The following is a 64,584-nucleotide window of genomic DNA, read 5'->3' on the forward strand; positions in this document are numbered from 1 at the left end:
TGCAGCTTAGTGTAAGAAACAGCTTTTAACAAAATGCTGAAAGCAGGGAAATACGGGAGAGGATATTGATAAAAACGTCCTTTGTTAAAACACCAATTGCCATTTCCCTCATTTTAATCCTATTAAAAGACAACAGTGGGCAACAAAAATTAATAAGCCCTGATTATTTCACATTACATAATTTAATTGAAGGGTGTGCTGCTGTCTTATTGTCACAGCACTTGTGTGAGACAATTCACTAGACTGTCTCAAAGAAGCTGTTAAGAAAATTATCCCTCCACGGGATGATTTCCAATAAGTCAGTTACCATACAAAAATAATACAGCGTGCCTGAGCCTGGCAGAGCCAAGGATAGCAGGAATGTGGATACCATGCTGCCCCTCCTCCGCTTCCTCCCTGACTCCAGAAACAAACACTACAACACACCGTGCTCTTCAGATCACACAGTGTGACTGCTTCACCTCTCTCCAGGTCCAGCCATTTCTCCCTTTCCCATCCCCTTCGTGATGATTGCATCTCATCTGCCAACCACTGCTCTCTGTCTACCTGGTCAAGGCTCAGCCCCACCCCACCACCCCCCCCGACTACTGCAGCCGTCTCCTGTCTGGCCTTTCTGCTTCAATGTCACAGAGTAATCTCTCCATCAACCTGCAGACATGATATTTTCATCCTGTCAGCCCCTCAACACCTACAGCATCTGGAGGCAGGAACGCTGTCTTATATTCTTACAACTCAGCACAGATTCTGCCACAGTCGAAAAATTTTGGAACAAAAGGTGTCACAAAACCCATTTGTAATCTGGCCCGGCCTGTTCTGTGTAGTCTCGTTTCCCAAGTCTCTCCAGAGAAGCCCGCAGCTCTGAACTGTTCTGTGTCCCAAACACACGATGTGCTCTTACGTTTCTGATCTTTGATGTAGCCAATTTGTATTTAAGGTATTCTTTATTCAGAGGCTGGAGAGGTGGCTGAGTGATAAAGAACACTGGCTGCTCTTGCAGAGGACCCGGGCTTGTTCCCAGCACCCACATCAGGTGGCTCACAACAGCCTGTAACTCCAGCTCCGAGGGATTTGATGACTCTGAGGGCACCTGCACTCACATGTTGCATGTGCGTGCAAATGTATACATACACACACACACAATTAAAAATAAAATGAAAACTTAAATATGTATTCTTGATCCATTTTTGGTTCTGCTCTCTCCTCCGCAGTTACAGATCGCCGGTATCTGATGCGAGAGGGAGAGAAAACAGCTGACCATTCTCCTAAGCACCCGCTGTTCCTGTAACACCATAACCAGACTTCCCCGTCCACACAACTCCAGACTCGCTTCTTCACGCTGACACCCACGCTACATCAGAAGCTAACACTGCTGGGCAGAAAGAAAGACAGCACTCAGTAGGAAGAGCTCTGTGAGTTCAAGGCCAACCTGGTCTGCACAGCAAGCTCTGGGACAGCATAGACCCTGTCTTGAAACACAAACAAAATAATAGTTTGCTAAAAGATGCAGGATCCACATCTGATACTCTTACAGCTTTTTCTGCCCACTTCCCCATCTAAAATACAGAAATGCGAAAATATAGCATGTATGCAGGAGCGGGGGAAACTCGGAACATGAAACATTTATGTATGAAGAAGCAGAAAGAGAGGGATGAATTGAATTATGAGTTTTCATGTACTGTGCCTTACCGTGCCATTTAATAAATAAACAGCTTATAAAGGTTTCGGGTGCATGTGTATGTGGCATGTGTTTGTGTGTGTGTGCATGTGTTGCATGTGTGTGTGCATGCGTGTGTGTGCGTGCATGTGTGTGTGTGTGTGCACTGCACTGTTAAAATAAAGGTAACCCTACTAATGCCTAAGTCACTTAGTTCCCAAGGAAACAGAGTGTAACAGTTAATGGAGGCACCTCTAGTATCTTGTTTAAAACTTCAAAAGGACCCACCTGCTACAGCAAAAACTGGTTTCTTGGCCCAAGCGTAAGGTAGGGCTGAGGTTCTCAGCATTGACGACAAGCTGCTCAGAGACACGAAATGCAGTCCTCCTGGGGTCCAGGTCTCTCCCTCTGATATGCGCAGCACAGAAAGTGTAGACTACTCTGCACACACAGCAAACTTAATTAGAGAAACAATCTAAAGTGAAGGGGTTGGGGAGATGCTCTGTGCTTAGGAGCACTGACTGCTCTTGCAGAAGAGCTGAGTTCAGTTCCCAGCACCCACATGGCAGCTCACAATCTGACCCCTCCTCTGGTCTGCAGACAAAACACCTGTAGACATAAAAACAATAAATCTTAAAATATATATATAATGACAGTTTGTGGTAGATTTATTTAAAGGAAAGAACTGTTTTGGCACATTAAATAACAACTTTACTTCTGGACTTAAATAACTCAAACACACTGCCGCTCAAAACCCAAGTGGTTTCTCAAGTTCCAGCAAGTGAACTAAACAGGATCAACAAAACCACACAGAGAAGGGGTGCTCACGGGAAAGAGAGGTGGAAGAAGCTCTGAGGAACACACAGACAATATTAAAGTTTTACAGAAGAAAAGGCAAGATGCCACAATAAAAGTAAACTTCCTTCTTTTCCATGCAAAAGAGCCAAGAGATTTCAAGTTGCAGGAGGAAAGTAGGATTAATAAAAATGTAGGCACTTTCTACTGATGAGAAACAAACCCAAACCTTGTGTGTGTGTGTGTGTGAATGTATGTGCATATGTGTGTGTGCGCATGTGTGTGTGTGTGCATGTGCGCATGTGTGTGTGTGTGTGCGCGTGCGCACGCGTGCATTGGAAATGGATTAGTTACCTTAAAAGGAAAGACCTGAGGTAATGGCTCACTCAGTAAAGTGCTAGCCACACAAGTTCTAGGTTCTAACCCCAGCAAGCACACAGTGGCACTGACATATTATCCCAGAGCTGAGGACATGGGGTCACCACCCCTGGGACACACTGGCCAGACAGCCCAGCCATATCAGCAAGTTTCAAGTCAAGTGAGAGATGTAATTGAGAATTTCTGGGACTGGAGAGATGGATCAGCCCTTAAAGGCTAGGCTCACAAGCACCAATAGCAGATACTTCTGGAAAGAAGCCGTGTCTGCCAAGACTCACTGACTGGTTAGAACTGGTGACGCGGAGAGGTTGGAGTGCTGCAGGTTCAGAGCCATTCTGTCAGCTCGTGTCGGAACTGACACCTGTAGCTGCACACATAAAAACCATTTGCAATTCAACTTAGAAGACTGCCAGCTTCCGCCCAGCCACAGGCTAAGAATGTCATCAGAGAGCACCGTGGGCCATAATTGAGATTCCCCCATTCCGCTGTAGCACAGCAGGGAACAAGATCCAAGGTGTAGTGTGTGTGTGTGTGGGGGGGTCATCTCACACACGCTCTCTCTGCATACACACACCAACTGTCACACGAAATGAAAAAGGAGAGTCAGGACTGCTGTTCAGTTCTCACTGGTAGTATTAGAGTCCAGGGGGAGGAAAGGGAATAATACTGAGGCCAGAGGATTGGGCAGAGAAAGTGCAGAGGCCCTGCCATGCCTGAAGGTGACCTATGACCCCTGACACTAAAACACACACCTTGGGGAAGATGCAAGATGCTAATGACACACACAGCAAACATTACAATAATAAACTAACATAAATGTAGTTACTCACCATAAGCAGACCTAAAACTCAAAGGCATAGAAATCCTAATTTAAAAGTATATTAATTCCAGGAAAAAAAAAAACAGAAAAGTGTAAAAACAAAGTACACATGCATGAAGTATGGCACTGTAGCAGAGAAGACCTAGCCCTAAATACATACAAACATCTATATGAATGTACAGACACTCATACATACACATAGACATACTCAAAGTCCAAAAATTGATGAAATCAAATTGAACATGTAAAAGTTTCATTTAAAACTAAAAACAAGGATTGAAGGGAAATTGTTTTTTTTTTTTTTCAACTTTACAACCCCTAACTTGCTGGGGATTTTTTTTCCATATTTTATTTTTTTATTAATTAATTAATTTATTTAATTATTAAAGATTTCTGCCTCTTCCCCACCACCACCTCCCATTCCCCCCTCCCCCAATCAAGTCTTCCTCCCTCCTCAGCCCAAAGAGCAAGCAGGTTTCCCTGCCCTGTGGGAGGTCCAAGGACCACCCACCTCCATCCAGGTCTATTAAGGTGAGCATCCAAACTACCTAGGCTCCCACAAAGCCATTACGTGCAATAGGATCAAGAACGGTGGTGGCGCACGCCTTTAATCCCAGCACTTGGGAGGCAGAGGCAGGTGAATCTCTGTGAGTTCGAGACCAGCCTGGTCTACAAGAGCTAGTTCCAGGACAGACTCCAAAGCCACAGAGAAACCCTGTCTCGAAAAACCAAAAAAAAAAGAACCCATTGCCATTGTTCTTCAGTTCTCAGTAGTCCTCATTGTCCGTTATGTTCAGCGAGACCGGTTTTGTCCCATGCTTTTTCAGACCCCTGCCAGCTGGCCTTGGTGAGTTGCCAATAGAACATCCCCATTGCCTCAGTGTGTGGGTGCACCCCTTGCGGTCCTGAGTTCCTTGCTCGTGCTCTCTCTCCTTCTGCTCCTCCTTTGGATCATGAGACGAAGACAGAGACAGAGACCAACATTGGAGCACTGGACTGAAGTCTCACGATCCAAAGGGAAATTGTTTTTTAAAAAAAGCATTAATTAGTTAATAAGATGGAAAAGAAAGGTACAATGAGAGGTATCAACTGGACAAAAAAAAAAAGGATCTTTGAAATAAAATAATACAGAAATATAGTAAAACCAATTTAAGAAAACAGGCAAAATACAGAGGTTGGGTTTATGATCACTCAACGGTGTGTTTGCTGTGCAATCAGGAGGACCTGAGTTCAGCAGCATTAAAAACCAGACAAGTTAGCTGGGCTTGTGGCCTGAGCACTGGGGAGACAGAAAGGATTACCCTGGACCTTGCTGGCCGGCCAGCCTAGCTGAACTGATGAGCCCAAATCTCAGTGAAAGATCCTGTCTCTAAAAAGCAATCTAGATGACTCCTGAGGAGCACCCTAAGGCTGTCCTCCAGCCTCCACCCTCAAGCACACACATGGAGACAGAGACAGAGAGATCTAAGAGCAGAGATGAAGACGAGAAGAGGGACCCAGATAGCCCAGAACTGTCAGGGCAGAGGGAGACTACACCATGGTGAGTGACAGCAGGGCCTGAACCCCAGAACTTTCCGGGTAGAGGGGAACTACACGGACTCCGTGACAGCGGGGCCTGAGGTCATGCGCACACTACTGCTTTACAGTGTCTGGTTCCTCGCTCTTGTTCCTGTCTGGGTGTACTTACCTTGATTTCCGTATAAGACCATAAATTCCTTGAAAAGAAGGACTCAGTTTTATTCACTTAATAAACATTTATTGAGTATTAGTAAATTCTGGGCACTGTTCTAGAATGTTCTAGGCACTACAGCTACTGCAGAGATGACAAACTCCCGATCTTTAACTCTGGGGAAACGAGAGGGGAAAATGAAATAAACAGATACTACAAACGTGACAAACCAGCGAACGCGATGGAGGTGGTGACTTCTTCAGACGCTGAGCCAGCATAAGAGTCGATCTACAAATCAGAGTGCAATTAACCAGGGCTGTACACAGCAGTGGTTTAAGACATTATTTCTTGTTCAAACATTTGTGTGTCTGTGCACACTTGTGGCAGTCAGAGAACAACCTGTAGAAGTAAGTTCTCTCCTTCTGCCATGTGGGTTTCAGGAATCAAACTCAGGTCAGCAGTTTGATGGCCAGCGCCTTAACCAGCTGCATCATCACCACCTCAGACCAATAATTTAAGAACAGAGGCAAGGAAGAAGCTTGTTTATAAAAGGTCTAAATATCTAAAAAAAAAAAAAAAAAAAAAAGGTTCTTCCTTCTTCCTTTCTGTAGCAGACATGCATGCGCCTGATCTCAGAAAAATAGATGAGCTTTCTAAGTGTGAGACTCACAGGTCAGGCCATCTCATCTAGAAAAATCTATTCACGACCAAGGAGGAGGATATCCGGTGCTTTATAAAAAAAAAAAAAAAAAGTAATAATAATGGAGAACCTAAAGGATGCAGGGCTGCAACAAGAGGAAAAGCTCACAGAACTGAGTTGTAAAACCTACCTAGTTAAATGCTTCATTTTCCAAATGTACGAGGCAGAGCCTGAGACTTAAACTGTGTGCCCAGTTTAAGGAAATCCCAGAGGAAACCAGGAACACCCCCAAACTCACCTTGTCCATCTCAAACCCACAAATCCTAAATAATGAGACAAAGGAAGACAAGTCTGGGAAATCCCAAGCCCCTGGATCTTCTGCAGCTTCAGAAGCTCCCAGGGCTGCGGAGGCTGCGGATGCTCAGATGCCCAAGGATACAGTGACACCTACTTGCCACTAGCAGGTTCTTTTCCTTGCCATCTCCCTTTAGCAAGCGAAAACACCTAGAAAAGTGTAGCCTACAACAGTTTTAGTTTCTGTTGTTTTCACTTTTCAGTCTACAAAATAATGGGTTAATCTTTAGAAGCAAACCATTGTTAGCAGGAGCCAATAGCTAACGTTTATTAGGTATCGCCACAGCCTCCATGTATTTTTAATGTTGCTAGCACAGAGCATTTAGGAGAAAAGTTTGACTGGTTGAAACTTCAGTTGCCAGAAGGAATACAAACTCACACAGGGCCTATGATTATAATGAAAGTTGAACACTGTTTTCCTTAAGACCAAGTTACTGAGGACTCAATTGCTGGGTCTTAAGTGAATCTATGCTATAAAAAACAAAGTGTTGCTATTTATGCTGTGCACACCTTTAATCCCAACAATCAGAAAGCAGAGGAAGGCAGAGCTCTGTGAGTTCAAGGCCAGTCTAGTCTACACAGTGAGCTCCAGTCTAGCCAGGGCTGCATAATAAGATCCAGGCATGAATGTGAACACACGCGCGTGCGCGCACACACACACACACACACACACACGGGTGTATTGCACACGTGCGTACACACACACTTGAAGGCTGTTTATTTACTTGGAGACAGCTATAGAGCCGAGACTAGCCTCAAATTCAGAATCCTCCTGCATGCACAGAGTATAAGCATACACTACCATAACTGTTTAGGATTTCTTGCTCTTTGCAATCTTGCTTTCATAAATTTAAATGTAATTAAAAATGATTATTTAGTAAGTCGACCTATATTTTCTATCTTAGAGATACAAATACCTCTAAAATTCTAGAACAATAGCTTCTCTTTATACACGAATCTCTCATCTATGAATTAACCTCCTTCTAGAAGTAACATCTCAAAGCTAACACAAATATCATTCTCTAGGAATATGCTGTTTTATGAATAAACAAATCATCTTACCGGTGGTGATAAGATTATGGTAAGTGCAGAAAGTGTCACTGATCAGTTTTTAAAAAACAAATATTAAGCCTTCCCAGACAGCAGAACAAGTTGACTCAGTTGCAGTGTTAAAGCCCAAAGTTCCTTGTAGACGAAGGTGCAGTGCTTGGTAGTTTATCTGCTTCTACACAAGCTACACAAAACCTAATAGATATGCCTTCTTGGTTTCTTTTTAAAATAAAGGATTTTTAGGATAAGTTTCTGACTAAAAGTGAAGTAAACTTTGTTTATTATTAAGAAATTTTTCTAAAGTAGGACTGGAGAGAGGGCTTATGGGTAAGAGCATTTGCTGTTCAAACATGAAGACCTGAATCCACATACTCAGAACAGACTTAAAAGTCACTGTGGCTGTGTATGTCTGTAATCTCAGAGCCGTGGGGAGCATGCATAGGAGGATCCTAAGGTTTGCTGGTGGCCAGCCTAGGTCCAGGTTCAGTGAGAGACGCTGTCTAGGGGAATAAAGTGGAGACTCATAGGCAAGACACTGTGTTCCCCTAAGGCAGTGGTTCTCAACTGGGGGCCCAATGGCCCTTTCACAGGGCCACCTAAGATCATCAGAAAACACAGGTATTTACATTATGATTCATAACAGTAGCAAAAGTACAGTCATGAAGTAGCAACAAATAATTTTATGGGGGTCACCACAACATAAGGAACTGCATTAAAAGGTTGCAGCATTAGGAAGGTTGAGAACCAGTGTCCTATGGCCTACACACACACACATGCTCCCCACATGCATGCACATAGGATGCACAAAAATTAATTAAAAAGTTCTTCATTGAAGTACCTCCAACATAAAATTATGAATCAGTAAGAATGAGCCATGTGGAAATCACTTAAGTCGTTTAAGAGCCCTCAGCTAATATTTCATCAAAGTAACTGGTATACTGGATTTATTGGACAAAAATATTCAGAGAAGAAAAACAAATGCTCACTGAAGAACTAAAAACTGGTTGGATCATCCTTAATTCCCACCATCAAAAACAAAGAAACGAATCAGCATTGAGAAAGCAAGGGCCAACAAGATGGCTCGTAAAGGCACTTGCTACCAAACCTGACAACCTGAGTTCAATTCCAAACACCCAACAAATTGACCTCTGACCTTCACATATGTGCAACAGCACTCATATACCCATACACACAATTAAACTAGTTACTTAGTTTCATGTTCTAAGTAGGAAGCAAATCTAAGTTAATGTGATATTAAAAACTGATAAAATTGCTCAGTACTAGTTGTACTGACCAAAGTAACCCCACGTTGAGAGATGGTGAGAGGTATCAATTTCATGTCTTTAACCCTCTTTTTTAATAATCTTAATGTTTTTCATTAATTTATTTTTTCATATCAATCTCAGTTCCCTCTCCCTCCTCTCCTTCTGCTACCCCCACCCCCATCCACTCCTCAGAGAGGGTAAGGCCTCCACTGAGAAGTCAGGTAAGTCACTAAGTCCGTCCTGTCACCTCATTGAAGAAGGATCAACCCCCTAACATAGCCCCTCACCCCCCACCCGTGTCTAAGCTGAGCAAAGGTATCTCTCCATAGCGAATGGGCTCCACACAGTCAGTTCATTGTAGAAGCCAGCTCCTGCGAGGTCAGCCAGGGTTCCTGGATAGGGGATCCTCGAGGCCAAAGAAAAGTCAGAAGAAACAGAAGACAGGATAAAATCCGGAGGTCTGTCTGGTCATGCCGAAGCAGCCAAACAGCCCCATGTTTATTTCAGAACTTGCTTATATATAAAAGCAGAACAAAGCACAGCACAGTCAGTCAGTCAATATCTAACCACAAGACCATCCCTGTCCTTGAGTGAGCAGCCTCCTCTCTAACGTGCACTTGCTGCTCGGAAGCAGCCTCACTTCTATCTTGATGTTCCTGAGGTTTGGCATCAGCAGTATCCTTTCTACTAGATCGTGTGTTCTTTTCTCATGGGCAAAATGCTCTTTCCCATGAGCTAAATCAGAAGTCTCTCAGAGCCCTCAAGGTTATTGGAAAAAGCAGAGCAAGCAAGCTTGAACTCAAACGACTTCTTTAAGGCAAAAATGACTCCAGATGGAAACTGAGTCACATGTGGGCTCCCACAGTTCATGCACCTGGTCCCACTGCCAGTGGCCCCACATACTGTCCAAGAGAGGCCATTGTCACCTGCATTCAGGAGGCCTAGTTAGGCCCTATGCAGGTTACCCATTTGTCAGTCCGGAGACAATGAGCGCCCACTAGCTCGGGTCAGCTGATTCTGTGGGTTTCCCCAACAAGGCCTTGACCCCTTTGTTCATATCTCCAGGCCTCTGGGAGCTCGGGCCAGTGCGTCTTTAACCCTCTTGTTCCACTTTGGAGTGAGGTTGGAACAAAAAACAGGAAATCTCTCTTCACATCTGTTCGTGAGAAATGTCACAAAGCGGCCACAAACCTCTAAGGGCTGTTCTTTCTGCAGCTGCATCTCATTTTGCATTTCTTGAGAAAGATGCCTGAATCTCTGGAGATAGCTAAAATGGAAAGAGTGGGGTGGGAAGCAAGTCTGCGGAGGATTGTTCTGACAGAATTTTCCAGAGTGACTTGAAGCCAGATGATAAGCATACAGGACCAAGAATAAGCATGATTCTGCCATATGCAAAAAAGTTTGCTTTGGCTAGATTTAGCAGAAACAACAGTAGATCTCATTTATTTCCTGTGTATCGGTTACTAATTAAGGTTTCATATTTATCACCGAACAGAACTGAGGTAAAACCTATGGAAGTTGATGGCAATTACTAGTAAAATGAATCAGGCTATAATACCAACTCAACTCCCCAAGCCACCATGACCATTGGATAAAATCTGCTATTTGGTTTTCACTGACTTTAAGCCTTCTTTAATGTGTAGCAACACATCTACCTTTAAAAGAGTTCTGGGCCGGGCGGTGGTGGTGCACGCCTTTAATCCCGGCACTCGGGAGACAGGCGGATCTCTGTGAGTTCGAGGCCAGCCTGGTCTACAAGAGCTAGCTCCAGGACAGGCATCAATAACTATAGAGAAACCCTGTCTCGAAAAAAAAAAAATACTGGATATGAAATACTGGATATGAAATACTATTATTAGAGATCTTTCATGCTTTTCCAGGCCTAACTAAACATCCCAGGATCAAACGGTGGCACAGCCGGAATCAGAGCCCAGGTCATACAACCTGCAGAGGTCAGCATTCTGCCCAGAGAGGAATGAGAGTCCTCAGCAACCTGGGGTCCGCGGACGCTCGGCACAGTCTGCCAGCCCTAAATCGCAAACTGACCATGGGGGGGGGGGATTGTCTCGCCCCAGGAAATGCTGATTAGCCAAACACCTTTGTTTTTTTTGTTTTGTTTTGTTTTTTGTTTTTCGAGACAGGGTTTCTCTGTAGCTTTGGAGCCTGTCCTGGAACTCCCTTTGTCCTGGAACTCCGCCCGGCCGCCAAACACCTTTGTAATGGATTTAGCCGCGGAATTCAAACACTTTCCTAATGGATTTGTCCGCAAGCTCCGTCAGGAAGCTGCGGTGCTTGCAGTCCCCGGAGCTTGAGCAGCCCGCGTCCTACCGCGACCGCCCCCTGCCCCGCAGCATGCTGGGAAACGTAGTCCCAGCCAGGCCCAGCGCTGGTTAGGCCTCAGACAACCACGCCCCCGAGCCGGTCCGCCCACGTCCGGTTACGAGACCAGGTCCCGCCTCCAAGCCCATCAGCTCGCCAATGCCGCCCTCTGCAGGCCTTTCCCTAGCCGCCCAACTGTGAGCAGCTTCCGGGGACCCCGGAAGTGAACATCTGTCTTCCGGATTACGAGTCCGGACGTCCGCACGTGGTTGCCGGTTCTTTGGCTGCTGCTGTAGCGAAGCTGTTTTGTGCGGCTGCCCCAAAGCAAGGAACCCGAACGCCGTAGCGGCAGCCATGGAGAGCCAGAGCGTGGAGGAGCTGCTGGCTAAGGCGGAGCGGGAGGAGGCGGAGAAGCTGCAGCGCATCACGGTGCACAAGGACCTGGAGCTGGAGTTCGACCTGGGCAACCTGCTGGCTTCGGACCGCAACCCCCCGACGGTGCTGCGCCAGGCCGGGCCCTCGCCGGAGGCCGAGCTGCGGGCCCTGGCGCGGGACAACACGCAGCTGCTCATCAACCAGCTGTGGCAGCTGCCGACCGAGCGCGTGGAGGAGGCGGTGGTCGCGCGCTTGCCCGAGCCGCTCACGCGCCTGCCCCGCGAGAAGCCGCTGCCCCGGCCGCGGCCGCTCACCCGCTGGCAGCAGTTCGCCCGCCTGAAGGGCATCCGTCCCAAGAAGAAGACCAACCTCGTGTGGGACGAGGTGAGTGGCCAGTGGCGCCGCCGCTGGGGCTATAAGCGCGCCCGGGACGACACCAAGGAATGGCTGATCGAGGTGCCTGGGGGCGCCGACCCCATGGAAGACCAGTTCGCCAAGCGGATTCAGGCCAAGAAGGAACGCGTGGCGAAGAACGAGCTGAACCGGCTGCGGAACCTGGCCCGAGCGCACAAGATGCAGATGCCCAGCTCAGCCGGCCTGCACCCGACGGGACACCAGAGCAAGGAGGAGCTGGGCCGCGCCATGCAAGTGGCCAAGGTCTCCACCGCTTCGGTGGGACGCTTCCAGGAGCGCCTCCCCAAGGAGAAGGCTCCCCGGGGCACCGGCAAGAAGAGGAAGTTTCAGCCCCTCTTTGGGGACTTTGCTGCCGAGAAAAAGAGCCAGTTGGAGCTCCTCCGAGTCATGAACAGCAAGAAGCCTCAGCTGGACGTGACGAGGGCCACCAACAAGCAGATGAGGGAAGAGGACCAAGAAGAGGCTGCCAAGAGGAGGAAAATGGGCCAGAAGGGCAGGAGAAAGGGGGGCCGGCAGGGACCCTCGGGCAAGAGAAACAGCGGACCGCCGGGCCAGGAAGAGAAGAGGAAAGGCGGCCTGGGAGGCCGGAAGCCTTCCAGGCCTGCTTTCGGCGGCAAGAAGAAAGGAGCGCCGCATCAGGGTGGGAAGAGGAAGAAGTAGAAGCTCCCCGCTGGACCTGCTGTGCCAAGCTAGGACTGTCTGTACTGAGGGTTAAGTTGTGCACGGTGCAGGCGGTGGCCCCTGCCGTCGTCGAGCTTGAGATTGAAGGGGCGGGTTTGAGTCAGTGCTGGACTGCGAATTAATGCTCTTCCCACGACGGAGACACTGGCTGGAAATGAAGGGCGTGTTTTGAGGACTGGAGAATTAGTGAAATGATGTGGAGTAAGTTAACAGCCTGCTTTTTTATCTTGACTTTGGATACTGGATAAGAATTGATCAGATTTCTGGAGCATAGTAGATTGGTTCCAACATTTTTGTATTATTTTTGTAACAAAGCTTGTATATTTATCAAAGCAAGGAGAGTGGGGGAGCCGAGTCCACCCGTGGTCTGCAAGTGTTGTAAAGGTTACTTAATAAAAAAGTATGTCGCTACCTGGTGTCGCTTTTAACTTTGTCAGAAGTTGTCCATGAAGCCAGTGGCCTGGGTACCCGTAGAGAGTGTGCTTGAAAAATCACAAAGTAGTTACAGTGGTTACAGGAAAGCCACTTGTGTCAAGAAAACACAAGCGTTCTTTTGGCACTAACTATAGTATTAAGAGTACAACTGATGTTAAGGTGGGGCATTTGGCTAAATGAGCACAGTGCTTAAAATGGTAAAACTGGAACCACACTCAAGAATGGTAATTAACCTTGTTACTCCAGGAAATACTTGTTCTGTTTATGACCGGTGGCTTGTTTATTGCTGTCCTGTGTGGGTTTTCATTATCAACCTTTTTTTATATTTATGTATGCAGTGCACTGTCTTTACGTGTACCCGCCAGAAGAGGGCACCAGATCTCTATAGTTCATGTAGTTGCTGGGAACTGAACCCAGGACCTCGAAAGAGCAACCTCTGAGCAGCCCCTCCAGCCCCCTCAATGTCTTATTTTTATCTTAATAAACTTATATTTGCATAAATATCTCCTGAAAGTTATTACTAGCAAACCCAGGGTGGACGGAGGGGTGCTTTCTGTAGAGCAAGCTGCCACCCGGCTCTGAACTGTCAGTTGGTAGCAGGCTTGGGAGTTGGGCTGTCGTGTTTATAAGATTACTTTTAGAAACTGCAGGGAAAGCTCAAATCATTTCATAATAATGAAAGTACTCGTTACTGGGTTTGGATAATGTTCTAATTAAGTTCACTGGACTTTGCCATCCTTAGTGAGCCCCCTCCTCGGGGGTCTGGCAGATGGGCACTACTGAGCGCTGCCAGTTTATGGTTCTAAGTACCCGCGAGGCTAAAGGTGTAGCGAGAACTTTATCAAGACCAAAACTGTTCACAGAGACCGTAACTTTGAAGGACTTGCTTTGAGGATTTTGATTGGTTGGAGGTTTTGGTTTTTTGTTTTCTGGTGAGTCTTTGAGTCAGCTGGCAACTGGGGCAGTTGTCTTCTTTCTGACTCCTGGAAAACGGGTTAAAGTTGGATCAGGTGACCCTGCAGAGCGAACTGGGGGATGTTTTCCTCTTGGCCAGGATTGGCTGGTGGTGGGGGTGGAGCAGCGGGAGGACGAGGAGACTTGCCATGGCCGCAGCTGCGCGCGCTCGGGTGACGCACCTGCTGAGGCTCCTGCAGGGCACAGCGTGAGTACAGGCTGCGGCAAGCATGCCACCGTGCTTGGCAACCCCTGTGCCAGCCCGGCCCGCAGGCAGGCGGAACCCGAATACTTGCAGAATGCAGGAACGCGGTACCACATTGTGCACTGGGCTGCGCAGGGCCTGAAACCATGGTAGGCCAGGATGGTACGGTGTGGCAGAGCCAGCCTTAAAGAAATATTCCCCAGAGAAGCCAATCTGGTCCCACACAGTGTGACAGTCGGTGTAGAACTTGACCTTGGGGTTAAGATAATATATCAAAGCAACACGTGTACGGGGTCTGTGTGCAGAAACTGCTCTTTTCTGAGACAGGCTGCTTAGGGATCTAGTGAGAGTTTGGATCCCTGATGCTTACCCCTGCAGATGAGTTGTAAAAAGGGAAAGACCACCAAGTAGTTACCCTCCCTAACCTGATCCCTTCCAGAAAGGCTGAGCGCATGCGTAAATGCATGTGCACGCCTCAGAGTGGGAGACAGAAGTCTGAGCTGACCGGAGACAGAGAAAGGACTGGGACCGAAGGGGAATTCTGGCAGAGGGAAGAGCCACACCAGAGACGAAGCTGGAGTGCAGGGCCGAAATGTAGAGTCGGCCTGCCTTACTAGGGGCCAGAGAGGCCTGAGACATGAATGGGAAAACAGCTGGTGCTTACGAGGTTGCTTACGCTGCCCATGAACTATTGGTAGCAGTAAAAGCTCTTCATGGTAACCCTGGCATACTGATTATTATCTAGCATAAGAAAACCATGAAAATAATTGCACAATGGCACGGCCGTGGTTTAACTTTGGCTTTGCAATCCTGTAGTAAAATGGTAAGCTGTGCTCTGTGAGCAACAGGAAGCTGCTAAGCCTGCATGCCTCACTCTGAAACATTAACGTCTCAAAGTGCCTGGTGACAAAATAACTCCATGGCCAGATAAATGTGGGGAGCCACTTACTGTGTTGGCATCTGTGTTGGTGTGTAAAGTCCTCTGAGGAGTCCTGCAAGAGGGATACAGGCATCCTTTTGTGCTAAGCCTGTGCATTCATACTTCAAGGAAAACAAACACCATATCCCTTAGAACCAGAGTCACCCAGAACATGTCTGGACCCACCGCGTGCGAAGGGAAGATGGAGTGAGTGCCGATCCGTGAGCAGGCTCCGGTACCAGTGCAGGGAAGGGAGGCGTGGACTGAGGTTTACGTATATGGGTGTCTTGCCTGCCTGTCTGTCTGTGTATCGCTTCTGTGCCTGGAGAGGATAAAAGAGGCCTTTGACCCCCTACAACTGAAGTTACAGAGGGTTGTGAGCCGCCTTTGTGGTTCTGGGAATCAAACCCAAGACTTCTGGAAGAGCAGCGGGTGCGCCAGGCCATCTCTCGGGCCCCTGGAAGCAGTTTTCGTAAGGAAGGAAGCACAGTCCATCTGGTCAGACAGAAAGGCTTCCTCCCTGGGGCCTCAGAAGACTACCTCAGAACTGACAGGAGAGCCACTTATCTAGAAGAAAGGAGCGGGAGGAAGGTGGGTTCCCAGCAGGAAAGAAAGTAACTAGGGCAAAGTTCATGATGTGGGAGGAATGGAGGTAGTGAAGTGAGGAGAGAGGAGAGATTGTTACTTTTTCAGGAACTAAATCCGGAGATGGAGCAATATGCGGAGCCGGTGGGCGGGGCTGGGTCTGCACCTCATTCTCCATGGAAGCAGTTGTAAAGGGTGAGGTCACTGGGAACCCCACCACCACCACCACACTGGGTAACGGAGCTAACACAGGTGCAGCCGAGAAGGCAGTTTGGAGACCAGTAAACATGGGAATGAGAAATGACGGTGGAAGCGAACCGTGGCGCAGCCTGAGAGTGAGTGGAGAAATAGCTGGGGCCTTGGAATGCGAGACTGTATATAAAGCTTAGGGGAGAAAGAAGGGCCAGGTGACTGAAGGCAGCCCAGGAGCAAACCGAATGTGTAAGGGGTGGGCAGAGTGAGAAACGGGCAGAAGTGACAGTCCAGGAGAGCAGGGAATCTTGGAACCCAAAGAAAGTGCTAGCTGCCCACTGGGGATCCTCTGGAGAGTTGGACATGCTCTTAACTGATGAGCCGGCTCTCCGCAGCTCCATTTAAACCTGTACCTCATATTAGGATACTGGACAATGGACTGAGGGATCCCTGGCGATCCCTTCCAGTGCAGCCGCATTGAATACATCTCTCTCTCTCTCTCTCTGCTTTTGACTCTCTTGACTCCTTAGTTGGCCTTTTGAGGACAAGTGGCTGAGCCTAGTTAAGACGGCCAGAGCTCAGGCTCCAGCCTGGGCTTGATTTCAGGGACCAAGGAGTGCGCTGGACGTAAGGACACAGCCTGCCAGTGTCGGCCAGGGAGAATCAAAGGGTGAGCAAGCCTGGGGGTTTCAGACATGAATCTCTTAATAGGCTAGGAAGGATAGTGAAGAGGGAGCTAAGGACCTCAACACAGGTGGGCATCCTCAGAAGGCAAGAGAGGACCAAGCGGGACCTCCGCTAAGGGTTACAAGTGAGTTAATTAGTCTTAGAACTTAAAATAGCACCAAGAGTGGGAAGAGGCAGCCATATCCCCTGCGTTGATTTCGGATGTCTTTTCTTTGCATCTCTTGTCCAAGGAAGGCTAAATTCAGGGCAGGTTCTGCAAAGAAAGCTAGCTGGGCCTGGCAGACTGTTTCCTGCAGGAAGCAGGTGGCCACTAGGTGGCAGCCTTGCTTTATAATTTGTGTTGACCTCGGGAAGTCGGGAGATCCTGAGAGCCATTGGAGTAACCACCCTTTTCCTTCCTTTACCTTTTCCCTCCTTGGGTGTTTTAATTCCAGATTTGAATTTTGGCGCGGTGGGGAGGAGGCTATGAAGTGTTTGCCGTCACCCCGCTATGGCAAGGTTCTCTGAGTCATAAAAGAGAAACAAATGAATAGGAAAAACTGAAACCAGCAGGAGGAACTGTCTTAGAAATAGCGGCTGTGGAAGAGAAGGAGGAGAAGTCTCCAGAAGAGAGACCGTGGACAGTGCGTGGGTGAAGGGCTTCAGGAAGAAGAATGTGCTGGGCGTGTGTCCTGTAAAAACAGGACGAGGTCAAAGAGAATGGGGGTGGGGAGGTCTGAGAGCTTCTGGGAGCTCAAGAGCAGAGCCAGTTGAAGGATAACTAAATACCTTGGAGACGTGAGAGAACTACGTAGAAAGTTCCCAGGGTTGCGAGCTGAGTGGGAAGAAGCACATGATTCAGTCAAAGCCCCTAACCAGTCAGTCCTGGCTGGAACCTCATGAATCCAGGGCCCCATCAGCGTGTGCCCTTGGCATCCTTCTCAGAGCTGCCTGCAGGTTTTGGCTAGGCATCACTTGAATAAGCACCCTCACGGAAAGGATTGTTTCGGTACTGACATGACGCTGACGTTGGTGCTATCTTGAGTTTGACATTTCTGCTGCTTTCTGGTCCATACTCTGCCAGCTGCGACCCATTTAGCCCCAGGACTGGAATGTACTTTAAGAGTTGGTTCCCTGTTTCTATTGATATTTTCCTCTTTTCTTTTCCCTAGATGCCAGTGCCCAACACATTCTCACACTTACTCCCAAGGTAATGCATTTTGAGTTACTCCATCAGCTTCGGTTTGTTTCCTACCCCTAGCATGGACCAAGTGCAGAAAGGGGAGACCAAGGCAGGAGGGAGGTGAAGAAAGTAGCTTCCCTCGCCGTGAAGCTGGCAATGTGTAGCTCCGAGAGCGCCAGGTTAGCTGAGCGCAGGACATGTCGGCTATTTAAGCTTTCAATTTAAAACACAGTATTTTTCCAAACTGAAAACACACTTAGGATACTTGAAGAATGTTTGGGTTTTTCAAAAAGACGGCTTTTGTGTTAAAAGCAGCTCTAAAAACTAAACTAAGGTGATTGCTAGAAGAAAAAAATCTTGCCCATATCCATTTTTAAAATAATCTATTTCTTAATAATTAAAAGTAATAGCAAAAGGTTTCACCTCCCTCCACCTTAATCCTTGCCAGACTGCGTTGTAGCTTCAGCCTGTCCCCAGGATGTCACATGCATTATTGACACGAACTAATTTTATCCTTGGCAGGAGGTTAGCTCTAGAGAGGCAAGGAAAGAGGGCAGGCCATGTGTGCTCCTGGGCAGAGGGCACAGCATGCCTGAGGAGTAAGGGAGAGTGAGTTACCTAGGCCTTTCCCTGCTTCAGGAGAGGTTCCCTCGGGGCAGATGGGGCCTTTAGCCACCAGCCATGAGCGGAACTAGCCTTAAAGTCCTTGGAAAAACAGGCAGAATTTGTTTTCTACTGTTTTGACCTAATTTTTTTTTCTTTTTTTTTTTTTTTTTTTTGGCTTTTTCGAGACAGGGTTTTTCTGTAGCTTTGGAGCCTGTCCTGGAACTCGCTCTTGTAGACCAGGCTGGTCTCAAACTCACAGAGATCCTCCTGCCTCTGCCTCCCAAGTGCTGGGATTAAAGGCATGCACCACCACTGCTCGGCAAATTATTTTATTATTTATTTATTTATTTATTTTGGCCTTTTTTTTCTGCTTGGGGAATGACTAAGAAAGAGAAAACTCCAAAGAAACACTAGTAGCAAGAGTGTCTACTGAGCCTTAGAGAAGTTTGGGTTTTGGTAGGATGATGCCTTTGCCCTCAAGGAACGATGCGGTCCTGTTGTCATTGTCTAGTTCTGGCCTCTTTAACAAAGCAAAACAAAAGTAGCGCAAATTATTTTGTTGACTTTCCTTTATCTTATGGCTGACCTGAGTGGATTATAAGTAGATTAAAAGGAAAGATGAGGGTGTGGGGAGATAGCTCAGCGGGTGAGTATATTTAACCATGTCAACCCGGCGACCTGAGTCTGGTCCCCAGAATTTGTGCGAACATGGGTCTGACCTCCACAGGCATGCTGTGGTGCACACAGTCATCATGCACACACAACAACAATAACTTTTTTAAATAGGAAATTCATTTATGGCCCCTTATTCCCCAACAGGACAGCTAGCTTTAAACAGAAATTTGAAGAACCAATTTTTAGTACTTTAAATTTGTAAATATTGATCTACATTTGATGTACAACCATGAAATGCCAAAAAGGTGTGCTTTTAGGTGGGATTTCAGGAAGATGTTTATGTTCACTGCTGGATTTTATTATCAGAAAAACAATTGCGTAGGTTTAGTTTTTGATGCCTGCTCTGACGGTCCTCTCTGCGCTTCCAGCCCCCGGACTCTCGCCTTCTGGAAAAACAACAGACTATGCGTTTGAGGTAGGTTTGCCACTTCATTCTCCCTTTTATGGATGGCCTGAAAGGAGACTACAGGGTTTGCTGACGCGCTAGTGTGTCATTTGAAATCTGTCGGTAACTGGTGCTCGACAGCCTCAGCTGAGCAGGTGCCCACAGTGCAGCAATGTGCTTGGTGAAGATAGTAGAATATTGTCTGGAAACAGGAATAATGATTAAAACGCCACCTTTTATATAGCTGTTAAGATATTACAAACCCCCAGTTCATAGACTCTCCAAATTCTATGTATCCAGTGTCTGAAAATTTGCCTCAGGCCTTAATTAACAAAAGAAGTTATCTTTTGGAAGAAGATAAAGAAACAACTAATTCTGGTGCAATTTGCCACACTAATTCCATAATTGCTTTTATTGTTTGTTTAACTCCCTGCCCCTCCTAGTTTAGGAGCAATAAATTAGACAGTCACCACAGCCACATCTGAAGGGCCAGCCTCTGACAGCCCAGCCACACCTGAAGGGCTAGCCTCCACTCACCCCACATGATTACTGACGCTTGAAAAATGTGTGGTGGTTTCTGGATCATTTGAGAGTGACAGAGACCCAGGTGACCCTCTTGGATTGTTAAAATCCCCATTTTAAAGAATTAGTAACCATTTTTTTAAAAAAGGAAGAAAGCAGCCTGAAAATACCATGAATCAAACACCCCGTAACTGTTTTGTTCTGTTCTTTAATTGAAAAGTAGCCTATGTGTGTTAGTGTGAAAACTCTGCTTTTGTGTGTGAACTCAGAAGCCCATGCAACTCTGATTCAGAGTCCAGCAGAAGGCCTTCCGCAGAGCCCCCTCGGTGGAGTTGGTGGGTGGGAGGCTACATGGGTGTGTATGGATGCACACAAGGGCTGGATAAATAAAGGGGCAAAAACTGCGGAACAGACATTTACGCTGGAAAGTAAAAAAGTCGAGAGTTAATTTCGATGCAGGGGTTAGGGAGACCAGACATTTGAAGCTGAAGAAACAAGTGAGAATTTAGTATGCATTTGGGAAAAGACAAATACACAATTTCAGTGTGACTGGAACCAAGGTTTGCTTAAAGAAGCGGGGAAGCCAGAGGTGAGAGAGCAGAGGACCTTGCTAAAGAACTTACTGTTTATTTTCTAAACCGTGAGGCATCATCTCTGGCTTTCAGGAATACATCAGCCAACTCTAATACATCTAAATCTCTTTTTCTCTTTTCAGATGGCTGTTTCAAATATTAGATACGGGGCAGGAGTCACAAAGGAAGTAGGCATGGCAAGTATTTGTGACATCAGTGGCCTCTGTTATGTCTCGTAAACATGAGTATTAACAGACAATGATCGAATTCTGTGTTCTTAAAGAGCACGTGAAACTCACCCAAAGTATCTAGCACGTGCCATTCTGTTACAGGATCTACAGAATATGGGCGCTAAGAAGGTCTGCTTGATGACAGACAGGAACCTTGCCCAGCTCCCTCCTGTGCAAACAGTTCTGGATTCCCTGGTGAGGAGTAACATCAGCTTTCAGGTCTACGATGGCGTGAGGGTGGAGCCCACAGACAGAAGGTAAGGTCTTAGTGTGCAGAAGCCAGCAAGATGGCCACCGTGGAAAATTTGCCCAGCGCTTATGGAACAGCATGGTAGTGTGTGTAAATACATATCATAAGGCTCTTTTGTTTTCCGTTCTCCAAGCTTCATGGATGCCATTGAGTTCGCCAAAAAGGGAGCCTTTGATGCGTACGTGGCTGTAGGCGGGGGCTCCACCATGGACACCTGTAAGGCCGCTAACCTGTACGCGTCCAGCCCCCACTCTGAGTTCCTGGATTATGTCAATGCCCCCATTGGGAAGGGGAAACCCGTGACCGTGCCTCTGAAACCGCTGATCGCAGGTAAACACTCTGCGCCTTCGCTTTAGGAGACCTTGGGTACTACGTTAGCCCTAGCCCATGATTTCAAGGTCTACATTTCCAGAACCTCTGCTTTGTTCATTTCCAATCAAATCAATGCGTTAATTAGAGAACAAAGCGGGCAACCTTTGCTTAAAAGAAAACTCTGACCTTCACCATCGCACAGTTGGGGAATTGGGTCAGTGGGAGGAAGCACGCAGTTTCAGGCCGTGGTGTCACTGCACAGAGGAGGAAGGATCCTCACTGACATTTGGTAGGTCCATCTGCTTGCTCTTATCTCCCAGCCACCATGGAGTCGGGGGAGGACAATTGCTGTTTTCTGTCAGTGACTCTTCCCTTTCTTTTACACAAAGGCTGACCTGGAGCTCTGTATCTTGCCTGGACATGTGGCCAGCATGTGCGTGTGCCCAGTGCACAAATCCATATCAAAAGTAGATTGACTGTTCCTGGGGGGGGGGGGGCGCTTGTGGCTTCCTAGTCGTTTCTTCCCAGTCATTTCTTCCCTCTCGTTTCTACAGCCATTAGCACACACAGAGAAACTCTGTTGTTAAAATGCAGTGACTAGGAATAGCGGGACATCCTGTGTAAGTCTTGTCCCTGCTCTCCCTGCTTCTGCCCCTGTGGTAAGCAGTCTTGGTAGGGACTTGAGGGAGTCAATGGCAGCTGAACTGCTGTGACATGAACGAGGGACCAGCGGGGAGCAGCGTAATTGGAGTCTGGCCAATGGAACCCACTGGTGAAACCATGCCGGCGTCACACAGAGAGGTGATTAGTAAAGTTTAGAAACTTGACTGAACTACAAAACCACAGGGCCCAGCACAGGCAGCTCGTTCCTGCACCCGTTGCCAAGAGGGAATAAAGATGTCTTTTAGAGACAGGATGTACTCGTGTTCCTACCAGAGGTGCTGGGCAACTTGATCTCTGGCTCTAGAGAACCAGGCTTTCCAGAGCTCATTGCTGTTTATATGAAACAGATTTTCCACATAGGTATGATTAATATACACATGTTAATACTGACGTATTATCATACATGCATGTTACAACAGAGATCATATATTCAACATAGTTTCATGTTAGTACGGACACAGACAATATGCGTGTAAACCTGTTTGCACAATACAGACAGCATGCTGGAGCACAATGCCTGCTCTAAATGCTATGGTATGGTTCGAGAGTCAGGCAAGGGGCTGGAGACTGAAACACAGAGAGAGACAGACAGACAGACAGAGACACAGGTAACGCCTAGAATTCCCGGGCAGCTTATATAGGCTCTCTTTGACGAGTGGCCACTCCCTAACTCTCAGCTGCAAACCCACCAGAAACCACTCCCCTGCCATCAGGAACTCCTGAGGTGCTCAGAGCAGCTGCAAAACAAGTTGTTTGCTCAAAACAGCTGCAAGCATAGGAAAACAAATTGTTTACTCCAGCAGACAGGGGTCACAAGAAATTCAAGGTCTGGGGGTCCACAGTCCCCAACAGCATGCGTGTTAAATATGCATGCACATTAACCATACATGTATGTTAATTTGTCATATGTTCAATATAAATTCACAAAATATATTTGTATATATATATATAGAGAGAGAGATGGCATGCATATTAAACACACATGCATGTTAACCATATATAAATGTTAATGAAGCCATGTATATATCTAATTTTTTTCATATTCCAACCACAGTTCTCCCTCCAACCTCTCCTCCTGCTCCCCTGCACTTCCCCCCCAGCCTACCCCCAAACCACTCATCCCAGCAGGTAATAGCTCTCGTAGAGAGTCAACAAAGTCTGGCACATTAAGTTGGGGCAGAACAAGGTCCTCCACCCTACATTAAGGCTGAGCATGGCATCCCACCCTAGGGGATGGGCTTCAACAAGCTAGCTCATGTACCAGAAATAGCTCCTGGTCCCACTGCCAGGGGCCCCTCAGACAGTCCAAGCTTCACCACTGTCTCCCACATATGGAGGGCCTAGTTTGGTCCCGTGAAGTCTCAAAACCATGTATATTATGTTAACAAATGTAGAAATCATGTAAATGTTAAACAGACCACCTGTTAAAAGATACGATATAGGCTGGGTGGTAGTGGCACACACCTTTAATCCCAGCTCTTGGGAGGCAGAAGCAGGTGGATCTCTGTGAGTTCAAGGCCACCCTGGTTTACAGAGTGAGTTCCAGGACAGGCTCCAAAGCTACACACAGAAAACTTGTCTTGAAAATACAAATAAAAAAGATATGATATGATATACATTAAGTATACATGTACATTCAAACGTCATGATGTATGTTATGTGCTAATGCAGATGCAGACTGCCTACATGCATGCTAATGTAGTCACAGACATAACATACATGTGTATTAATGCAACATGGATGTCACATGACTCCTTAGTGTATATGTTACACACATGTCAGACAAACAGGTCAGGGATACTCCTTTTCAGTCTTTGCTCCTCATTTCTGAGGTGGAATTAAGTGTCTCCGCTGACCTCTGTTCAGATCCCTTCTAATATTAAAATTATTTTGTTCAAGTTCCAACTACCTCAGGAACTGGCAGTGAGACTACAGGGGTCGCCATTTTTGACTATGAACGTTTGAAAGTAAAAACTGGTAAGAATTTTATTCATAATTCTTTTAAAATATTCTCTCTTTCTCTCTCACCTTTCTACCTCACTCCCTTGTCTATGAGGCTGTTATTTAGAAATCAAGGAATTAAGGGAACTCAAATGTACATTTTATCTTCTCAAGTATGTGTAAAAATAGGCTTTTAAGCTTCTTGTTGAGATGCTTACCTGAAAAGCTTATCAAAATGCCATGGAGATATATATATATATATATATATATATATATATATATATATATATGCATTTGGGAATGTATTCCACTGCTGTGGGAATATGCCTTTGCCAGCTGGAGTCAGATCCCCTGGAGCTGGAGTTACAGGCAGGCATGAGCCACTTTACCTGGGTGCTGGGATCCGAACTTAGGTCCTTTGAAAGAGCAATAATTGCTCTTAGCCACTGAGTCATCTCCCCAGCCCTGAATGCCATGAATTTTAGTAGGCCGTACACCTGCCCATATCAGTGGTTGTATCAATGGTAAATGGGTGTTCCCTCTCTTTGACATTTTTTAACATTTTAAATCAGTTTATCAAAACATGATTTTATACAATGAGATGTGTACTTTTTAAGAGTCTGTTTGATGGGTTTTAACAAATACTCATGGCCAATCAAGAGCCTAGACATCCCATAAGTCCACAGAGTTGTCTGGGTCCCAGCCCATCCCTGCAGGCCCACCCCAGTTCACTTCTCTTCTGCTTCCATCTTCTTAGTCATTTGGGGGCTACTGCTTGACCCTTGACTGCAGAGGTAGAAATAACCCCCTCCTCGAGTCTGGCGCAATAGACTGCTTCCAGCCTTTGCAGCAGAACAAGCTGACATTCAGCCACGTCCAGAGTAACTTCTTTCTTTTAGTTAAATTACATGCCCCTTGACGTTATTAACAAAAACCGAAACAAGCAGCATTTAAATTCAGCCTTACAGTTTTTGCTTATGTACGTATTATCTAATCTTTATTCTTATAGCTTCAAGTGGTGTGTGTGTGTGTGTGTGTGTGTGTGTATGCACACCTGTGTAAGGCCTAGTCTTAGGCTAACTCTGGGCAGTTAAGCAACCTGTCCACTGCGCACAGCCAGGCGTAGAACAATGGCCAGGGGTATGCTAGTGAACATTTAGAACCGAATGAGAAATAAGCCCTGGTTCGCCTCCTTGCCAGTTTCTGTGTAGTAAGCACTACCAGCAGGGCCAGCAGTATCCCTCCTTCAGGCAGCCGAAAGAACCACACAGACTGGCCCGTGGGATCCTGGAAGCCAGCCAGCACAACCCTGAGAGCACGGGTTCTGGTCCCAGGTCACTCTCCGCTGCTCCTTGTATCACGACATAAAAATGCATCTTTTCTCATACTTTTGTTTTTAAATGTATGGTCCTAAGGTTACTTCATTCTTAAGGGAGCCCACGCATTTAACATACTAAAATTCCTTATGTTTTAGGAATTGCTTCGCGAGCCATCAAGCCCACACTGGGACTAGTTGACCCTCTGCACACCCTGCACATGCCCTGCCAGGTGGTGGCCAACAGTGGCTTTGATGTCCTTTGGTAGGTACCACTGCCACCCAGAGGGCCTTTTCAGGACTGGTCTGTAAACAGTATTTTGCCACCTAAGGGGCTGTATGCAGTGATAAGCCTTCCCTGATTAACTGTATAGCACCCCTCCTATTGGCTGACATTGTCTCCTCTCCTAGAGGGAAATGTCTGATTGGATGTGGTCAAATTAGAGCCCTCAAGCCTACCTCAGGCAGGCTATCTCACCCTGGACAACATCGGAGGCTGTGGGGCCACAGATAAAGGATCAGTTTAAGATGACATGAAGCTCCTCTGGACTATACCGCCTGTCTCTATGGCCACAAACTGGGGAAGGATTAGGCTGCAGTCAAAGGAGGTCAGTAAAGGTGGCTAGTGTCTCTGGGGTGGAGGACCAGCATGTGTGCTCTCAGGACCTGGAGGACCAGCATGTGTGCTCTCAGGACCCGGAGGACCAGCATGTGTGCTCTCTGTCAGGACCTTACACACCTCACCTCTCTGTAACACTGCAATGTGAGACTCTCGCCAGAGAAAAGGAGATTGGGTTGCCAGGGTTTAGGAACTTCACCAGGCTCACAGTAGGCACCTGTGGTTTCAGCTGTGATGTGCCAAGATCCCATCTGTATACCTACTGCAGATCCCGTTCCTGAGCTAGGCCATCATTGCCAGTCTCCTTGAGCAGCACCCCGGCTCTTCACTTGCAAGTCTCAGACCGCCATAGTCCATCCATAGTACAAGAATGTTATGTCCTTGAAATCAGAAGATCTGTTTCTTTTTTAATTATGAGATAAGGTCTCTCTATACAGCCCTGACTGTCCTAGAACTCACTACATAGACCAGACTGACCTCGAACTCATGGAGATCCATCTGCTTCTGTCTCCAGAGTGCTGAGATTAAAGGTGTGCCTCACCATACCTGGCCGTCAGCATCTCTTAACATCTTTATGTGGTGTGTATTTTTTTTTTATCCCAGCAATGTGTTTCAACACACTGCATCTTCGCATCGGTGTGCTATAATGTACTTTGCGGGGTCTTTTTAAAATGGTGGCATATGAAAGTCCATGCAATGGGGCCGTTATCTTAATCACCTGGCGCCACAGCTTCTCCTGCATCCACCGTCTCCTCAGGACCAGAACTTGGTATAACACTCCTCTTCTCCCACCATGCCCAAACTCGGCAGATTCAGTTTCTTGGGCCCCTTGACTCTCTCACACCTGTCTATCTCCTCAGACTTCATTCTTCCTCCTTGGTTCAGGTCTGCATTGGCTGTTCCTCAGACCATTGCAGTAGCCTCCTTATAGGCTTTCCTAAATCCAGTCTATATTCTTTCCACCTCTCTCATAAGCTTCCAGACTGCGATATGCCAGCACGCACGCATGCAAGAACACTCACACACAACTCCTTATGTCTGAAATGTCCCTCACAGGCCCACATGTTGGAACACTTGGTCCTCAGCTGGTGCTGCTGTTTTGAGAGGTCATGCAGCCTTGAGGAGGGGGAGCCTGGCTGGTGGCAATATGTCACTAGGGGTAGACTTTGGGGGTTACAGCCTGGCTCTACTTCCAGTCCTATTATCTGCTTGCTAATCTGGTCAACACACCAGACGCTCTGCCCTGAGCCCTGGTGTGTGAGCCTGGCTTCTACCACCATGCCCTTCCTTTGCCCGTCTCCCCTGCTGCGCTGTGAGCTTGGTGAGGACAGGGCCACCTTACTCTCATCCCCAGCACTACCCCCAGGGCATGTGACTGACATATCGCAGGTGCTGACTGCTGTCGATCTGATGTCCATCTGAGCTAGAAGTGACCATCATTCTATCTAACCTCTGGTCTGTTCCTGTGTCCTATTACCTAGAAAACTAACTCCACCCTGTTCAATATTGTTAGAAATTTGATGAGATGTCTCCGATTGTTTAGGAATAATGGAAATAAAGTTGCCCTCCCTAGCTATAAAGCCCATAATAAGTCTACCATGGCTCAAGCAATAACCTCAGGGGGACGCCACTGTCTACAGAGGGGTGGGGGATGAGGAAGACATCAACACTGCTTACATTGAGCAGCTATCCATCACTGTGGTAAAACACCCGAAATCATCACCTTAGAAGGAAGACAGGCTGGGGCTAAAGAGGTGGCTCAGTGACTAAGAGCATTAGCTGCTTTTTTCAGGGGACATAGATTCCATTCCCAGCACCCACATGACAGCTCACGACTGTCTGTGACTCCAGTTCCCAGCTGACACCTTCACACAGACACAACAATACACAGAAACAGGAAACGCAAATAAGTCATTTAACATTTTTTTTAATGGAAGGGTTATTTTGGTTTGTGTTTTAGATATGTCCACAGTCACTTGGCCTTGCTGTTTCGAGTCTATGGTGGCACACGATATCATGGTGGCAACACATGGCAGTCAGAATACAAGGAGGGACAAAGAGTTCCATTGTCTCTTCCAACGCACCCTGTGGCCTAACTTCCCTCTACTAGACCTACTAAAAGCTTTACTACTTACCGAAAGGGCCATTGGCTAGGGATTGGCTGGAGATTGGCTAGGGACCTCTTTTCTTTCACCCCTTTGGGGGCCATTTCAGATCCAGCCACTCATACTGCTCCGCCCTCCCTATGTGCAGTTGACTCTTGCGCATCTCCTGCAGTTCCGGTTGAGAACTTCAAAGCCACGAGCATCCATCTACCAAGTGCATTGTTTTTTCTTAGTTTATTATAATTCGTCCAGAAGGCGCCTTTTCTGCTTCTCACCTGGAGAAGAGAGTGAATCCTCCATCTAACAGTGGGAAGTCGGCCAGGCAAAACATCGCCTGTATTCTACTGAGGCCATTGTGCGTCTTTCGCTAGATGAATCTAGTCACACCTGCAGCTGAGCACAGGCCTACAAGGGGGGCAGCTCTGAAACATTCAGAGCCAACCTTAAGTGCAGGGCACATTTAAAATAGATTCCAGTCTTTTTCAGATGAAGAATTTAAAATGGCCAGGCACTGGTAGCACAGGCCTTTAATCCCAGCACTTGGGAGGCAGAGGCAGGCGGATCTCTGAGTTGTGAGGCGAGCCTGGTCTACAGAGAGTTCCAGGACAGAGAAACCCTGTCTCAAAAAAACCAAAACAAACAAATAAATAAATTCCAAATGTAGCTATAAGCTTTGCAAGGGATGAAGGGTGAGGAGGAAGGCAATGCCCATTCTATGTTTATGTTTCTCTGCAGCCATGCTCTGGAGTCGTACACGGCCATTCCCTACAACATGCGGAGCCCCTGCCCTTCCAACCCCATCCAGCGGCCAGCCTACCAGGGCAGCAACCCAATCAGCGACATCTGGGCAGTCCATGCACTGCGGATTGTTGCCAAGTATCTGAAGAGGTATGTCACCCTGGGGAGAAAGAGCTGGGACAGAAACTCGTGAGCTGCTCTCCGGTGAAACCTGGCATGCCTGAGGCTGACATGGTGAGCTGACATGGTGACATGGATGGTGACATCCGTCTGCTCGCCAGGGCAGTCAGGCGAAAATTGGACCTGTCAGTCCAAATAGGCACCAGTTTCAGAACTGAAGCTCCTAAAATGTAAAGAAGGCAGATGAAATAAAGAGAGGTTTGCTCACCAAAGCCCCCAAACTAGCCGGATCTGGCAGTACACACCTGTAACTCAAGAACTTGGGGGAGCCTGATGCAGGAGGATTGCCACGAGTTTGAGGTGAGGCTGTGCTACGCAGTGAGTACTAAACCAGCCAGGGCTATGAAGCAAAACTCTTTCAAAACAACAGCTCCCACGGTGAAGCTGGAGTGACTGAGCCGGAATGAGAACCACACAGGCCTGTGCTGGCTGTGTCATCTATGCCCCAAAGGCACGCAGGAGCCACCCATGGAGAAAACTCACATGAATTAGTCAAGAAAAAAAAAATGTAGCTACTCGGGAGACAGAAAAGACAGGAAATGTAAAAGGATTCCTGGGAGATTTAAAAGATTTAAGAACACAAGTACAAGTTGGGTGTGGCAGCAGCACCCGGAGTCCCAATGACTGGGGAAACTGAGGCAGGGGTCACTTGATTACAGGAACTTGAGACTAGCCCAGGCAATGTAACAAGACCTTGTATCTAAAAACAAAAGTTTAAATGAAATATTTTAAAAGTTGACTAATCCTTTCATTTTTTAAAGAATACAAATGTATAAGTATACATATTTACAGCCACTGTTTATGAAAGAGTAAATGGGAATAGACTCCCGAAACAGCAAGAACATACAGTTCAATTTGGATCAGTGTCACAGAGAGAACGATGTCTAGGCTGGCTAGGCTTCAGGTAGCCTAGGGTGACAAGGCTCCTGGTGCCCTCTGAGAGTGTACATTCTGAGTCTGGTCACAACCGTCAGGATCATTGACCGATGACGAAGAGGGAGTCCCAGGTCACCTCCCTAGAGCACACACACAGTGCAAGGTCAGGGCTCTAGTCCCAGCACCTTCCCGTCATCTGAGCGACTGACAGCGTGTTTATTATGCCCTTGGTGAGGCTGCTGATGAGAAAAATATGGTTGCCTTCGGTTTTCATTGAGAAGACAGGCGGTTGCTTGAGTAACCTGCCTAATTTTCCTTCCCCATCTTGCCTTTCCCTGAGGCAGCTCTTTATTCAGAAGACAATGGCAATGTTGGGGCGTCACTCCGTATCTCTGTAACTCAACAGGGCTGTCAGAAACCCCGAGGATCTGGAAGCGAGGTCTAGTATGCACTTGGCAAGCGCTTTCGCTGGCATCGGCTTTGGCAACGCTGGTGTTCATTTGTGGTAAGCGAACACACAATTTATTCTCTTAACTCAAGGTACTGTTTTCTAAATTTTAATATCTAATAGTTCAGGACAAGGGGCAAATTTTAAATATGCTGTACAAGGAAGAAATCTGGGGTTTCCCAAATATTTTCTTAATTTGAATTCAGTTCATTAGGTCATGGGTTTCCTATGACAGCTTTAAATTCATATGCTATACAGTCTGCTTGTTTAAAGCGTATGTAATTCAATGGCTTTTAATCTGTGCACAGAGTCCTGCAACCTTTAATTTTAGAACATTTTATTAGCCTCGTAAGAGTATCCCACATCCTCAGCTCACCAATGCCAGCACTTCCCTTGATGCCTAGACACCACTGAGCAACTTCCCTTCTCTGGAATTCTCCAATTGGGGCATGTCATAGGCGTAAAAGCATGTGGTCCTTTGCATCTGCCATACTTTATTTGGATGCTCTTAGACCCTTACCTCACTTCTTCTTACAGCCAAATACTAGTCTATTATATGGAGACACAACTTTTCTTTTTCTTTTCCAAGATAAGGTTTCTCTATGTAACAGCCCTGTCTGTCCTGTCCTGGGACTCACTCTGTAAACCGGGCTGGCCTCGAACTCACAGAGATCTGCCTGCCTCTGCCTCCTGATTGCTGGGATTAAAGGTGTGCGCCACCGCTGTCTGGCTGAGATACCACATTTTATTTGACCTGTTATCAGCTGGTGAAAATTTGTTGCTATAAATAATATACTGTACAAGTTTTGTGTGCACATTTTTATTTCTCTTACTTGACACAAATAAATGGAATTTCTGGATCTACGGAAATTTTTTATTAATTTTTTTTAGTGCCTATAACATTTTTCATTCACACCAGCAATGTATGAGGGCTTGCTTCTCTGTATCTTGCTATGTATTGCGATTTGTAAAATCTCAAATGCAGGATTGTCCCATAAAAGAGAGAGGGAGCAATCAGAATCTTCGTTAATAGCCCCAAATTAATCTTTGACTGAAGCGTTATCGGTAAAGTGCTTTAAAATCATAAACAGAGAACATTAAGAATTGAGCAGGGCTTTGCTGGTGCAAGGCAGTGGTGAGCATAAAGCTCTGTAACATAGGAGCAGGGATTTATTACACCCAAAGCAAGTATACAAAATGTACTAGAGCCTGAAAATGTTTACCTCCCTTGGCCCACTGCTTCACTCTCAGGAATCTAGCCTAAATAAACATCCATGACCTGCACAATGGATTTCCTTATAAAGATGCTCACCTAAGTGTAATTTATAATTGAAAATTTTGGATGCATGTATAGTACTTAATAAAATAAAATCATTAGGAATAGTATTTAAGGCAGATTTATACAGGAAAATGCAAAGAATAGCATATAACACCGGGCACAGGGGCTCGTACCTGCAATCCTAGCCCTTACGAGGTATAGGCAGGAGGATGAGGGCTTTAAAGTCATCCTCAGCTACATAGACAGGTCAAGATCAGCCTGGGCTACATGAGACTGTCTTAGAACAAACAAAATATTAGGCAACAAAAGCAATGTACAAAATTATATGCACAGGTGCACAGGGCCTGGGGAGAGGCTCGGCCGTTTGGAGATCAACAGCTGCCCTTTCAAATGGCCTAGGTTGGGTTCTCAGCATCCATCGACTGTTTACCGCCACATGGAACTCCAGTTCCGGATGATCCAATGCTCTCTTCTGGTCTCCAACGGCACTGCAGGCATGGGGTACATAGATACACATGCAGGCAAAACACACAAAGGAAAAAATAAAGGAAAAAAATCTAGAAACAAATATGTCCAATATGATCATAAATTAAATATATGCATAAAATGGCTAGAAGGAAAGATAGTATAAATAATTCTTATTGTGTACAAAGAACATAGACAACTATTAAAAACCACTGAAAATTTTAAGTATCACTATACAGCTGCCTTTGAAAGCTGCGTGAGTCCTAACAGTTCTTGAAAGCACACTCAGCAGTAACTTTCTGCTTCCAAGAGAGTCAAGTACGTTCTGAAGTTATGAGAAGCAGGAGCTTTCGATTTAGCTCACGTCAGAGGTCTGAGAAAGTCAGTTCAGTAGAACCGGATAGCCGAGCTTCGTGGGCTAGACTTTATAATTCAGCGCCATTGATACGCGACACTTGAAACAGTCTGTCAGTTATTCGCAGAAGGGGTCGCTAGTGGGTCCAGCTTGACTGTTGGACAGCACATAGGACTCCCTGATCCTGGGGTCTGACCATCTCAGAGGTTTCTGTGAACGAATACGCCAAAGTTGGAGAGCATCACAGTCCATCCGGGCATTCGAGAAATACATCCTGTAGAATACATCACGTAGGTAACCATACCATCCAGAGACAAGAGGGCGCTCCCACAACAATGTCCGTGTTGTTGATTTCTGGTATCTGTGTGTCAACAGATTTTTTTTTCTTTTCCAGCCATGGCATGTCTTACCCAATTTCAGGTTTAGTGAAGACATATAAAGCCAAGGAATACAATGTGGATCACCCTCTGGTGGTAAAAATATTTAATAATAAATTACTCAACTAATCTTATAAGTATATCTTTAGTGGGGGCGGGGTTGGGGATGGAATTCAGGACCTTATCATCCTGGCAGGGACTGTATCGCTAAGCTGCACCCCAGACCATGCTGCGAGTTCTCGGCTGTTCTGAGTACCCTAGTCATGTATTAAGGAAGAAAGCTTTTCTGTCCGTCTCTCCCCAGCCCCATGGCCTCTCTGTGGTACTCACATCTCCAGCAGTGTTCACCTTCACAGCCCAGATGTTTCCAGAGCGGCATCTGGAGACGGCAGAAATACTAGGTATGAACCATCACTCACAAATCTGTGGCCCTCCAAGATGGAATGTTGGCATTATCCTTGGCCCATCAAAGACACGGAGGGAGACTTATTATTAATTATGAACGCTCGGCCTTAACCTGTTTTTATTCTTCTGCATTGGCCTCACGGCTTTTCACCTTTTATTCATCCTCTATGCCCTACTTCCTGCTTCCTCCATGTCTGACTGGCTGGCCTCTGGCATCATCTTTTCTTTCTTCCTCAAGCCTAAATTCCTCCTCCTACTTACTCTCCCTGCCCAGAAGTTCCACCTATACCTCCTCCCTCACTATTGACCATTCAGCTTTTAATTAGACCAATCAGGTGTCTTAGACAGGCAAGGTAAAACAGCAACACATCTTTACATAGTTAAACGAATATTCCGCAGCATGAACAAATGCAACACATCTCTGCCTAGTTAAACAAATACAACACATCTGTGCATAGTTAAACAAATGCAACACATCTCTGCATAGTTAAACAAATGCAACACATCTCCGCATAGTTAAACAAATGCAACATCTCTGCCTAGTTAAACAAATGCAACACATCTCTGTATAGTTAAACAAATACAACACATCTCTGCCTAGTTAAACAAATGCAACACATCTCTGTATAGTTAAACAAATGCTCCACAACAGAGTGTTCCCAGGAACAGTAACAAAAGCTGTTGTTTTGGAGTAGCTCAGTGATAAAACATCGATTTGCCTGAAGTCCTGGGCAGCATTTGAAATACCATAATTTTATGCTTCTTAGGATCTGTAATGAAATGGAACCTAATACTGATTCTACTGTGTCCTGATGCTACTTGCTCTGCTTTCACCTCCAAAGAAGGCACGCAAAGTAATCACTTCATAGACTTTTGCTATGCCGAATCACTGATAAAATGAATCAAGAAAGCAGCAGGAACCCCCAATCACAGAGAAGCTAGACAAAGAACAAAAACAATTTCAAATGAACAACCTATTTGCCATACTGTTGAATAAGTAATATCTCTAATGAGATGCCCACTGGGCGTTTTGACTCTTTTAGAGATAGAATTATATTCTGTTTAGCCGTAGTAGGAGGATAAAAATCTTGGTATTTTTCTGAAACAAGGAGTCTTTTTAGGTGACTTGGAGAACTTGATTAACTTGTAGAACATCTTATTCCCTTACTTATGTTTAGGGTGGGCGGAAAGAGAAAGGCTTTAACGAAAACTCAATTCTTCATTATGCCCGTGTAGCTTGAGCCGTTGGAAAGATGATCCCCGAGGAGGCAGGAGCGACCACAGACATCCTCCTCACACCAGCCCTTTGTGTGCCCCACAGCTCCAGGTGCTGTGCAGAGAATGTTAATGTCAGAAACCCAGGACTTGGAGCCAAACCCAGGCTTCAGTTTGCAGTGTGTCCTGTGTGAGGACATTGGCAGATTTACAGGGGCCTGTAGCCCTTTTCCCTTTAGGGAGGAAAATGTGCACCCATGCTGGGATATAGCTGTGACCTTTGTAAATATGAAAATGGTAAAAATTAAAGCGGGGGGGGGGGGGGGAGTCCAAACTGTAGGCTAGATCTGCTATAGATGGGGAACCTCAGTGAACTTTCAGGGCCTGCTCCAGGCAGCACAGACATCACGAGAAGGCAGAGTCAGTTAAACGAAACTGGGAGACAAGCACAGGAGTTCTTCTAACTGCTTAGGAATTTTAGTATTAGCCCATATTGCCAGTTAAATATATTAATTCCCTACAAAATCTTATGTTTTTTCTCCTAGCTAGACCAGTTCATTTTCTTTCATTTCACCTTCTTTTCCCCTAAAAAGTGCTCCACAGGAAAGCACAGAAGTCTGCACAGTGTGTTTGGTGGCGGCTATCCCAGGATCATAAACCCGTAACCCCATATCCTGTGTCACGCCTCCCACCTAATCCGCTCTCAGCTGCCGCTGGGTATTGCAGATGGATCTTGCCAGGCCTGGGTTACCTTTCATCGTGTGGCTCTCCATCTGGCCCTGTATCTGGTTCTGTTTACCTTTTCCTGGAACTAAAGCCGCGCTGACCCTCACAGAAGGAGGAGCCTGAAATCTGACTTACGGTGTGCCGCAGTGAGGAGCGGGCTCCTCTTTTTGTCGGCGTTTCGTTTATGCATCGACCGATGCTACCCTCGTTTGCCGAATGCTAGCCTTGTGGGCTGCGCAGGTGTTCCGCTTAGATAGCCGGGCAGCAGGGCGGGTGCTAAGCAAGGGGCGGGAAACCTGCGTCTTTCCTTGGGAAGTTTCACACGTCCCTGCTTAAGAACAGAACTCTGCTGCACTGACATCTCTGTAATTGTTTGCGCTAGGAATCATTAAGCTTCTGTCCTTAAAATTAAATCTCCAAACCTTGGCAACCTCCTTCACATTGTTATCTTCACAGGAAGCGCCATTCCCTGAGTCTTCATGTGCATGACTGGCACTGAGACATTTTCTAAGAGGAACATCCCCTATCCTTTAGCAACATAGACAAAATAATAATAATAAATAAATAAATAAATAAATAAATAAATAAATAAAAATAAATAAATTATCACATTTTTAGGTATAAAGCAGAAACTTCTTCTTTCTCAGTCACACATAACAGTTTTATCATCATATTTTTCTTTCCTTTTCTGTGGTCAATGTGTGGCATTTGTAGCTCTCTGTCCTTGCCTCAAGCTATTTGCAAAAGCCTTGTGTCTTCTGTTGCTGCTAAAAGACATTGAACACACACACACCTGTAGGGGTCAGTAAATACCAAGTCCTGAGAGCCGTATAAACTGTGCCCCCCTACACATGTGCAACCCCAACGTCCTAGCACCAGCTATCTTTCCTGTCCTCTGTTCAGCATCTCCTTCCTTGGCTCGGTCACTCTGCTCCCCTGCCACACAGAGTGGACAGGGAGGAATCCGAAGTCCCCTGAAACTGTGAGAGCTGAGAGCCCCAGGCAGCTTGTCTAAAGAGCTGTTGGCTCCTCAGCCTAGTCTTGCCAATGTGGGCTTGACCACTGACCACAGAGACATCTCAGGGAAGCCTAGCAGGGCCCTGGACCTCGGTGTTTGGAGGTGGCCCTGAGGACAGTTGACATATTCAGCTGATACTGTGACTGAGAAGGACCTGGAAGCTGCTTCCCTTCCTTCCCATGGCCTGCACTTCTCTCCTAGGAGCCGACATCCGCACCGCCAGGACCCAAGACGCCGGGCCTGTGTTGGCAGATACCCTCCGACAGTTCCTGTTTGACCTAAATGTTGATGATGGTCTCAGTGCCCTTGGCTACTCCAAGGATGACATCCCTTCCTTGGTGAAAGGGACACTGCCCCAGGTAAGATACACAATGTGGCTTTCATGTCTGCTGAGCACAGAGCTGGAGGGGAACCTTGCAACGCCCCTCACAGCCGCTCGAGAACCCGAAGTGCAAAAGTAGCCTGGCCCCTCCCTGTGCCTGTGTGTTCCTTCATGTGGCAAAACTGAAAGGGTCCTTTATGAAAACCCAAGATGCAAACTGCCAAACTGACTTGATCTATGGAAACCCCTCCCCCTCCCACACCTCTGCAGTTTCGGGAGTTCCCTGTAAGGCGGGGCAAAGCTATTCCAAAAGGACCGCCGGTGTTATTTTCCGGGATAAATCACCACAGATCCCTACTGTTCCATAGAATGCATGCTTGCTCTTAAGTTGGAATTATTGCAATTTTGCATTTGAGTCATTCAGGTAAATTTTGCTTATTTCATACACATCTGTGTCCCTCTGTGCCTTATTTCATTGATTTAAACTTTGCTAAAGAATATAAACTAAATTATTCATGTTTACAAAGTCGAATCATTACCGATATAAAGCTCCCTCTCCCGAGAACCACATGAAGATGTGATCTCTATTTTGACCTCTCTGGAGCTAGCACTCCAGATCATAATGGACCAAGATCCTCATTTATTGCCATGTACTATAAAGTAGGGCACTCAGACCCACAAGCACCGAGTCAATGGACTATATCACGCTTGCCACACGCTGCCACTCCCTGAATCCTCCCAGTCAATATGGAAAAGCAGGAAAACAGGGATCACCATGGGGCTCTTTTGTCCAGCGCTCAGCATTCACAGGTCCCTCCCTGGCTCTGGGGCAGCCAACGGCTAGGATATCTGTCTATGCATGCAGCAGCCCACTGGCTACAAGCAGCGGTGCCTTTTCCTCATCCCCTCCAGGAAAGCAAGGACTCAAACCAGGCCCATCTTCCCCAGTCCATCACCATCCAGACTATTGATAACCTCATCATTCACAGAAGATGTTAGGACAGTTTGAGCTCACAGTTCCTATGCCCACAGAAGCAATGAACAAAGTAATTTGAGGCGACAGAATGCAGGGAACCTCGGTAAACTGGAAACATGTCCCATCCAATTGGATGAACAACCTTTACCTACAATTATTATCATTAGGTATAAATTCCTGTGTGAGTAGACTTTTAAGAAAAGTCAACTGGGTGCTCCTTGCTCCCACTTTCTTGAGTTCTCAGCATACTGGTGAGAGATTGCCCATGGGCCACTGGTTTCCCTGACTTAGCTTCAAGCCCAGTGGATCCAGTCGCACCTAACCATGTAAGTGAGTGAGAAACACAAATGTCTTGAGATACAGCATAGGTCCTGAGCCAACCTACAGATCCATCGCTCTAACCTGTTGAGCCACAATGTAAGACGTCGTAAGGCCCTTGTAGCTATGCTAGCCAAGCCTACGACTGATGAGGGTAGGGCTCTGCTTTGCTTCTCTGTCCTCGGCTACACCCAGCCTGGTAGACATGTTGAACGAACTCCTACCTGCAGCTTCTCCTCTAAAGCCTCTGTCCAGGTGAGCGAGTGGCTTGGTGGCGGTAACTATAGCTAGGTGTTTCCTAAGACTGAGTAAAACAAAGGCAGCCATGAAAACTTGTCCAGGAATTCCACAGACCTAGGGGCCACCATGATTTCAGTGTGACTTCTGGCTTCTTAGCATTATCTCAGGGCTGCTGTCTTTTCTGTTTATCCCAGGACTATGTTCACGATTTATTAATTCATTATATACACAATATTCTGACTGCATGTATCCCTGTGGGCCAGAAGAGGGCACCAGATCTCATTACAGATGGTTGTGAGCCACCATGTGGTTGCTGAGAATTGAACTCAAGACCTCTGGAAGAGCAGTCAGTGCTCTTATCCTCTAAGCCATCTCGCCAGCGCCACAAATACAACTTTCTAAGGCCAGGGAGGTGATTCAGCAGGTAAAGGTGCTTGCTGCTAAACCTGAATGACCTGAGTCAGTTCCTAGGACCCACATGGAGGGAGCTGAACGCCACAAGTTGTCCTCTGACCACCACACACGTGCCGTGGTGCACACATATACACATAATAAATAGTAATATAATTTTAGAAAAAATAAAAGAATATGAATTTGCTTACTTCCAAGAATTATATGCTGGTTAGTTTTTGTAACTTTACCAAACTTGAATTCCCATGGAAGGGGAAATCCCAACTGAAGAATTGCCTCCATCAGAGTAACCTGTGCTCCTGTCTGAAGGGCTTATGTTTTTGATGATGTGGGGGGCGCTATCCCTGAGCAGGTGGTCCCCACTGTATATAATAAAGGAAGCCGAACAAGCCCCCCCCCCCCAAAGCAGGCCAGTAGGCAGCGCTTCACTGTTCTCCCCTTGAGCTTCCGCCTTGACTTCTCTTGATGATAAACTATAAACCGAGAAACCAAACAAACCCTTTCCTCCCCAAGTTGCTTTTGGTTGTGGTGTTTATCACAGCAACGGAAACCAGAAATCGGTACCAGAGAGTGTGATATTGTGGTGATGGGCATGACTGTATTGTTATGGGAGAATTATGGAAGGATTTGGGAGGTTTGGGCTTGAAAATTCCACTGGGTGGTCAGAGCTTAAGAAGTTGTTACGGGAGCCTGGGAGAAAGCAATGTTAAAGAGGCACGGACAACAAAGGCCTGGGAAGACTGAGAGTTCCTCAAAGACTATTGGGCCATTTTGGTTGGTATTTTGAATTAAGAATCCGTGGTTTCTGGTCAGCTGTGATTAACAATAGACCGGCACCACTGAAGTGAAACCTTTGCTTTACTGAGATAATTGACTCTGGTCAGCTGGGGCTGAAGAATTGGCTGTCCCTGAGAGATCGCCTGAGGAGTAGTTCCTTGGGGTCAGCACACAGAAGCTGTTGCGGTGGTGGTGGTGGGTGGGGGAGGCTGCCTCTCAAGCTGGTAGCCAAACTTGGGAATGCCTAAGAGTCTCCCACGTGCTGTTGGTTTTGGCAGCATGAATGCAAGCCAGAAAACAGCGCTCCTCTGCGGTCACTGCATCAGGTCCTGCCTCCAGGTTCCTGCCTTGAGTCCCTGTCCTTACTCCCCTGTTTGACTGTGAACTGGGGAGCTGTTAGGTGAAATCAGCCCCTTCCTCCCCTGAGTTGGTTGTGGCCACTGTTTTATCACAGCCATAGAGAGCCATCACTAGAACAGAAATAACCTGCAGATGAAGAAGTGCTGTGGGGGTTTTCATTTTGTTTTTTGGCAGCAGTGAGTGTCTTACAGGAATGCCATGGCAACCTCAGAATTTTACATGTACAGAGGACCAGTCTTCACTCATTAATATCTACCAGATTTAAGGAAGTATGATGTACTGATCCCTGCAAGGAGTCTTGCCAGAAAGTTTGTTTTATATAGTCCGTGTGTGATAAAAGACTTTTTTATGTTCGGCAGCCAGGGGTCAGTTTTCTCTAGAAAGAACGAACAGGCTCCGTTTTTCTTAACCAAACACACAGCCTGTGCTAGTGGCAGCGAATGGCAGCCCTGCATGCAGAGGCTTCCAGCTGCATGGCCCAGCTGCAGAGGGGATGGGCAAGAGCAAATCCATCTTCAGAGTTCGATTTCTGAAACCTCCGGAAAGAAACATTGGCATTTCAAGTCAAAACATTTCGTTACTGGGGAGCAGCGCCTGCCCGAGCGGCACTCCCACTCCTCTCTGCAGACAGGCCAGCCGAAATGGTGTCATCTTTTGACTGTGCTAAAAGTGGAATCTTCATTTCAGTGCCCGCGTTAATCAGTTGTTCTTTGGCCTTCGTGTCTGCAAATAATAGCACATTGCTCAATGCATCTTCATTCTGAAGCCATTTGACTTTTATATGGCATAGGATCAAACACTTTGTCTCTCGCTATATTTGCCCGATCACCGTGCCTGGCAGTATGAAAGAGAAATCTAGCAGAGGCGTGGTTAAGCCACTCCTGAAAGTCCAGAGCTGCCTCCCCAGAGAGGAACAGGTCCCGGCAAAAGACGCTGAGCTCATCAGAGGACTCTTCCTTGTATAACAAAATGTTGTGGAAACCGTTGCCATCATCACCATCGTCTCTGGCCATAGTACAAACTGAAAGCCAGCTCTTCATCCTGCCAGAAACTAGACAGACAGACAGACAGACAGACAGACAGATGGGTAGATAGACAAGCAGATAGATTATCTGTAGATGATAGGTAGACTGATTATAAATAAATAGGTGATTTATTGCAAATAGGTATAGGTGATAAATATTCAAGTAGATGGATGGATGGATAGATAGATAGATAGATAGATAGATAGATAGATAGATAGGATAGAGAAGGATAAATGATAGATTGATAAATAACTATTAATAAGATCTGCTAGAATATAAAAATTTTGCCTCTGTCTCATCCATAGTCAACAGCATTTCCTCCCACTTTCTCTAAGATGTCATCCATCCTCCTTTCTCATTTTTATTTTTAATTGTAGTAAATTAACTTTAATTTATATTTTTAATAACTTTTATGTGTATAGTTCATAGTATTTAATATATCCACAGTGCTATACAAAAAACACTTTCCACTGCAGATCTTTTTTTAACATCCCAAATAGCTCTCTAGCCACTGAACAACTGCCCTATCGCCTTCCTCACAGCCCCTAGCAACCTAAAATCTTTTTCCCGTCTCTGAAAGTGCCTAGGTTGGGCACCTCATATATGTGGAATCATACACGGTCAGTCTTTCTGTGACTGGTTTATTTTATCTTAATGTGTTGACCAATGTAACATGTGTCAGAATTCTGTTCCTGTTTATGGATGAGTAATATTTCCTTGTGTGGATATACCATATCTTGTGGATATGCCATTCCATGCCTGTATTGGGCCCTTGGGCTGTTTCCACCTTCTGACTGTATTGAACACTGGTAATTCAAGTATATTATGTTAGTTAGGGTTTTATTGCTGTGAAGAGACACCATGATCATGGCAACTCTTATAAAGGAAAACATTTAGCATGGGCAGGCTTACAGTTTCAGAGGTTCAGTCCACTATTGTTATGGCGGGGAGCATGGTGGCACACAGGCAGACATGGTGCTGGAGAGGGAGCTGAGAGTTCTACCTGGATCCGAAGGTCTGGCTTGAGCATCTGAGATCTCAAAGCCTGCACCCTGGTAACACACCTCCTCCAACAAAGTTACCCCTCCTAATAGTGCCACTCCCTCTGAGCCTACACTGGCCATGTTTATTCAAACCACCACCTACGTTTGCATCCCTGCTTTCAGTTTTTTGGAGTAAGTATCTGTGAGTATACAGTTCGTTCCTATGGTAATTTTATTGGTGTTTGTTTGAGACAGAATCTCACTATGTAACCCAGGCTGGCTGTGGTCATCCCGACTTTCACTTCCCCAGTGCGGAGGTTTCTAGCATGTGCTACCAATTTCAGTCCAGTTTTTAGCTTTCTGATGCACTGGGAAACTTTTCCATTTACGTCTCTATCAACAACACAAAGGGCTCCGGTTCTCTTCATCTTCTCCAGCACTTGTTAGTTTCCATTGTTTCTATGATCGCCCAGTGGTGCGCAGCGGTGTCTCGGTGAGAATTAGATTTGCACGCCCTAAAGGCTAAGAACACTGACCAGCTTGTCCTGGGCGTATTGGCTATTTATGTGTTGTTCTTTGGAGAAATATCTATTCAAGACTTTGGCTGATCTTTGGATTGCTCCCTTCGGTGTTTTGCTGTTGCACTGTAAGGATAGATTTTATATTCTGGATATTAACATATCACATATACTGTTTGCATTTACCCATTTTGGGAGTCATCATTTCGTTGTCTTGCTACGGTCTTTTGGTATACAGAAGTCGTATATTTTGATCTAGTCCGTTCCAGGTTTCTATTTTCTCTTCTGTCTTCTGCGTCTTTGCTGTCACATCCAAGGAATCAAACGCCGAGCCTGGTGTCATCAGGATTTCCCACCATGTCCATGTGTTCTTTCAGGGGTTTTAGGGCTTATGCCTGGAGCTCACCTCCCTTCTCCTGAGAACTTCCAGACGATGGTCCCTGGTGGGATGGAATGCCTAAGTAATGAGATAGAAAGAAATCCCGTGCGAACCATATGGCGGGAACTCCAGTGAGGGCAGTCCAGTGTCTTTCGTGACATGGCAGCCCAGACATGGCAGCTAAGGAAGGAAGGGATGTGGAGAAGGCTGAAATGTAAACGGGATGGTGGATCTGGGTGTGGTGGTGCACACCTGTAATCCCAGCACTTGGGAAGTAGGGGCAGAAGGATCAGTAGTGCAAGCCTCTACTAAAGAGGGACTTTAAAGCCAGTCTGAGCTACGTAAGACCCTGTCTCAAGCAAACAAATAGGGTAAGTGAGCCGGTGTGTGTTGGGGGGGTGAGTCAGTGGGGAGGGAGAGAGGAGAGGGGACGAGACAATGGTGGCAAGTGAGCCAGTGGAGAGGGAGGGAGGGAGCCAGTGGGGGCAGGGCAAAAGCTGGGGGGGGCAGTAGGGGAGGATGAGCCAATGAGAGAGGGAAGGTTGAAAGACAGAGCCAGATTGAGGAGACATCACACTTCATGATTTCTTTTTCTGAGACTGTATCTCATATATGCCAAGACGGTCTCAGATTTGATGGGTAACTGAGGGTGGCCTTGAATTTCTAACACACCTGCCTCTTATCTCCTGAGTTCTAAAGTAGCGGTGGGAGCCACCAAACCATACCTAGTTTTGGTTGCGCTGGAGACAGAATCTGGAGGTCCTCACGTGCTAGCAAGCACTCTACGAGCTGAACTGCATGGCAACCCCATGATTTTGTTCTGATCCCAAAGGGACCTTTATCCAGAACTTATAAACCCAGGTCTCTGCTGAGGCTAAAGTAGATTTAGCGACTGTCAAGAGAACAGCCTCTAGGGGGCGATAGTGGAGCAAAAATGGAAACGTCCCATTGCAGGTCAGGGCGGTGGTGGGAGGACTGGCGTGTCAGATGTGATCCATCTTGAAGGTGGGTCCAGCAGACTTGCAGATCAAGGGATCCTGCACACAAATGTATCCTGAGATTTTTCCTTGTCTGAACTACTCACTGGGTGTCGTTTCTGAACTGAGGAAAATAGGAGAGCTGGGCAGAGTCTGCAGTCTGCCTTGTGTGTGGGTGCCTGGCAGATGCCAGTATCTCCTCTTCCTACCTTCTTCATTAACTCAGAAACTAACCGTTGGTAATACATTTGCTGTATGTTGAGCACTGTGTTGGGTACCAGATCAGAGCACTAAACACAGCCAGACCTTTGTCCCACCCCCGCCCCGCCCCACCCCACCTGTGCTTGCCTGCTAACGGGTTATACATCCAAACACCTGCTTGTTACCAGAAAATAGAGCCAAAGGCCCATGATGATGTAGTGTGTGTGTGTTCATTTCATCTGGGTAGCAGATAGCCATCTTTTGTTAGTCCCTTGTTCCAGAAGGATCCTGGAGCCACGGAGAGAACATGTAGCCGTAGGCTGTTGACATCACCAACTCCACCCATGACCACTGGAGAAATGAAGTAAACCACTAAAGTGACTGGAAAAAGTAAATATGAAACATTGGTTAATAAGGAGAAAAATAGACTCCTTGTTGCGCATAACCTAAAGGGTCGCTTCTACAGAAAGTACTTTTGGGTGTGTCTTAACACAAGCTGTGAAGGAAGTGGTGTTGAGTCGAGGACCAGCAGTTACATTTTTCTTAGCAGCGCTGCTGTTTCCAGGGACACGACTGTCTGTCTGGGGACAGCTGGCAGAGGCCATTGGCAGGTCCGGTCCGATCAGTGGGCAGGATGGTTTGTTTCTGTACATTTGAGCAGAAGGCTTTCCAAAGCCTCGTGAGAAAGAAGTAGTTCTTGAGAAACCTGAGCTGGGAATTAGCCCAAACCATTCGAGGAATACGGCTTGGGACCTGGGGTGGGGAGTTTCTTTGATTAATTAGCCTTTGCTTGTTTTTGTTTTGTTTTTAGCCAGGCGCTTTCTATATAGCTCAGGCTGGCCTTGAAGTCATGACTCCCTGCCGCTGCCTCTCAAGTGTTGGATTAAGCCAAGCTGTTTCTATAGGATATTTAAATTATCTAGTCATTGTCTCTAATGACCAAACTAATTCCCATGAGCACATAGCATTGCTCTTCCAAGCCCCAGGTAACTCCTTTTGTTTACTGTCTCAGGAAAGGGTCACCAAGCTTGCGCCCCGTGCCCAGTCAGAAGAGGACTTGTCTGCCTTGTTTGAAGCATCAATGAAACTGTACTAATTACCGCGTCAGTGAAATGATCACCACCGTGAACGATAGCAGAAGTGGGCCAGGCTCATCTTTGTCGTTATCTCCACAATTAATTCACCTGCTGCCGGTTTGAATGTGACGTGACTTTATCCTTCAGGAGACTCCTCGACGTGGATTATATAAAACCCGTGGGCCACACCCCAGGGGTCAGTGTTCCTAAACCAAGCCCTGCTGAACACGCGGACTCTCAGTCCATGTGCCAAATGGACAAACTGTCTATCAAACATACAAATATCCTATGTCCAGACACTGCATGTCTAGAAATTTATCCTGAAAAAAACTAACATTAGTGTGCAAAATAAAAAAATGACAAGGATGTCTCTGATAGTACTTTTTTGGGTAATAAAAATTAAAACAATCTAAACATTCATTTATACATACTAATACGGTAAATGGCAAAAGACTATGGTATTATTAATAAAGATAAAATAAATCTCTTGGAAATATATGTCTGTTTCATAAAAGATGTTGGCAGTAAACAAGTGGCAAAAATTATATATTAGTATGGTTTGACTTACCTTTTCAACTATATATAAGTGTGTCTATATAAAGAAAAAAGATAGGCACCATAATAGTAAAAGATACCATTGGAAAAATGAAAGTGGGGCTATAAAAATTATGAGAAAACGTGGACTTAGTGTTTTATGCTTTCAGTTTTTACAGCTCTTGGGTTCAAATCTCCACTCCCCAGCACCCACGTAACTGGCAGTCACAGCTTCTTACAACTCAGGTGGCAGGTGGAGACGATCAGATGCCCAGGGCCCACTGACGAACCAGTCCCGGTTCACTAAGGGACCCTGTCTCAAAAAATAGGGTGGAGAACAAAACAAAGGCACCCAGTGTCAACCTTTGTCTTCCACATACAAATATACACATGTACAGTGAGCGGCTACACACATGTGCACCCACATACATCACACACACAAAGAGAAGGAGGGGCTAAGGGTATAACTCAGTGGTAGAATGCATGCTTAGCACATGACACATACACACACACACACAAAGATAATCCCTATAAAACATGCAAGAACTTTATACCCAGTATCCAAAGATAAGCATAAGATGATACCAACAAAATGCCAGCTCCATCTTGTTGGCCATGTCTAGCTAAAATTACAGAAAGTGCATAACGGAGGAAGAGTAGAAGCCATTGTGAATGAGGCAGAGGATGGGGCAGCTTTGCCAATCTGAGTCATATTCAGTAAAATTTGTCAATTAATGAAAGTGCATTTAGCAAGCAAGAGGTGGGGATTCTCCCATTGCCACCACCACCCTTTAAAAATGCCCAAATAGGTTAGGTCAGAGAACTCTTACAACACATTGTTCCTCTGCGTCCTTAGGCGGTTGGTTCCAGGACTCCATGCAGATACTGAAATCTGTGAGTGCCTAATTCCTTCATACACATAAAATGGTACCACTGTATATGTGCACACCCATGCACGCGCACGCACACACACACACACCTATGAGCCACAGCTCCATGTAACCTATGAACATCCTTCTAGAGCCTTACGTCACTTTGAGATTCCTTCTAACACAAAGTGACAATGTCATTGCTTGCTGTGCTGTCTTGTGAGGGGACAGACAAGGAAAAGAAGTCTGCACGTGTTATCGTGGGTCTAACTTCACAAGAGTCCGGACAGGCAACGCTAGGCAGTGCTGGAGACGGGGAAGCTGCACAGGGACTGGAGGCTTCAGCAGGGTGTGGTCGCACAGAGCCTACACACAGCACAGTGTGCGGTGCACAGCTGACTCGGGTTTGGTCCCTGGAACTTGGTGAAGTCTTTTCCTTCAATGTTTTCAGTCTGGGAATGATTGACTCACAGACGGAGTGCCCGCAGGGAGTGTCTCTTCTGTAAAGCTCTGCAATATTATTTAGAGACTCTGGGAGGCTGGATTTTTCTCCCCTGACAGCTGAATCTTAGTAATTTATTTAACCAAGGCCTCTTCAGCTTGAAGATGTTATGAGTATATTTTATATATTAGCTGCTCTTGAATGTGAGATTTTGAATTTGAGAAATGTAATGAAAAACAACTTGAGATTTAAAAATGAATTCTTTATCCCTCAAATATTTGGTGCCTCTCCTAACAGAAACCAGATGCCTAGATGTGACTCACCAGAAATGTCTGGCATTCACGTTGACAGTGACTCTGCAAAGGAAAACTTAAAGGCCATGCATTTAGAAACAGATTTAGGGGGCCTTCATGGTCTTTTTATCTTGGGACTCATCATTTTGCTCTCTACAATTCGAAAACATGGAAAAAGAAGTGTTTGTAACTTGCCTGCTATTTTAAGTATGAGAGAGAAGGTGCGGCCAATGTCTGCACATCAAACACTTCCACGGAGATAACAAGTGCATTTCTCTCATTGCAAATCCTAATTTTCCACTGATTTCCTTTTGAAAAACATTTCTGGAGTTACAGACTCACTTACTTGGTTTACTTGGCAAGGGACGGAAAATTTAAAAAATGACATCTGAGAGTTTATATAATGCTACATTCATAGAATTACCACAAATGACATTTTCACTTAAACCACACATCTCTAATTTTCTTAATGAGGTAAACATAATTTCTAAGTTAAGCCTCGTCACTATGATTTATTGTTAAGGGCCACCATAAGCGTTTGGCATTGTGTTTATTGCTCTGGACACAAAGCTCTTGTAAAACACAAACAAGTGCAGTATCAAAATAGAAAGCGTGGGCACAAAAATTGCTTTGCTGGCCCTTTAACCCCGAGAAAAAGATGAATGGGTGTTTGGATTAGGAACTGTACCCTAACGAGGCACGCTGCCCCTGGGGAGGAGGTGTGAGGAGGGTAACTGTTCGCCTCCAGGTTAACACTGCACAGACCCTGATTCTCTGATGCCCAGCGACCCCAGCCCAGACAGCTGCCATGAAGAGCCTGGCCCTCTGGGAGCCATTGGCAGAGAAGACCATCACCATCACAATGACCTGGGAGCCGTCTCCTGAGCACAACCAGTGAACGGCCAGAAACGAGTTCCTGAAGCCCTCAGCTGAATTGCTGGCAGCTGGGTGTGGGAGGGCCTGGTGTCTTCTGCTTTTATTTCTCCGACTTTTCAACTCCAATCGCTCTCAGATTGAATGCAATCTCCTCCCTGCCCACTGCACCGACTGTTTGAAATGTCCCGTGTGGCATCCCTCATGAAGCTAGGACAGCTAACTTCAAACCCTCATTCTTGAAGACTTTAAAGTATTGGGTCTTTAATTAGGTGGTTTTAATCACTTTTCAATCTGTAGAATTTTTTTATACCTTGGAAACTAATTAAAGTACTCTAAAGAAAAAGAAAAATGTCGTTTAATCCCATTACCCAAATACGACTTTTAGCATGTGATCTTCTCATTCCAGTTTTCCCACATGGGAGGCATAATCTTTATCTCTCTTCCGAGAAGATACAACATTTTAAGCTTTCCCATATTTCCACATAATCTCCGTGAGCACTGCTTTAAAAGGCACACAGTAGTTCACGAGATGGGATTTTAGTAATTCACACATAATTTCCAAGGTTTCATTCCGACCGGAGCAGGGAGCAGGTGGTGGTCATGTATGTGGAGATTCACGTTTTCAGTCATTTTCTTAAGCTCAATTTCCCCATGCTGAATTCTTAGATTTTAAGCATGAACTTTCGAGTCATCTTTTCTAAATACACGCAGTACTTCACCGTAGGCCTTGCTTCCTCGTCTCTTTCCTCTTACTGCTCTTCAGAATAAGCCCGAGCACAATGATAAAAGCAGCTGGGTTTCACTCACATGGATGGACCCACAAAAACCACCTGCGCTTTTTCTTTTATGTCGGGAAAGTGTACCTTTGGTAACCATGGAGCTTCCAGAATACTCCTTGGATACCAAAAATCTTAAGATGCTCAAGTCCTTTCTATAAAATGATACAGACTTTACTTATAGCCTCATATAATATAAATCATCTGCAGATGACTTACATTGTCTGATACAGTATAAAAAGTTACTTTGTGTTGTTCAGGGGATGTCAAGAATGAGGAAAGTCTGTATATGCCCAACACAGGTCTGTGTGTGTGTGTGTGTGTGTGTGTGTGAGAGAGAGAGAGAGAGACACAGAGACACAGAGACACAGAGACACACACAGAGAGAGAGAGAGACAGAGAGAGAGGGACAGGCAGGCAGCAGACGTGTGCTGAAGCCCTCCCAGGCCCTCCCAGTTTAATTTGACTTCCTGCCGCAGAAAACCAGTAACTGGACTCCAGAAGCTCAGGATCAGTGTTAAAATCCTATCAATTCTTTCACCCTGAGCAGCTGAGGAGGCCTCTCCTCGGTAAGGGTCCTGTGGACTTACGGTCTCGTCTTCTTCTCTATCGGCGTCGTGCGTACTAAGGTATCCTCACCCGCTGGCTGATGTTCAGGCAGCCATCTTAGGACAAGCCACAGCATAGGAAACTCCTCCCTTGCCACCCTGCTGTCATTCGCTGGCACCCAGTGAGCTGGGCATGGCAGAAACAATGTTCGGGAGATGCCAGGTCTGGGCTGCGTCTGGTGATGGTCCTTGTGCTGGCAGAGACCTGTTGGGGCACAAGACGCTACGGAGCACCGGCAGTAGCGTGTGTAGGCGCCAGGTGCGATTTTTCCCCTGAGAAGTTCTGTTCTGTGCTTACTTGGATCTACAGAATGCACAGATGGACAGACTACATGACCCCACAGTGCCTACGGACTGATAAACTCAAATAAACTTAGAAAACTTACTTTGGTGACATGAAAACAAAACTATAAGTCACCAAATCTTTTCTTTTTCTTTTTCTTTCTTTTTCTTTTTTTTTCTTTTTGCCTTGTACTTTATTTATTTACTTATTTTAGTTTTTTAGTTCTGCCTTCTTGAACCCTCTGGGAGTGGACCCCTAGCCAACAGGCATGGCCCATGGTTCGAACGGCTGAGACCAATATCCAAATGCTTTTTTTCTGTAAGTGATCCAGGCCTGTTAGTGCGAAGATTACTGCCCTGGGAAAGCTGAGCAAGACAAGGAACCATCCCCAAGACCCCTCCCAAGGGCCTAAGTTGCTTCTCTACTCAGAAACTTCTGGAAGCTGTATATGCACATGCTCCCTCGATGGCTTTGACAGCCACAGGGCAACCAGTGCGAGTTTTATGCCGTGTACTGAGTACGAGGGGAAATATTTGTAAGACGAACCACTACGCTATTCCCTTATTTAGAAACAGAAGCTCATACATCCCAAGTTGGCCTCAAATCGGCTGGGCTACCTCGCATGGTGTGCACCTTCACACCGGGGATTATGTGCTGCTGGGGACTGAACCTAGGACTTCCTGCCTTCTAGCCCTGAGGAGACAAGGTAGACAGGATCCACATCCCTAGGCCTACACTTGTTTTGTTTGTTCTTTTTCTCCCCAGTCAGTCTAGCAAATTTCTAGGGAGCTCTTGTCGCAGATTTGATTCACGTTACACTGGTGGGCATCCTGTCGTGGCTGATTTGCCATCTCAGTGGCCCTTGTGGTAAAGACTCTCTTAAAACACTCACCTTGTGAATTCCTAACAAGCTACACATGCAGGACCAGTGATAAAAGACAGCCTTGGGAATTAGATATAAAACTCTTAGAGGCTAATACCTCTAGCTGGCTTGATAAATAAAGATGGTAATTTAAAAAAACAGAGCGTCCCAAAGGTAAAATGGCCTTGCTGGGTTTTACTCCCAAGTCAGTCTTGTCAGGCCGAGCCTGGTAATGTTAACTCTTGCATCCTTGTATGTTGGGCATGCATTATATCATTTGCTAATTAAAACAGCTTAATCAAGTAGGATTTACAATCATCTCCTGCTTATGGATGCTAAATTCAGGCCTCAGAGAACTCATATTATTTGACCAAAGTCACGCTGCTGGCAAGTGACTTGGCCCTCCACACAGATCTTGCTGTGGGTAGCCATCGAGACCACTATGGCAGGTTCTGGGACTATGGAGATTAATAAGACACAGGTCCTTCCCCTAAAAGAGCTCACCATCCATCAGAGGAGACAAATCAGCATCATTTGGATAGTAGAAATAATTGCTAAGCTGCCAAAGAGACCCTTGGGAATGTGTGGATTGGACAGTTAAGTGTAAGAAGAGGACCGTGACCCTGGTTCTTGGACAGACCTAATGGTTTTTAATATCTTATATAGAAGGCAGTGTTCTCTGCCTTCCAGAAGCAGAGCTCCTTAAACTCGGAGATCCCCCTGCTTTGGTCTCCCTCTTCAGTTTTCACAGCTGGGACTATTGACAGTGACTGAAAACTATAAAATGCAAAGAAGAAGCCTGTTATGTCAGGAGCTATCAAGATGAAAGAGGTGCTGGCACCCTGTCCCCCATACAAGAAAGGAAACTTTTAGTTCACAGAATACATAGGCTTAGTGACAGGCACTAAACAGACAGGCTTTATGTCAGGATCTGTGATCTCTGTCTCCAAACTCCCACCCTCTCTTTTGGCCTCCAACACCAAGGAAGGCTTTCTGCAGGGCGGAGACTCCCAGACACCTTTGAAGGGTGCTGTCCCTCCCTCCCATATCATCCTTCCCTCCCAGTCGGCAGCGATCTCCCTCCTTTCAATCTTCCTGGTTCCGTTCTGCTCTGCTATGTCCACTGGGATCTACTGTGGGCTGCACATCCATATCTTCCCCAGCTCTCGGAGCTGAAGCAAGACCCAAGAGTTTTTGTGTTTGGGGGTGAGATCTTTCGGTGGTGATTAAATTTGAATGAAATCAAAAGGGTGTGGTCTCCTTAAAATAAGAGAGAGGCCAGAGTTCTCACTTTCTACACACGGACACACAGTAAGAAGTTGGAAGACACGCTCCACCTAAGACACCACTGCTCACCAGAAATGAATCTGGATAGAATATGCATGTTGGCTTTCCCAGCCTCCAGGACCATAAAAAAAAAAATGGATGTTAGATCCAGGCTATAGGGATTTGTTACAATAGTCTGTGCTGGAAAAGACAGTCCCAAAGAGAAAATATGAACTACATTGAGGTTAGATTGCACAAATATTATTCTAAGCTCTTTATACATTACTATTGCTACCTGTCAACAATATCATGAATTATTATCTTTCTCATATTCTCATCAGCACACACACATACACACACACACACACACTATGTGCACACACACTCACTCACATGCCCATGCCACTCTTGGTTCAGAATCCCACCTCATTCCCTGGTTATAACAGTCACCATTCTAATGGTTTTCCTGCTTCTATCTCTTGACATCCAATCAGCCATTCCCTTCCATGTTCAAGAATGATCCTCATAAGATACACCGTCAAAATCTTTCAGTAGAGGATGGAAGCACAAATCAACGACAGAGCATGTGAGTAGCAAATGCCCTGGGTTTGGTCATCCACGCTGCTGACAGCAAAAAAAAGGAAGAGGAGAAATAAAGGGAGAAGAACGGGAGGGGAGCGAAGGGGAGCGGAGGGAGGGAGGCAGGGAAGAAGGAAGTAATAAAATAAAGAAGGGAGAAAAGAAAGAAGGAGGGGAGGGACAGAGGGAGAGACAGAGGGAGGGAGAGAGGGAGAAGAACGTAATAAAGGAAAGAAGGAAGGAAGGAAAGGAGGAAGAAAGGGAGAGAGGAAGGACAGCCAAAATCTCTCAAGGCTCTCTTTCTCCCTAGAGGAATCAGGAACCCTGATTTGCGTGTCCTCTGAACTCAGAACACACTCTGTGTGCCTGTCATTTAGTGTCTGCTCCATTCCCCTTTCTGACATGTAAACTCGGGTAAAGGACCTTGACTTCGTCACTGAGATCTTCATCCTTTCCCGCCGGAGCCAGCATCCATGGCACTGAGTTGGCAATATGTATTTGAAATAGAATAAGAATGGAACAGCCAGTCTAATTTTTCCTCAGACTATTTTTTGTTGACCAAAATTTCACATTCTGAGTGAGAAAAACTTCGTGCCCAGATCCTCAGCTGCTATGGATGAGTGCTGGAACTAGCACCTCTCGCGCTGTGATGCCCTGTTAGAACAAAAGGCGAGAAGTGTTCTAGAATCCACATGCAGAAACAAGGTTCTGTGGCGGTCCCCTTTGGATGCTCGGACGGCAGCCTCGAGGAGCCACAGAACTACCAGACCTGCAGGCGAGGCCACAGGAAGAACTTTCTGAAGAGAAAGTGGTTATCAACAAGCAAGCCTCATAACAGCCTTGACAAACGTCCATTTCAGCAGTCGACATTTCCTCCTTCGTCAGAACCCAGTCTGAGTGTTTGTGAATTTTCAAATGACATAATAAAGCCGTCAGCACACAGCGTTTAGAATTAAAGGGGGCTCTAGTGTATTTCTGTTAAAGGAAGCGGAGACTCACGGGGCCTTCCCTTTCAAATCCCTTAATCCTTTGGGTTAAGAATGAGAGACTCAAATTTTTCTCTGGGGTCTTAATTTTTATGTGGCTTCTTATTACATCTTTTATCTCTTCTAAAACTCTAAATCCCTTCAACATAGCTTCGCCCCTTCCGCAGCTGAACGGCAGCGGGCTGATCTTTTTATTGCCGGGTAATGGATTTAGTCTGATTGCTGACATGGGAACAATGAAAGGATAAACAGTTCCATTTGTGACCATGAAATTCCCCATCTGTTGAGTGCATTCATCACGGGGGAGTGCAGGGCAGGGACAGATGAATGAACCTGCCACGCTGATGTTAATGACATCCGTCATACGACTGAACATGTGGCTTCGTAAATCAAGAGCTAATGGTAACACTGGTTGTTCATGTCGTGAACAAGCCATCCGATTAAATGCCTAAGCATTTACCTTGACGCTGGGCCCGGTGACCTGATTTTTATTTCTGATCTCACCACACAACACAGGAAAGCAGAATCTCGGTAGAAGTTGCACACACTGTTGGAGCATTTGCCTGGCATGCACCCGGCTTCAGCCTGCGCAACTGTACTGAACAGAGATAGTTGACTTCAAACTGGCTTCAAAAATCAAATTTTGGTGATAGAGAAGGCAGTAGAAATGAAAACAAAAGGTTAATCATTGCTAATATCAAGTGACAGGTCGTGGGGCCTCATTATACTACAGTCTCTACTTTGAATACATTTTGAAATTAGTATTAGGAAAAATAAAACCTTTACAAAATGGAGATACTTGAAAATGGGGGCACCCATTGTTTAGTATGATGTATTTTGTAGTTTTTTTTATCTTGTTTTATTGTTTTTTGTTGTTGATGTTTTTTGTTTGTTTATTTTTAGACACAAGGTTTCTCTGTGTAGTCCTGGCTGTCCCAGAACTCACTGTGTAGCTCAGGCTGGCTTTAAACTCACAGAGATCCGCCCACCTGCTTCTGCCTCCTGAGATTAAAGGCATGCATCACCACAGCCTGGCTGTAGTTTCGTTTGCTTCTTTGTTTATTTGTTTAATAAAAAGAAAAAATTGCCCACATAACAGTTTAAACATTTAATAGGGCAAAAGGCTACCACTAGCGAACAAGTATTGTGTAATACATTTCACAGGCATGAACCAGTTCCACTGGCTTCTGTTTTCCCAGGATCCACTCACCACAGAGGCCACACCCATGGCCTTTGCCAGGGCACCAAGGCCACTGTAGCCAACACTGAGAACTACAATGAGTAAAGCCGCTGATGAGATGACTAATCTTGGTTGCTGACTTTATATACCTGAGGAGCCAGAATGAAACCTCTAAGGAGAGTGATCCATCAGATCAGCCACGGCCGCGTCTGGGAGGCATTTTCCCGATTGCCATTGGTGCGGGAGGGTCCAGCCCACTGTGAGTCTAATGCCTAGGTAGGCCTGGGCTGTATAAGAGAGGCAACCACAGAACTCAGGAAAGCAGAAGGCAGATGGGGGAGGGAGGGGACTTGCAGGCTGCAGGTGCTACAAAGGCAGGAGCCAGAAAGAAGAGCAGGGCTTTAACGGATTAGAGAGGGAGCAGGAAGAAGGAGGGGTAGACAACGCTAAGGATGTTTGAAAAGCCATAAGGAATCATATTATTATTGTTCATCTAAAGTTACATCTAATATATACGTGTATGTGTATGCATACACACACACACACAGTTTAAATGAAGTTACACCACTAAGTGTGATAATGTCCCCCTCCCCAACTGCCACAGTGTATCCAACAAAAATCCCAGTACCAGACATGAGAAACTTTCTTCCAAGTTCAGGGGTGTGCATGCGACTTCTCCCCGCAAATACAGGCTATTGCCATTGCATTGGTTACCTATGGAGTTTGGTCTTTTGTTTTGTTTTGTTTTGTTTTGTTTTTCGAGACAGGGTTTCTCTGTGGCTTTGGAGAGGTAAGCTCTTACTGCTGAAGAGCATCCTTGGGATGCAGGACTTGGAGGAATTTACCTGGAACTGGCTTGGAAGCCTTCTCCCTGAGGACTAGCCTCATATTACTGGAAGGCGCTGCACAAGTTCCCGAGGAAGAAAAGCGCATTAATAGTTCTACTCAACTATAACGCCTGCGGCATCCAACAGTGACCAGCACCCTAAGATATACCCCAAAGTACAATAGCGGTACTTCAGTCTTGAAGATCACTAACAGCTGTCTAATCAGACTTAAGGCCCGCCCAATGGGCGGGAACTAGTGATGGGACTACAAGCCCACCCAATGGGAGGGAACTAATGATGGAATTTTTTTCAAGCCCACCCACTGGGCGGGAACTAGTGAAGGAACTATAAGCCTAGCCAGTCGCCCATGGCTAGAGGAGAATCTGTTACTGCTGCCTTCCTAAATCGCTACATTTGTAAACTGTGTTCTAAATACTTACGCACACAGTTAAGGGTAGCTCTCACCCCTCATCAAAGAAAGCTTCTTTTTGTAGCAGGTGGAGACCATCACAGAAATCCACAATTGCTCAACATACAGAGAACAACTGGCCACGGGGAGCCCAGCCCAAACTGACAGGATCCACAACGCAACTCCCATATCTAAGGGTCAGGTACCATCCCGGAGGAGGAAGCAGAAAGTCTGTAAGAGCCGAAGGACCAAGACGTCTGCTGAGAGACTGTGTCTTATATTGAATAGGGAAGCTGCAGCCATGAAATCTCAGCAGCGTGGTAGCCTAAACAACACCTGTTGATAACCAACTAACCATATCAGTTGACATCCCAACATGGATGTGGGAAATTTCACAAGGCCTCACCCCTAAATGAAGAGCTGTAAGCAATTAATGACTGCAGAGAGAGAATCAGCTTTCCCCAGGAATGAGCCCCCCAAATAAATATCCAATGGCAAGTGGTCAACCCTATAAAAATAAATGTAAATATACATATGCACATATATACATAGAAGCAACAGTAAATGAATTCATCAGGTTGTATTTATATGAATATATATCAATAATAATTGAATAAAAAAGAAATAGGGAAAATACATGAAAGTAATAAGAGGTTGTGGAGACAGAGGAGGGGGAACAGTGGGAGTGAGGATCAGGATATGATAATTGGTACTGAAGATGATCAAAGTATATTCTATGCGTGCATGAAGTTGTGATGATACTCATTATTTTGTATAATTGATAATGATAATAGAAGTAGAAAAGCAATAACAAAGGAAGGTCGCTGAGCAAACCCATAAGCAGCACTCCGTCATTATCTCTGCTTTAGATAACTTGTTGCTGCCTCTAGGTTCCTGGCTGGAGTTCTTGCCTTGGCTTCCCCCAATGATGCACTGTAAGCTGTAAGCCAAATCAGAACAAGCCCTTTCCTCCCCAAGTTGCGCTTGTTCAGTGTTGTATCAGAGCAACAGAAACCAAAGCAGAACACTTAGCCTGTCTTGAGGATCGATGCCGGCACCAAGAATGTCAAGTACAACATCTAGGAGCCAGTGAACATCAGCGCTGTTCAATATGGTGGCCAACAGCCACACGAGCCACTGGGATGTGCTGTCCATAGGAAATACACGCCATCTTCCAAAGACAGTGTGGAAAACACACAGTGAATCCAAATTAACTGTTTCGTTAAAACTTGAAGAAGTAATTCAACTAGCTCATTAATGATTTTTTTATATTGGTTACATGGTTAACCAACAAAAAATGAGGATATTTTGGTATTTTCAATTAAATAAAAATTATTTTTTAACCTCTCTTCATCTGAACTTGTGGCTTTCTTCTCTTCTTCCTTTGTAGCTTTTTCTCAATGTTGAGCAGCTAACTTAGTAGCTTGCACAGACTAAACAACCTTCTATCTCTAAACTACACCCTCATTCCATGAACTTGCGGCTTTCTAAGTTACACTCAACTAGCTTGTCTTGCCATTGGCTTCACCTATTACACCTATGCCATTTGTATAATGTTTGAGAATGCTAAACATCAACCTAATGCTTACGCAACTAGGCAAGAATTCTACCACAGAGCTATTTCCCAGCCCTCTTTGTATATTTTTAAAAACCATTACACATAATATATTTAGCTTTGAAGTCTATGCTCCACATATATTTCTATTTTCATCCTTTCCCTATTTAATTAAAATTTATACATTTGGTTTTGTTTAATATATGGAGAACATTCATTCTTCATTCACCAAACTTTCTGTCCTAGAGGTAACCACTTTTAAATTCATAGTTAGAAGTACATCCCTAGATATCATCCAAAGATCTCCAACTTGTCTTCTAAGAATTATCACATTGATAGACCTGCATGTGTGTAAGTTAGTACTAGAAATGACGGCAACGATACCTTGACTTTCATTAACTGGAAACCAAAGCCACTAAAGAGAATGAGATAGAAGCTAGGATTGATTGTACATGGCTGCCATCCATCCCAGACGCTTGACTCATTTGAGATTGTGAGTTAATGACCGATCTGGTAAAATAGTAAGACCTTGTATTTTAGAAAATACATGAAAATAAGGTAGATTTACTTGTACTGCATCAATTTAAGAGCCCTTAAGTTTCAAGGAATGGAAAATCCAGCATAAACTTGTTTAATTATGAAGGAAATACATATTGTATAACATAAAATATTATTAAAGTTATGAATATGTACCCACATGCACACACCCACAAGACATACCACATACAAGTATTAAACTGCATTCTTCCTGTTTCTTTAACTATGTAAGTGTATGCGCTACCGCAGTTTAAGCTGAGCTGTGCTTAGCCTTGGATTTCCCCTGCCCAAGCAGATGCTCTTCCCCAGGTGTTTGTAGTTTGCTTGTTATATTTTGGGCTTTGATTTTTAGATGGAGGCCATGCTACATTGCCCAGAGAATCTTGAACTGAACAATTAAGCCATCACCCTGTCTCAAGATCAGTTATTTTGGTTCTCCTGGAAGTGTGTGTGTATGCATGTATGTGTGCATGTGTGCCTGTGTGTGTGTGTGTGCATGCGTGCAGGTATGTGTGTGCGGGCCTGCATGTGTGTGCACGCAGGTGTGTGTGTGTGTGTAAGTGCAGGTGTATGTGTGTGACTTATGTGTGTCCTTGTCTGTGTACAGGTGTGTGTGCCCTTATGGAAATCAGTCATCTTCTCCACAAGAAGAGATTCATGCCTGGTACAGTAAACTAGGTCAGAAGCCCATGACTGTAGGAATCTTAGACCCAGAAGAGATGCTGCTACTGTTTGTTTTGCCAAATGCATATGTTACCAAACTGCCTTCTAAATATTTGTCTTTATTCTTATAGATTAGTGCTAGGCTCAGTCACCATCAGAGAAGCTTCTTTTTGCAGTAGGCAACAGTCCTCAATAAAGAGACTCACACATGGTCAAAGTGCTGAGAATAAATGGCTATTGAGGACTCAGCCCTAAACTGACATCTACACCAACTGTTCTGCGCATGCCCCCAAGACGGGAAACACTGAAGAAAAGGGGGCAGGAAGGATAGAAGGGGCGGAGCTAGGGAGCGGCGCTGTGAGGCGCTGTCTTCAGACGCTTGAGGGCGGTCACCCTCCAGACCTCACAGCAGCTCTGGCTACCTGGGCAAGATCAAGCCGGTCAACATCCTAGAGTGGGTATGGGAGGGGCTTATGAGGACCCACCCCTATCTAAGGAGCGATTCCAACAGAAGGCTGTTGGGGAAAGGGGAGCTCTTGGAGGGGATTTGTGACCACTGGTAGGTTGCTCATGCCCCAGTGAGTAGCCACACACCTATGCACAGATAGGAAACAGTGATGGGATTCAGAGGGTTACAAAATATAGAAAATAAAAGAACAAAACATGAAATGAAAGTGGGAGGGGAAAGAGGAGGAGCTGGATAATCAAAATACATTCTATACTTTGATGAAATCGCTCAAGAACAAATCTTAAAATAGCCAGTAAGCTTTAAATTTCAGTAAACAATAAATAGTTTTTAGTGTAAATGACCTATGCAATATTCCGGGGAATGTTTAAAGTTTTAGTGTGTTTTTGTTTTTGCTTTTCGAGAGAGGGTTTCCCTGTGTAACAACTCTAGCTGTCCTGGAACTAGTTCTATAAACCAGGTTGGTTGTGAACTCCCAGAGATCCCTCTGCCTCTGCCTCTGCCTCTGTCTCTGCCTCTGCCTCCTGAGCACTGAGATTAAAGGCGTGCACCACCACCACCAGCCATACTTGTGGTTTTTAAAACCCTGTTTATTTTTTTTTTGTAATGTGAAATGTACCCTTTGTCTGACCCTGCTACTCCCCAAGCACCTGCTGTGTGATCATGTGTCTTCTTCATACTCCAAAGAGCATCACTTTGCCTAAGTTAAAGACTGAAGCCTCTCTCTTTCTCTCAGAGGAACTGAAAGGAGAGGGTCGCACCTGCTCACATTATAAATGCATTTCACAAAGTTAGCCAGCGAAGAGACTGAGGGCCCCACAGACTGGCTATAACTCACCCGAGTCAGGTTCTCCCCTCCCCCACCCCAGCAGTGGTGAGTACACCTTGCCAGGTCATTGGGCTCATGTCTGAAGTGTCTGGTCACCAGAATATCACTAGGTCTGGATGTGATGGGGTTTGACGCAAGCCAGAAAGTGACACACGGGCCACCAGTCAGCCTGGAAGCCGCCATCTCTGCTCAGCCACAGAATTGCTGTCCTCTGCTTCTAAAGCCACATAACCATGGGAACAACTGCAGAACTTTGGACTCAGAAAGCTCCGAGCATCTGGAAATGTACCAAGAGGTACCTGCAGCCGGAGCCTATTGAACCACAGATCCAAATCTTGGAGGAGGGCTCTGTCAGCAGTGCTGAGCATCCCTCTGGGTACCAGGCTTTCTGCTTCATGAGGAAGAGTGTCCCCTGCAGCGCTCATTCAAGCAGACTACTGGCCTCCACTCAAATCAGAGTTTCCAGTTGTCAGGCAGGAGGGACCTGAGAAATTTGCATGTCTAACAAGCTCCCCAGAGACATTGCTGCTTCTGTGTGGGGACAATTTGAAAGTCACTGTGGGACATCCAGAGCTCTCAACACGAGCATATTTTAGGGGCCAAAACATTTTCAAATATATCTCTTGGTTATAGATAACTGGATTTATTTTTGCATGTGTATCTTATCAATGGTTTTAAATAGTTAGGAGGAGCACCTGACCTTCACTTGGATCACAAACTCTTCAAGTGCTGGATGTGGTGGTAACACCTTTAACCAGCATTCAGGAAGCAGAGGCAAGAAGGTTTCTGTGAGCTTGAGGCTAGCCCGGTCTACACAGTGAGTTCCAGGCCAAGCAGACCCTGCCTCCATAGACGGATGGATGGATGGATGGATGGATGGATGGATGGATGGATGGATGGATGGATGGATGGACAGATAGATAGACAGATAGATGGACAGATAGATAGATGATAGAGATAGATAGATAGATAGATAGATAGATAGATAGATAGATAGATAGATAGATAGATAGATGGATGGATGGATGGATGGATGGATGGATGGATGGATGGATGGATGGATGGATGGATAGATAGATAGATAGATAGATAGATAGATAGATAGATAGATAGATAGATAGATAGATAGATAGATCTCTCCTTAGATGATTTCTGCCTTATTTCTAAAATGTGCCCTGGGACCTGGGATTCTAAAATGATATAAAGACCACCCCACATTAGACCATTGGAATCAGAATCCACATTTTAGGAAGTGCTCCAAGTGGTTCAGACACCGCTGGAGTCTCAGGCCAACCTCAGTTACACCCTAAATGCTCTTTCATCAGGAAGGTTTCTCACATTTTGGTGGATGAGTTGGATCTCTGGAGCTCACAGGTTAAACAGAGAGGAGAGGGAGGAGGGAGACTACACCATGACGTCTCTCCCATTCCCCAATAGAGTAACTACAGAGATCAGTGTGTGTGTGTGTGTGTGTGTGTGTGTGTGTGTGTGTGTGTGTGTATGAAGTCACTAAGTGAGCACCCTATGTAATCCTCAGTGGTGATTCCTAGGCCTTAGGAGGAAAAGTTGGTACTCGGGCCAGAGAAGGCCTAACTATGTGTAGATTTATCCTGAGCAGGGGCTGACACTAATATTCATATGCGTGATGCATGCTTATTGTCTCGTACGGATTATACCCTTTGCATCTCTGAAGTGGCTCAGCCATTCACCCAAACAAGGATTGCAAAGTACCAGGCCTATGAAATCCTTCACTCTGGGCCCTGGACACAGAGGCCAGACAGGGTCATCTAAAAAAGTGCTTACACAAGTATACAATGTGTTGTAGTTTCCTTTTTAATAAAAGTGTGTGTGTGTGTGTGTGTGCATATGGATACGTGCGCAAACCAGAAGACAGCCTCGGCTTCAACCTCTACCATGCCATCAGCTTCCTTCGATACAGTATCTCCCTCTTGCCCAGAGCTAACCAATCAGGCTAGACTGACTGGTCTGGGATCTTCCCGTATGTTCCTGCACCTTACATCCCAGCATTACAGGGCTGGCATTACGAGTTTTTACCACCACTGGCTTTTTGTAAGAGCACTGGGGACCAAACGCAGATCTTCAAGGCTGCACAACGAGCAAAGGAGCCGTCGCCCCTGTGACTTGTTCCTAAGTAGAAATAAGCTATGGAGAGGGATGCATGAATTCTTAGAACTCAGAGGTCTCCTACCAAAAGGACAGGCATTTGTCAATGCTGACATTTGTGCAGAGAGTATAACGCAATTTCTGTTTTTTTAAAATTCATAATATAGACTTATAAATAAGCATGAAAATCTGCTAATACACCCACAAGTATATACAGAGAACACTCTCAGGAAGTGAAACTGAGCCACAGGAAGCAGGCTTTGATTTTTTAGTAGTCCCATCAACAGTTTGTATTTGATATAGCAATCTTATGCTAGTCTTATTAGTTAAAAATACCTCAAACAAAAAAAAAATGGTTTCTTCAGAACTACATTTTCTGAGTGTGTTTCCCTGCATCAGCCTATTTAGTTCCCATATTTCAGCCTCGTTAATTAGGTACAACACAATATACTCTATTTGTTTTTTCTTCGAGACAGGGTTTCTCTGTGGTTTTGGAACCTGTCCTGGAACTAGCTCTTGTAGACCAGGCTGGTCTCGAACTCACAGAGATCCGCCTGCCTCTGCCTCCCGAGTGCTGGGATTAAAGGCATGTGCCACCACCGCCCGGCCACAATGTACTCTAATTGATTAAGTTTGGCTTTTCTTGGATAAAATCTAATCCAATTTCCATCCCTTGGAATTAGATCTAGTATAATCCCCCAAAGGTCTTAATATGTAAAGATTCACTCTGTGTGTGTGTTGGGGGGGGCGCGCGTGCGCGCACACACACACACACACACACACACACACACAAGCACATATGTGCTTGTAGTTGCCCTCAGAGGTTAAAAGAAGGCAGCAGATCCCCTGGAACTAGAGTTAAAGGCAGCTGGGAAACACTATGCTGGTACCTCTGCAAGAGCAGCACACACCCTTAATCACCAATCACTGAGCAACCTCTCCAGCCTCAAGTTCTTAATTTGAATTAATGATGGGTCCCCAGTTCTTCGTCTGTGGATTTTAGCGCCGACTCTTTAATATTGCTACTTATTATGCTTATGGTTTATTTTCAAAAACTCAGATTGCTTACCAGTAAATCACTACTAAATCAGGATTGGCTAGTTTTACAAATTCAAGGCCAGATATTTATGTTTCTTTTTGCCAAATTCCATCTAGTGGGTTCTAGTCGACCATTTAAATTCATTAATGTAATTCTGCATCTTTTATTCTATGCCCTCTAAATTCGACAGTCTCCGAGGTTTTATTTACTGCAGAGGTCATAAAATGGTATACAGACCAACAAGTCTTTCAAACAGTCAACCTTTCCGCTGAAAATGACTGAAGCCTACTTATCCTTATTCATCAAAAGAAAGCTGCCTTGTGAAGACTGGGTATCTTTCCAAGCCCAAGAGAAGACAGACGCTGGGCCCAGAGGAAAGGCGTAAACAAGCGGTGTTTCTTCTTGTCTCACCTCTGCTTCTTTATTCTCCACCTCAGCCCTCAGCCTACCCCCACCGCGCTCTGCCTCACTCCCAGCTCCCTCCTACCCTGGCCCTCAGTGAGTGTGTGCACTACTACACATGCAAGTACGGGTCTCGGTGTAAATGCTTGCCCTCCCTTGTTAAGACTCTTTCCTCCATGTTTACATTTAGAGCCCAGGCTCCTTCCAGTCTCCATTACTGCTATTTTATTGTTGTTGTTGTGTGTGTGAGAGAGAGTGTGGATGCATGGATGCATGTGGAGGTCAGAGGACAACTTCAGGAGTCAGTTGTCGCCCTTCACTGTGGGACCTGGGCACTGAACTCAGGGCCCCAGATTTGCACAGCGAGCATTTTCCCCTCTGCATCAGCATGATAGCCCCGTCTCAGTTCCTAATGTTTTGCTTTGTCTTTGAGACTAGGTCTGCCTATATAGCTCATCCTAGCCTTGAACTTTCGATATTACTCATGCTGTAATCCTCCCACCCCAGGCCCAGGTCATACCTCTGGTATTGGAGTTTACACCTTTCTTCTGGCCCTAAGCCAAGGCCCCATTGCAGTTACTCAGGAGGCAGCAGATGGGATTAGCCATTCCTCTTGGCTCCATCAAATGTGGCCACAGAGGTAAGTCCAGGTTGAACAAGCATGGCTACCCAGAGGCACCTTCAATGAGAGGTGCAGTTCTCAGAGAAAGAGCTGAAGTGCTGAAAACTACCTAGGAGACAAATGCTCCAAATATGTCAACATGGAAATATCAGTGGACACAACTCCACGTCTAAAGTGTGAACTAGGTTCACCAAGGTCAAAGAAGGGTGAGTCCTGAGATTACAGAACAGAGCACGAAGCATCTGGAGAGATGGTTCAGTGGTTAAGAGCACCAACTACTCTTCAGGAGGACCAGGGTTTGATTCCCAGCACCCACATGGAAACTCACAACCATGTGTAATTCCAGTTCAAGGGATCTTATATCCTATACAGGCAAAATATTCATACATTAAGTTAAAATATGCTTATAAAAATAGAATAAAGTTGTGCATACCTGTAATCCCTACACTGGGCAGGCTATGAGTTCAGGGCTAACCTGGGCTATACACACATACACACACACACATTTACACACACACACACACACACAGAGAGAGAGAGAGAGAGAGAGAGAGAGAGAGAGAGAGAGAGAGAGAGAGAGAGAATGAGAAGCTATTGCCTTAACTTTTCAATAAATCTAGGGATTAAATCCTATTTTTGGCACAAATTAGCTACTTTAATCACCAGAAAAGCCAGTCTTCATACTTCAGTTTCTCAAGTTTACCGTGTTAAAGCAATAGAAAGCTAGAGCTACTGGTTAGTTATGAATATTCAGTGACATCATATGGTAAGCTGCCTGGCTTGTAACAATATTTAATATGGCAGCTGTCATTGTTAATATCATTATATCCCATCAGCATTATGAAGTTAAAAATAGTATTGTGAAGTCACAGAATAATAAAAGGTAGTGGGATTGGATAAAATGTATATGCTTACATATTTTATGAAATGTATATCAGCAATGGCATTTGTTTGTATGTATATATATACATACATACACAAATATATGGGGGAAATATGCCTACATTCTATTATGTAGTGTATATTCTTATATTCTTATATGCCTACATACTTTTATGTAATGTATATCAACCATGACATTTGTTTGTTTACGTATGTATATATACACAAATATATGGAGAAAATATAGAATATTCTTGTATGCTTATATATTTTTGTGAAATG

At 45.6% G+C, this 64,584-nt stretch overlaps 2 protein-coding genes across 3 annotated transcripts; both read left to right on the forward strand.

Moving 5' to 3' along the window:
* Nucleotides 1-11,193: 11,193 nt before the first annotated feature.
* Nucleotides 11,194-12,825, forward strand: Rrs1 (ribosome biogenesis regulator 1 homolog). The gene has a single exon (XM_057790693.1). It carries the CDS (start codon nt 11,299-11,301, stop codon nt 12,391-12,393), a length of 1,095 nt encoding a protein of 364 aa, XP_057646676.1. The 5' UTR covers nt 11,194-11,298; the 3' UTR covers nt 12,394-12,825.
* Nucleotides 12,826-13,885: 1,060 nt separating this feature from the next.
* On the forward strand, nt 13,886-44,879 carry Adhfe1 (alcohol dehydrogenase iron containing 1). 2 transcript variants are annotated; one of them, XM_057790576.1, is made up of 14 exons: nt 13,886-14,011; nt 17,543-17,580; nt 19,203-19,249; nt 20,457-20,510; nt 20,646-20,800; nt 20,927-21,123; nt 23,668-23,745; nt 25,184-25,289; nt 28,484-28,636; nt 29,949-30,047; nt 32,484-32,562; nt 32,771-32,867; nt 36,032-36,189; nt 44,330-44,879. In XM_057790576.1, exons 1-14 carry the CDS (start codon nt 13,953-13,955, stop codon nt 44,411-44,413), a joined length of 1,404 nt encoding a protein of 467 aa, XP_057646559.1. In that variant the 5' UTR covers nt 13,886-13,952; the 3' UTR covers nt 44,414-44,879. The 2 variants fall into 2 exon arrangements, with proteins under 2 accessions (XP_057646559.1, XP_057646561.1); XM_057790578.1 differs by lacking the exon at nt 13,886-14,011 and adding an exon at nt 16,277-16,374.
* Nucleotides 44,880-64,584: the final 19,705 nt, after the last annotated feature.

Source organism: Chionomys nivalis, chromosome 16 (genome assembly GCF_950005125.1).
Source record: "Chionomys nivalis chromosome 16, mChiNiv1.1, whole genome shotgun sequence".
NCBI lineage: Eukaryota > Metazoa > Chordata > Mammalia > Rodentia > Cricetidae > Chionomys > Chionomys nivalis.

Bases quoted from the DNA above. Each gene is read 5' to 3' on its own strand.
- Rrs1 (XM_057790693.1), top strand. From the start codon at position 11,299: ATGGAGAGCCAGAGCGTGGAGGAGCTGCTGGCTAAGGCGGAGCGGGAG.
- Adhfe1 (XM_057790576.1), top strand. From the start codon at position 13,953: ATGGCCGCAGCTGCGCGCGCTCGGGTGACGCACCTGCTGAGGCTCCTG. The intron at 30,048-32,483 runs GTAAGCGAACAC...TTTCTTTTCCAG, and splicing joins AACGCTGGTGTTCATTTGTG to CCATGGCATGTCTTACCCAA. The intron at 36,190-44,329 runs GTAAGATACACA...TTACTGTCTCAG, and splicing joins TGAAAGGGACACTGCCCCAG to GAAAGGGTCACCAAGCTTGC.